General features: G+C 42.4%; 4 protein-coding genes across 8 annotated transcripts; 2 read left to right on the top strand and 2 right to left on the bottom strand.

Annotated features, from left to right (window-relative positions):
* The first annotated feature begins 12,368 nt into the window (after positions 1–12,368).
* On the top strand, positions 12,369–33,449 carry LOC111960513 (transcription elongation factor SPT5). 2 transcript variants are annotated; one of them, XM_070438061.1, is made up of 30 exons: positions 12,369–12,504; positions 12,926–13,041; positions 13,275–13,431; positions 13,562–13,627; positions 16,886–16,897; positions 17,084–17,153; positions 17,268–17,333; positions 17,433–17,498; positions 17,646–17,676; positions 17,779–17,847; positions 18,316–18,567; positions 18,688–18,777; positions 18,868–18,938; positions 19,047–19,152; positions 19,287–19,380; positions 19,495–19,631; positions 21,167–21,322; positions 21,490–21,636; positions 21,919–22,065; positions 24,987–25,112; positions 25,244–25,337; positions 25,528–25,620; positions 26,188–26,290; positions 26,409–26,536; positions 26,646–26,751; positions 26,956–27,114; positions 27,265–27,433; positions 30,990–31,193; positions 32,788–32,883; positions 33,009–33,449. In XM_070438061.1, the coding sequence occupies exons 2-30, from the start codon at positions 12,955–12,957 to the stop codon at positions 33,147–33,149; spliced, it is 3,243 nt and encodes a 1,080-aa protein (XP_070294162.1). In that variant the 5' UTR covers positions 12,369–12,504; positions 12,926–12,954; the 3' UTR covers positions 33,150–33,449. The 2 variants fall into 2 exon arrangements, with proteins under 2 accessions (XP_070294162.1, XP_023838294.1); XM_023982526.3 differs by having other exon boundaries at positions 25,244–25,328; positions 25,510–25,620.
* A 5-nt stretch (positions 33,450–33,454) lies between these two features.
* LOC111960514 (ribonuclease T2) lies at positions 33,455–38,350 on the bottom strand. Of its 2 annotated transcripts, none has more exons than XM_023982528.2 (10): positions 38,222–38,350; positions 37,760–37,838; positions 37,369–37,426; positions 37,209–37,276; positions 37,002–37,059; positions 36,852–36,919; positions 34,801–34,914; positions 34,635–34,683; positions 34,170–34,250; positions 33,455–33,880 (listed from the first exon to the last, which is right to left on the bottom strand). In XM_023982528.2, exons 2-10 carry the CDS (start codon positions 37,828–37,830, stop codon positions 33,683–33,685), a joined length of 765 nt encoding a protein of 254 aa, XP_023838296.1. In that variant the 5' UTR covers positions 37,831–37,838; positions 38,222–38,350; the 3' UTR covers positions 33,455–33,682. The 2 variants fall into 2 exon arrangements, with proteins under 2 accessions (XP_023838296.1, XP_023838295.1); XM_023982527.2 differs by having other exon boundaries at positions 37,760–37,891.
* A 354-nt stretch (positions 38,351–38,704) lies between these two features.
* LOC111960516 (cytochrome c oxidase subunit 7A2, mitochondrial) lies at positions 38,705–41,655 on the top strand. The gene is made up of 4 exons (XM_023982536.2): positions 38,705–38,813; positions 40,797–40,883; positions 41,296–41,380; positions 41,494–41,655. The coding sequence occupies exons 1-4, from the start codon at positions 38,799–38,801 to the stop codon at positions 41,547–41,549; spliced, it is 243 nt and encodes an 80-aa protein (XP_023838304.1). The 5' UTR covers positions 38,705–38,798; the 3' UTR covers positions 41,550–41,655.
* Positions 40,954–45,269, bottom strand: LOC111960515 (calcineurin B homologous protein 2). Of its 3 annotated transcripts, XM_023982531.2 has the most exons (7): positions 44,992–45,269; positions 44,301–44,373; positions 44,113–44,193; positions 43,703–43,827; positions 43,536–43,597; positions 43,043–43,165; positions 40,954–42,784 (listed from the first exon to the last, which is right to left on the bottom strand). In XM_023982531.2, the coding sequence occupies exons 1-7, from the start codon at positions 45,056–45,058 to the stop codon at positions 42,731–42,733; spliced, it is 585 nt and encodes a 194-aa protein (XP_023838299.1). In that variant the 5' UTR covers positions 45,059–45,269; the 3' UTR covers positions 40,954–42,730. The 3 variants fall into 3 exon arrangements, with proteins under 3 accessions (XP_023838299.1, XP_023838298.1, XP_023838300.1); XM_023982530.2 differs by having other exon boundaries at positions 40,954–43,165; XM_023982532.2 differs by having other exon boundaries at positions 40,954–43,165; positions 44,976–45,065.
* Positions 45,270–71,907: the final 26,638 nt, after the last annotated feature.

The raw sequence follows: 71,907 nt of genomic DNA on the forward strand, positions 1-71,907 counted from the left end.
AAATTATGGAGACGTAGTAAATGACACTCACTGCYCTGAAGGTTAGACAATTAGACACAATATTGAATTATAATTGTTGGAATTTATCATCCTGGGTTAGTTAACTGAACTGTTTTGTCCATGCACAAATCMGATTATTTATTTTCATTTATATAATGGGCTCATAACTCAAAGCATTTTACATTACATGAAGGTAACGCTCGTCTCTCACCACCAAAGAAAGATACATATTTGGATCTGTTAAATATTGTCTGGATTTTTCAGATGTTTTACATCCATTGTTTGAGTTTCATATTATCCCCTCATCTRCTCAGCAGAAATGCCCCAGGTCCACACTCACATGCTTTACGGCAGAAGTGAAAGTCCTGATGTTAGAATATGGGAAACGTTCCTCATCCTTACACCAGAAAAGACTAACCAAACGACTGACTAYATTGACGTCCTTAATAAAACAGGTAAGCCAATCAGTGTGAGGGAGACACAGGCCAGCTGCATTTGAGGTGCAATGGGATGTTTTTGATTCTACCTTGTCCTTTGGCTGTCTGAGTATAGCTAATTCCAGCTATAGAGCATATTGTTGTCTAGGTGAAAATGATGGAGAGAGTCTGAATAGCTGATTTGTTACTGTTTCCTTATGCTATTGTTATTCTCAGACAGTTCTCACACATTTGTTTAACATTTTAAATCTGTGTTTATAAGAGAAACATAAGCCTCATGTCACCATTGACTGATAGCATGGTTATTTTAAGATAAAAACAATCTCAATGGAATAGTTTAGAAATTCTAGCGCTACTAAGGCTGCGTTTACACAGGCAGCCCATTTCTGATCTTTTGCCCATTATTGGCAAAATAGCTGGTCGGATTGTTCAAAAGACCAATTAGCACTGGGATTCGAACCGACAAGCCTCCGGTTGCTGGCCCCTTTCTCTAATAAATATACTAATCAACTGAAATTCCAAACTTTGAACAAGCATACAGTGCATTCGGAAAGTATTCAGACCCATTGACTTTTTCCATATTTTTGTTACGMTACAGCCTTATTCTAAAATGGATTAAATAKAGGTTTTTCAATCTACACACAATGCCCCATAATGACAAAGCGAAAACAGATTTTTTTTAAGTGTATGCCAATTTATTAAAAGTAAAAAACTGAAATACCTTATTTACATAAGTATTCAGACCCTTTGCTATGAGACTTGAAATTMAGCTCAGATGCATCCTGTTTCCATTGATCATCATTGATCATGTTTCTACAACTTCATTGGTGTCCACCTGTGGTAAATTCAATTGATTTGACAGTGCATGGCAGGGCAAAAACTAAGCCATGAGGTCAAAGGAATTGTCTGTAGAGCTTCGAGATAGGAGTGTGTCGAGGCACAGATCTGGGGAAGGATACCAAAACATTTCTGCAGRATTGAAGGTCCCTAAGAACACAGTGGCCTCCATCATTCTTAAATGGAAGAAGTTTGGAACCTCCAAGACTCTTCCTACAGCCGGCCGCCCGGCCAAACTGAGCAATTGGGAGAATGGCCTTGGTCAGGAAGGTGACCAAGAACCCGATGCTCACTCTGAAAGAGCTCCACAGTTTCTCTGTGGAGATGGGAGAACCTTCCAGAAGGACAACCATCTCTGCAGCACTCCACCAATCAGGCCTTTATGGTAGAGTGGCCAGACGGAAGCCACTCCTCAGTAAAAGGCTTATGACAGCCTGCTTGGAGTTTGCCAAAAGGCACCTAAAGGCTCACAGACCATGAGAAACAAGAATAATCGAGGCTTTAGTCGCTGCCAAAGGTTCTTCAACAAAGTACTGAGTAAAGGGTCTGAATACATGTCAATTTGATTATTCAGTTTTGTATTTTTTATAAATGTGCACATACATTTCTAAAAAGCTGTTTTTGCTTTGTCATTACGTATTGTGTTTAGATTGATGAGGAGAAACAAAACAATTTAATCAATTTTGTAATAAGGCTGTAACGTAACAAAATGTGGAAAAAGTCAAGTGGTCTGAACACTTTCCCGAATGCACTGTATATCCTGTCCCGTTTGATCTACAGTCATGGCATTTTAATTTTGTACATACATGCAGCCCCTCATGAGCAACAAGTTTCCCATGAGGACCTATGCCTATGAAAATTTCCGCAAATTATACTTTTTGTCCCACATCAAACTTTGAACGAGCATATCTCCTGCCCGTTTGATCTGCAGCCCATGTCATTTTGTATATACAGTACCAGTCAAAAGTTTGGACACACCTAATCATTCCAGCGTTTTTATTTATTTGTACTATTTTTTACATTGTAGAATAATAGTGGAGACATCAAAACTATGAAATAACACATATGGAATCATATAGTAACCAAAGAAGTGTTAAACAGATTTCTCAAAGTAGCAAAGTTTGCCTTGATGACAGCTTTGCACACTCTTGGCATTCTCTCAACCAGCTTCACCTGGAATGCTTTTCCAACAGTCTTGAAGGAGTTCCCACATATGCTGAGCATTTGTTGGCTGCTTTTGCTTCACCATCTCAATTGGGTTGAGGCCGGTCATCGGGTGCAGCACTCCATCCCTCTCCTTCTTGGTCAAATAGCCCTTACAGGGCCTGGAGGTGTGTTGGGTCATTGTCCTGTTGAAAAACAAATGATAGTCCCACTAAGTTCAAACCAGATGGGATGGCCACAGGAAAGGAAGACCCAGAGTTACCTCTGCTGCAGAGGATAAATTAATTAAAGTTACCATCCTCAGAAATTAAGCTCAAATAAATGCTTCACAGAGTTCAAGTAACAGATACATCTCAACATCAACTTTTCAGAGGAGGCTACGTGAATCAGGCCTTCATGGTCGAATTGCTGCAAAGAAACCACTACTAAAGGACATCAATAATAAGAAGAGACTTGCTTGGGCCAAAAACCACGAGCAATGCACATTAAACCGGTGGAAATCTGTCCTTTGGTCTGATGAGTCCAAATTTGAGATTTTTGGTTCCAATTGATGTGTATTTGTGAGACGCAGAGTAGGTGAACGGATGATCTCCGCATGTGTGATTCCCACAGTGAAGCATGGAGGAGGAGGTGTGATGGTGTGGGGGTGCTTTGTTGTTGACACTGTCTTTGATTTATTTAGAATTCAAGGCACACTTAACCAGCATGGCTACCACAGCATTCTGCAGCGATACGCCATCCCATCTGGTTTGCGCTTAGTGGGACTATCACTTGTTTTTCAACAGAACAATGACCCAACACACCTCCAGGCCCTGTAAGGGCTATTTGACCAAAAAGGAGAGTGATGGAGTGCTGCATCAGATGACCGGCCTCCACAATCACACAACCTCAACCCAATTGAGATGGTGAAGCAAAAGCTGCCAACAACAAGTACTCAGCATATGTGGGAACTCCTTCAAGACTGTTGGAAAAGCATTCCAAGTGAAGCTGGTTGAGAGAATGCCAAGAGTGTGCAAAGCTGTCATCAAGGCAAAAAAATATATATATTTTAATATTTAATATATTTGTTTAACACTTTTTTGGTTACTACATGATTCCATATGTGTTATTTCATAGTTTTGATGTCTTCACTATTATTCTACAATGTATAAAGTTGAACAAATAYAGYAAAACCCTTCAATGAGTAGGTGTGTCCAAACTTTTGACTGGTAGTTAACTTGAATGTTTGTTTCCCATATTTGTTACCAAAAAAAGGCCCATTAAACTCTGCCTATTAGATTTTCTGCAAATTATACTTTTTTTCCAATACAATACATTTTTGTAATAAAATGCTGCTGCTCTTTCTTCCTATATGATTTGGTGACACTACATGACCGCCTGGTCTTTTGTCACCAAACTTTGCGTAATGATTGACCAGATGGTGACTTAAATGTGGCCATGGTGTTCTTGGCCCCCTGGAATTGCTGCTTGTAGCTATATTTTTTCATAACTGATATTCAGATTTAGACCAAAGAAGTTATGCATAACACCACTTCGCAAAAGCTTTGATGACATGCCTGTTCAATAAACTCATTTCAAATCGCACTTCTTTTCATTGTTGACTCAAGTATGAAGTTGGCAACCTTAGTTAATGGTTAAAAAGACCAACAAAAAATGTCATGGCTGGCGTTAAGCAAATTAACATAAATGTGCCTGCATTAGATATTCTCAACACAGTATTTTTTTGTGAGTACTTGATAATCATTTAAGATAAGTATTCAAACAGTGAAATAATTTAAACTGCCCTAGCAGCGTCTCACATGCCTAATGTAGAGACCATTTGCATAAGTGTAAATGATAGACACTGGTGGATTGTTGTGAATATTTAACTGTCAGTTCATTGACATCGACCATTATGTTACTATCAGTATAGTCTGATCTCACTGGCTATCTCTCTTTCTGTGTATTCCAACTAGTACTRAAAATATTAACATTATTTTTTTACTATGAATACCTATGTTGTGAGTGTTTTTCTCTTTGTATTGCAGATGGATGGTGCCAACTGTCCCCACTGTGAGGTCCACAGAGAACAGGCAGCAAATGATTTCTTAACAACATTACTAGGAATTCTGGAGTGGATGAACAATCAGGGGTCTCAGTAGCCAGCCAGCCACTGAGATGTACACACCCATAGCCAGGGACATCCAAGGACTCACATAAGAGCAGAAAGCTACATGAACAATTGCTAGATGTAGCAAAATACTATATACACTACCGTTCAAAAGTTTGGGGTCACTTAGAAATGTCCTTGTTTTTGAAAGAAAAGCAAATGTTTTGTCCATTAAAATAACATCAAATTGATCAGAAATAAAGTGTAGACATTGTTAATGTTGTAAATGACTATTGTAGCTGGAAACAGCATATTTTTTTATGGAATATCTACATAGGCGTACAGAGGCCCATTATCAGCAACCATCACTCCTGTGTTCCAACCCGCAAAACACCAGTCTCAACGTCAACAGTGAAGAGGCGACTCCGGGATGTTCTTCTTCTAGGCAGAGTTCCTCTGTCCAGTGTCTGTGTTCTTTTGCCCATCTTAATCTTTTCTTTCTATTGGCCAGTCTGAGATATGACTTTTTCTTTGCAACTCTGCCTAGAAGGCCAGCATTCCAGAGTCACCTCTTCACTGTTGACGTTGAGACTGGTGTTTTGTGGGTACTATTTAATGAAGCTGCCAGTTGAGGACTTGTGAGGTGTCTGTTTCTCAAACTAGACACTCTAATGAACTTGTCCTCTTGCTCAGTTGTGCACCGGGGCCTCCCACTCCTCTTTCTACTCTGGTTAGAGCCGGAAGAAATGGCAGCAGTTTTACGGGTGCCCAACCAATGTGCTATTACGTGGTTTTTCGCGTTATTTGTAACTTATTTTGTACATAATGTTTCTGCCACCATATCTTACGGCAAAAAAGAGCTTCTGGATATCAGGTCAGTYATCACTTACCTCGGATTAGACTAAYAWWWTTTCTTCAACAAGCCGGACGCACAGGACATACTCCGAATACCTGACAAGGCCAACAGCCCCGGTATTGGCAAGCGGAAGAGACGCAGGTACAGAGAACACAGGGCGGGGTGCCTCGTAAGGATCCGCAGAAGGCGAGTGGGAAAGCTGCCGTTACCGTCAATATTACTCGCCAACGTGCAATCATTAGACAAGAAATTAGACGAGGTACGATCACAAATATCCTACCAACGGGACATCAAAAACTGTAACATCTTATGTTTCACGGAATTGTGGCTGAATGATGACATGGATATTCAGTGAGCGGGATATACGCTGCATCGGCTAGGTAGAACAGCTCCGGTAAGACAAGGGGGTGGGGGCGGTCTGTGCATATTTGTAAACAACAGCTGGTGCACGAAATCTAAGGAAGTCTCTAGATTTTGCTCACCTGAAGTAGAGTATCTTATGATAAACTGCAGACCACACTATTTGCCAAGAGAGTTTTCATCTTTACTTTTCGTGGCTGTTTATTTACCACCACAGACGGATGCTGGCACGAAGACCGCACTCAGTCAGCTGTATAAGGAAATAAGCAAACAGGAAACCGCTCACCCAGAGGTGGCACTCCTAGTGGCCGGAAACTTTATTGCAGGGAAACTTAAATCAGTTCTACCTAATTTCTGTCAGCATGTTAAATGTGCAACCAGAGGGAAAGAAATTCTAGTTCACCTGTACTCCACACACAGAGTCGCGTACAAAGCTCTCCCTCGCCCTCCATTTGGTAAATCTGACCACAATTCTATCCTCCTGATTCCTGCTTACAAGCAAAAATTAAAGCAGGAAGCACCAGTGACTCGGTCTATAAAAAAGTGGTCAGATGAAGCAGATGCTAAACTACAGGACTGTTTTGCTATCACAGACTGGAACATGTTCTAGGGATTCTTCCGATGGCATTGAGGAGTACACCACATTAGTCACTGGCTTTATCAATAAGTGCATCGAGGATGTCGTCCCCACAGTGACTGTATGTACATACCCCAACCAGAAGCCATGGATTACAGGCAACATTCGCACTGAGCTAAAGGGTAGAGCTGCCACTTTCAAGGTGTGGGACTCTAACCAGGAAGCTTATAAGAAATCTTGCTATGCCCTCCGAAGAACCATCAAACAGGCAAAGCATCAATACAGGGTTAAGATTGAATCGTACTACACTGGATCCGARGCTCGTCTTATGTGGCAGGGCTTGCAAACTATTACAGGCTACAAAAGGAAGCACAGCCGCGAGCTGCCCAGTGACACGAGCCTACCAGACGAGTTAAATCACTTCTATGCTCGCTTCGAGGCAAGAAATACTGAGGCATGCATGATGAGAGCATCAGCTGTTCTGGACGACTGTGTGTTCACGCTCTCCGTAGCTGACGTGAGTAAGACTATTTAACAGGTCAACATTCACAAGGCCGCGGGGCCAGACGGATTACCAGAACGTGTGCTCTGGGCATGTGCTGACCAACTGGCAGGTGCCTTCACTGACATTTTCAACATGTCCCTGATTGAGTCTGTAATACCAACATGTTTCAAGCAGACCACCGTAGTCCCTGTGCCCAAGTTAAGGCAACCTGCCTAAATGACTATAGACCCATAGCACTCACGTACGTAGCCATGAAGTACTTTTAAAGGCTGGTAATGGCTCACATCAACACCATTATCCCAGAAACCCTAGACCCACTCCAATTTGCAAATTGCCCCAACAGATCCACAGATGATGCCATCTCTATTGCCCTCCACACTGCCCTTTCCCACCTGGACAAAAGGAACATCCACGTGAGAATGCTATTCATTGACTACAGCTCAGCGTTCAACACCATAGTACCCTCAAAGCTCATCACTGAGCTAAGGATCCTGGGACTAAACACCTCCCTCTGCAACTGGATCCTGGACTTCCTGACAGGCCGCCCCCAGGTGGTGAGGGTAGGTAGCAACACATCTGCCACGCTGATCCCCAACACAGAAGCCCCTTAGGGGTGTTTGCTCAGTCCCCTCCTGCACTCCCTGTCACCCGTGACCGCATGGCCAGGCACGACTCCAACACCATCATGAAGTTTGCAGACGACACAACGGTGGTAGGCCCGATCACCGACAATGACGAGACAGCCTATAGGGAGGAGGTCAGAGACCTGACCGGGTGGTGCCAGAATAACAACCTATCCCTCAACGTCACCAAGACTAAGGAGATGATTGTGGACTACAGGAAAAGGAGGACTGAGCACATCCCCATTCTCATCGACGGGGCTGTAGTGGAGTAGGTTGAGAGCTTCAAGTTCCTTGGTGTCCACATCACCAACAAACTAGAATGGTCCAAACACACCAAGACAGTCGTGAAGAGGGCACGACAAAGCCTATTCCCCCTCAGAAAACTAAAAAGATTTGTCATGGGTCCTCAGATCCTCAAAATGTTCTACAGCTGCAACATTGAGAGCATCCTGACTGGTTGCATCACTGCCTGGTACGGGAACTGCTCGGCCTCCGACCGCAAAGCACTACAGAGGGTAGTGCGTATGGCCCAGTACATCACTGGGGCTAAGCTGCCTGCCATCCAGGACCTCTATACCAGGTGGTGTCAGAGGAAGGCCCTAAAAATTGTCAAAGACCCCAGCCACCCCAGTCATAGACTGGTCTCTCTGCTACCGCATGGCAAGTGGTACCGGAGAACCAAGTCTAGGACCAAAAGGCTTCTCAACAGTTTTTATCCCCAAGCCATAAGACTCCTGAACAGGTAATCAAATGGCTACTCGGAGCATTTGCTTTGTGTGCCCCACCCCCCAAACTCATCTTTTATGCTTCTGCTACTCTCTGTTTATCATATATGCATACTCACTTTAACCATACCTACATGTACATACTACCTCAATCAGCCCCGACTAACCGGTGCCTGTATATAGCCTCGCTACTGTATAAAGCCTCGCTACTGTTATTTTTCACTGTCTTTTTACTGTTGTTTTTATTTCTTTACTTATCTTTGGCTCACCTAATACCTTTTTTTTTACATAGAAATTGCACTGTTGGTTAGAGCCTGTAAGTAAGCATTTCACTGTAAGGTCTACACCTGTTGCATTCGGCGCACGTGACAAATAAACTTTGATTTGATTTGATTTGAGTTTGCGCTGCTCTGTAACCGGAGTAGTACACAGCGTTGTACGAGATCTTCAGTTTCTTTGCAATTTCTCGCATGGAATAGCCTTCATTTCTCAGAAGAAGAATAGACTGACGAGTTTCAGGAGAAAGTTATTTGTTTCTAGCCATTTTGAACCTGTAATCGAAGCAACAAATGCTTATTCTCTAGATACTCAACTAGTCTAAAGAAGGCCAGTTTTATTGCTTCTTTAATCAGATACAACAGTTTTCAGCTGTGCTAACATAATTGCAAAAGGGTTTTAGAATGATCAATTAGCCTTTTAAAATGATAAACTTGGATTAGCTAACACAACGTGCCATTGGAACACAGGAGTGATGGTTGCTGATAATGGGCCTCTGTACGCCTATGTAGATATTCCATTTAAAGAATCAGCCGTTTCCAGCTACAATGGTCATTTACAACATTAACAATGTCTACACTGTATTTCTGATCAATTTGATGTTATTTTAATGTACGAAAAATGTGCTTTTCCTTAAAAAACAAGGACATTTCTAAGTGACCCCAAACTTTTGAACGGTAGTGTATGTATTGTAATGTACCAGACCACCTTTATCTTTCTTTCGGGGTAGCTGTTGATCTGCAGGGGACAGAAGTTGCAGGACGTCCTTGAATTTGGCAGAGGATGGCATCATCTCCTTCACTTAATAGTCGGTCTGATACATTTTGTACATTGATGCACAAGGTACACACCAGTGTTTAAATACAGTGTATCATATGTTGTGTATATTGCTCGAGAGTAAGGTCTTTATTTGTATATTTTTTATTTGATTTGAAATTTTAGAACCCTTTTAGGTATAATAAAAACCCAGCATTYAATAACACGTTCATAAATGGCAAAAGAAATACAGGTTTTGAAGTGTTTGTCTTATATCTAGGAGATATAAGGACTCTCAGGAAATATTTTAGTTTTTTTTACACATATTTAAGCCCTTACTCTTGTTGGCACAGAACTATCTCCATACTTCCATTAATTTGTATGGGTTACCTTCAGACGAGCCCCGTGAGACTTGTGAGGGAGGTAGAGCAAAACGGAGAGCACCATCGTGTTTGTGAGAGTCTCCCCTTTTCATAGAGTGGTCATAGTTGGTAGGCAAAACTGTTCAGACGCTACAGACATTTTCCTGAGAAGACCAATTTTCGGGATGTCTCATGGTCTGACAAACACTGTTGTAGCTCGGCCACCTTCCACCACTGATGCGGAAGGCTGACATAGGCGGATACGGTGCTGCTGCATAAATTATGTAATATGCCAGGGAGATATGTATACTGTAGCTAAGAAAGTAATACTAAGTGTATGTTGTGTAGTAAGCTGTTAGTAGCCCATGTGCCTCACCCTAATAATTTGGCTCCTTTCTCCCTCATAACTTAGCCTACTGTTCTGACTTGGTGGTGCACATGTAGCCTATAGCCTGTTTTCGAGAAATGTAATCATAGATTATTGTAAGTGCTTTTATTGTCTGCTTATATACCCCCTTTATTTATCCTATGGTTCTGACTTGGTGTACAGGGAAAATACTGGCCCATGTTCTGAATTCTGTCACTGTACTTTTCAAAACTGCTGAACAAATGGTTATATTGACTACGTCCATCCTAGCTCGCTCATTAATATCTTAATCAAAATGACGGATTGCCTCTTATCTGCTAGTCGTCCACGAATGCCATAGTTTGTACATCTTAATTGTGAGTAGAAACCACATTTGTTTAAGCAAGTCAGCCATATCAGCTAAGTTTTTTTGAAGGAAGTAAATGAGGCTGAATGAACTGTGTCGCTGCCAGACAAGGTTCCGCTGATAGCCAGGTGTAGCAGTGGTAAGGATTCACAGCTTTATGTAGGGCCAAACAGTTTGTGGGCACCGTTTGTCACCGTTATAGTTCAATTAATGTATTGTTTAGTGTTGTGTTGTGTTCTGTAGTGGCTTTGCTGACATGCATCAACCCCCAAAAATTGGGAGTTTGCCCCACCAATATTTACATGCAAAAATCGCCACTGATGATATGTATTGCGATTCTCACGATGCTACATGTATTGCGATTTAATACTGAGATTGTATTGTAATTTGATGTTCCAAACATTTTGCTAACTATATGTTTGCTGTGTTATTCGAAAAATGTCAATAGAACCCGGAAAAGCCTTTATGCACAATATTGCTATAATAACCCTCATATTGAAGTAAACTTGGGAGTCGCATATGATATGTTGTGTGGTCCTTTCGCTATGACTTGTGAAAGCATGCAGTTAGGATACAGATTAGGATACAGATGAAAGAGGCCCTATGTTATGATGAACTTCACAGGGTCTTATTCTGGTGACATGATGATCGATGCTTGACTGCCATTTGACAAATAAAAARGATCTCGCTCACTAACCACGTTTCCATCCACAGTTTTTATGCTTGAGTTAAGTCATACTGTATGAAAATAAAATATTGACACCTGTGATGGAAACAYGGATTTAAGGGACAATTTTATAAATGCCTTTGTTCGTTTGACATGGAGGGATCTTTTTGTTTATTAGGCTATAATAAGTTATACATGATGATATACTTCACAGGGTGGTGAATATCGAGGGTCTTATTCTGGTGACATGATGATCGATGCTTTACTACCGTTTGACAAATATAAATATTTTTGCTCTTCTCTATAATAATCTCATCATGTTGACAATTATTTTATTTATTTTGCTCTTATCCATAATAATCTCATCATGTAGATTTATATAGCCTACCAGCAGAGCCTAACCACACTGTATCTGCGAGTTGTTGCTATGGTTTATGTCCCAAGACCAGAGTAGGCACATTTGCTATTTAATGCAACTGTCTTTTAAACAAAACTGTCAGTGGAGTTGAAAATGTGATGGAAACACATTGAAGCGAAAAAGTACATTTTGTGTGCACAATATCATCACTCAATGATTTATCTACAGATTTTTCTCTGCAACAAGTCTTGGTGGAAACACCACTGGTGGGGAAAATGCGTATATTTTCTTTATGCAGATTTTTGAATACTTGCATGAAAATCTGTCAACAATTGGAAGGAAACTAGCTAGTCATGGAAATAAAAGTGCTGAAATCATGTTGGTTCACTATTTAAAAAGAAGATGGAGAACAAGCTATAGGACAAAAAATACCAGAGTTTGGGTGCAGGTACAGCCGACTGGTGCTAGCTAAAGCTACCTAGCAAGAATTTAAAATAAATAAAACATTGTAATATCGATTTTTCCCCCATCACTAGTAGTAGGCCTAGACTACCTAATGTTTGGTGTACCTCTTTTTATATAGTATCACTAGGCTATGTGGAAAAAAGAAAACAACAACATGATACCACAAAAACGTTTTTTTAAACAGTTGGTAAGCATAGAGTCAAATACTAGTATCTCAAGTCGCTATGGTGCATAAAYATGGAGGAATTCCGATATGATTTATTCCTTTGAGCACTATCAATACACATACTTAAACTATGGTTCAATGTACCTATAAATCAYCACAATCTACTTTTTAGTTTTTTTCAAATTGATGCAATATTGGAGCTAGAATTGGGATCAGGTGAATTATAATGACAATACAAAAAAAGTTCAGGAGAGCACTGTACAAATGGCGAATTTAGCAAATGAGGCGTTTATGGTAAGTATATGGGGGCCGCCATCTTCGCCATTATTATTACAGCCAGAAATCATGTGTGCTGTTATGGACATGGTTTGGGAWATGAGACCACAGATATAAACATATTTAATGAGACTGCACCACTTTAACAATTATTTCAAACCATCGCGAGAATGTGGTTCTTTGCTTTCGTTATTCTGTGTATCGAAGGAAGTGGAAGTGACAAAACAAATATTTAGCATATATTTTTTTAAACTTTTAGTTAAGTCTAAACCAAGACACGTGTTTTAGAAAGGTAAGATATACCGTTAGCTATGCTTGGAATGTATTTATCAAAATATTATTGTAAATTCGGGTTGTTTGCTAGCTTAACGTTAGCTTCCTAGCTGGCTCGCGTGATCCTGAGGCTACTAACTTACTATACTAGGCATTGCCTTCGCTTTTAGCTATCAACATTGTACATTCTCGGCATGGTTTCGGTGGTTACATTATCGTAATAAGCCAACTAACTAATGTACATTGTTAGAGAATAACGTAGCTCAGCGTATTATGCTGAAACATATTCTCTCCAGCTTTTTGGGTAGCTACTGTAYCTAGTAATACAGTCAGTGTTAGATAGCATTTAGTTTTCAGTCTCACCCAAGCAAGGAATGTCTGAACTAAGTTAACAGTTAACGTTAGTTAGAAAACTAAAATCATTGTGCTTTTCAACTCAGTCTCTTTGGAGGAGACCTCGGCTCCAAGAATGTCGGACAGTGAGGACAGCGACTTCTCTGACAACCAGAGTGAACAAAGCAGCGAAGCCGAGGAGGTGGATAAAAATGAGGCAGAGGTAAGCTACCTAACAAGGCTCTGGCTAATGTCTGCATGCTAACTAACAACATAAAACCTTGCACTGTGTGAATGGGTAGGTGGTGGAACAGATGCACCTGTGCATGCATGGCCCTCAATTTGCTACTGTATCAGAATTGATGCTAACAAACCTAGACTGGCTCCAAATTGACATTGCACGTTTTACTGCATTGACATAACTTGTGAGTGGTTTGAATGTTTTCCCCTATATAGGAAGATGGGCAGGCAAGTTTATCTGGCAGTGATAAGGCAGCAGAAGAGGAAGGGGAAGACTTGGCAGATGAGGAGTATGATGAAGAGGAGGAAGAGGATGATGATGACCGTCCCAGAAAGAAACCAAGGCATGGAGGTTTCATCTTAGATGAAGCTGGTAAGACAAATCTAGACTCTAATAATACCATTGCAGTGTAGAATAGTTGTCAACATGTTCTTGCTCACCAAAACGTTTTAGTTTTAATGTATCTGAAAGAAACTTTACTTATCCCTCTGGTTTTGTTTAGATGTGGATGATGAGTATGAAGARGAAGACCCGTGGGAGGAAGGCGCTGAGGATATTTTGGAGAAAGGTAAGGTCACACATGGGGCCATGTTTGAGGATATCTAATACCTGAGAGGGAGTTCTATATGAACAATGTTGGGGCAGTTGTCTGTTGATGAGGACTGAGTTCATGAACTTTGTTGAATTTTTAATTATTAGAAAATGACTTTCCTATGGGTGGTGTGCAGATGCTTAGGCATGATGGATTTGTCTGTAGTATTGTTTGGTTTCAGGAAGGGATGGGAAGCATTACAAATACAATCAACAAATCTAAGCCAAAATGAGTATATGTGAGTGTTGACTGTGTTCTTCCTGTGCTAATAATTCCTTTTCTTGTGCATGCCTCCTTCAGTTAACGGTAAATCAATTCCAGATTTTCTGCTGTCTGTTTTCCTTGCATCTAATTAAATGGATTGGTTATCTCTCATTCAATAAGTCACATTCTGTTATAACTCCACCCACATTTTCATACTGCTCCACTTCTATCTAAAGGAGCACTGATGGCAAATACATTATTGGGATCTCCTATAATAACTGAGGCTACCTGTATGAGGTAATATATTAGTATATTGTATTTGACAGCTGTGACCTATTTACTAGTCAGGAAAATATTGTAGAAATGTTGTTGAATGGTATGTTAACCTGACACCGGCAGAGTTATGACTTAGCAGTAGGGATGCAAAGGGTCGGAAATTTTCCATGGGAAGTTAAGCCTGGGATTTTTGCTTAAATGGCCCTAGCCCTCACACTCCGATCCAACAGGGCCCAACAACAGGGCCCAATCTTTTTACTCATTTGTTTTCTAATCTTTACAGGAAAATGCCACGGGCACTATCTGATGTGTGATGACATTTCACTGCAGCCAATGTAGAAGTAAAAGCTGTGTACATTTGCAAATACTGTGCCAAATCAAATGTGAAGAATGCAACAAAGATGCAGAATCATCTGGCCAAATGCCTAAAGTTCCCTCAGTGCTCACAACAAGCAACCTCTGACAAAAGTCCCTCTACTTCTATTCAAGGTGAAAATGATGAATCAGACACCATATCGATAGCAACAGCTCATGGTCCTCCTGGAATCAAATGTTTTTTTGACTCAATGGAGGAACGTAGGTAGAGAAATGCTGATGAATGTCTTGCTCGAGCTGTGTATGCAACTGGTTCATCTCTGCTCACAGGCAATGTGTATTGCAAGACATTTCTGAATGTTCTTCACCCAGCATACACCCCTTCAACTAGACATGCTTTATCTACTCTTTTGCTGGATACAGAGTTCTACAGAGGTCAAGTGAAGGTCAAGCAAATCATAGAGAACGCAGACTGTATTGCAATCATCTCTGGTTGGTGGTCGAATGTTCATGGGCAAGTAATAATTAACTACATCTCCACCCCTCAACCAGTATTTTACAAGAGCACAGACACAATGGACAACAGACACACCGGTCTCTACATTGCAGATGAGCTGAAGGCAGTCATCAATGACCTTGGACCACAGAAGGTATTTGCACTGGTGACAGACATGCATTGAATCTGCTCCTCAAGGACATCATGGCACTGAAAACAATGGATACACTCTACAAGAGAGCCAAGGAAATTGTTGGGTATGTGAAGGGTCAACAAGTTATAGCAGCAATCTACCTCACCAAGCAAAGTGAGAAGAATAAGAGCATCACATTGAAGCTGCCCAGCAACACCCGTTGGGGTGGTGTTGTCATGTTTGACAGTCTTCTGGAGGGGAAAAAGTCTCCCAAGAAATGGCCATATCATAGTCTGCCGATATGGACTGCCCCATCAAGAGGATCCTCCTGGATCCTTTTTTTTTTTTGGGAGAGAGTGGTAAGCAGCCTGAAACTCCTGACACCTATAGCAGTAGCCATTGCACAGATTGAGGGAGACAATGCCATCCTGTCTGATGTTAAGACTCCGCTTGCAGATGTAAGAGAAGAAATTCGTACTGCCCTGCCCACTTCACTGTTGCTCCAAGCAGAGGAAACTGCAGTTCTGAAATGCATCAAAAAGCATGAAGACTTCTGCCTGAAGCCCATGCATGCTGTAGCGTATATGTTGGACCCCAAGTATGCTGGCAAGAGCATCCTGTCTGACGCAGAGATCAACAAGGCCTATGGTCTCATCACTACCATGTCTCGCCACCTTGGCCTAGATGAGGGCAAGGTTCTTGGCAGTCTGGCGAAGTACACGTCCAAGCAAGGGCTTTGGGATGGAGATGCAATATGGCCGTTGTGCCAACATATCTCATCAGCCACCTGGTGGAAGGGACTTTGTGTATCTGAGGCTCTTTCCCCTGTTGCCTCCATCATCCTCCAAATCCCACCAACATCAGCCGCCTCAGCGCAACTGGTTCTTGTTTGGGAACACACAACATGTTGACCAATGCAAGGGTTGAAAAATTGGTGCCCACCTGGGCAAATTTGAGGCTTTTTGAGCCTGACAACGAGCCATCCTCAACACGGTTGGAAAGTGACAGTGAAGATGAGGCCTCAAGAGTCTGATCTTCAAGAGGTGGACTTTGATGAGGTCCGGGGAGAAGACATGGAAGCCTGAGAGGAAGAAAACCAAAGCTTTAGTCTAGAAACTATAATTTTACAGAGATCCGATGATTCATTCAATATTCTCTTTTGTTCTTCAGTAAAATCATCTCATGTGATGAGTCAACTCATTTAATTAAAGTTCAATTCATAACTAAATAGTTTTTATTTCTATTGGAAGGATTTCATTATTTGCAATTTGTCTACTTATGATAAGGTAAAATGTTTGTTTCTGTCTCCATATGGTAAATATATCCAATGCAAAAAACATCTACATTTAAATTGAATTAATATTCATTTTCATATATTCCTGTTAATTCCCACGGAAAGTTTCCACCTCTGAGTATTCCCCGAAATATACAACCTTATCTGTAGTAAATAATCAGACCATGGGATTCTAGGCACTTACGTGAACCAAGTGTGACCATTTGCCTGAAATGCTACCCGCTAGAAGAAGGCTAATATGTGTGATTTAGCTAACTGATATTGTTTAAGCTTTTTTTGGCACATCAATCAGCCATATCACAAAGACTCATAAGCATCCACATTACAATTACCCACATTACAATCATCCATGGTCTCATGAGCCATTGGGTTTTTTACCATCATTAATGTTACTTTTTTCCCTTTCATTTGTTCCTGTCTGTGCCCCTGCCACTCTTTGCTGTGTGTGTATGACAATCTCATTTGGCTCTTAATGTGTCTTCCTCCCTCTACCTTAACCTGCCTGGCCCGGAGCAGAGGAAGCTGAGGGTAAGTGTTTTACTTCTTCCAATATGAAAAAGACCTACCTACCACTTGGGGCTAGACATAGGTGTACACAGATAGGTTCTTTAAAGGACCACTTGTTTGAACTGATAACTTTTACATTCAATCTTATACATTAAATAGTTTTTTGTGTGACTGTACTGTGCTTACTGAGTCTGCTTTACTCTTCAGTGTCCAACATTGACCATGTGGTCCTGGATGAGGACAACTCTGGCTCCCGCAGGCTGCAGAACCTCTGGAGGTAATGTGTTCTTATGGGCTAAGAGTGGCTAGGCTTCTTTCCATTAATATTCCAGTTGTTACTATGCAAAGCTGTGTTCTTGAAGTCTGACTTTTGAATGTTTGGATATTTCAGAGATTCCAGAGAAGAGGCCTTGGGTGAATATTACATGAGGAAATATGCCAAGCAATCAGGAAATGAGTGAGTATTTTCACAGTAGTAATCTGTTAATTTTAGTTTCAACATTGATTTTACCGGTTATCCCTTTGACTGAAATTTTGGTTTTTGATTTCCCTCTAGTTTTCCTGGGGGTTCTGAGGAACTGTCTGATGACATCACCCAGCAGCAGCTACTCCCTGGCGTCAAGTATGTATCACCTTCACCAAGATGGGGAATGGATTTTTAGTGCATTTTTAGTGCACTACAACAATCCAATAATATATATATATATATATATATATATATATAGAACATATTCTCAATGTTCTTGGTATTGTATTTTCTTTTTGAAAGGGATCCTAATCTATGGACGGTCAAGTGTAAGGTATGGAGCTTATATTTTTGTGTAGACATCCTAAAGTTCAGCACACAATAAAAACAGTTCAAAAAAGTAATTTTGCCTATGTCATGCATTTTGTCATTACAGATTGGAGAAGAGAGAGCAACTGCCATTGCATTAATGAGGAAATTCATTGCCTATCAATTCACAGACACGGTAGGTCCCCGCCCTCATTTTCTGCATTCACAGCTTCTACCCCCAAGCCATAAGACTCCTGAACGTCTAGTCAAATTGCTACCCAGACCTACATGTACATGCTACCTCAACTAACCGGTGCCCCCGCACATTAACTCTGTACAGGCACCCCCCTGTGTATATATATTGTTATTTTTAATTACTTGTTACTTTTATCTCTTATTCTTATCCGTATTTTTTGAAACTCCACTGTTGGTTAGGGGCTCGTAAGTATGTAAGGTCTACACCTGTTGTATTCGGTGCATGTGACCTAATAAGATTTGATTTGAAATGTTCTATGTAATAAGATGCTAATGTTTGCATTTAGTGTTTTATATGATGGATCTCTTGCTAGCCTGTATATCTCTTGGCGATTATATATGTAAAAAAAAAAAATTAAGGTGCTTTGACAACCTGTGAAACATTTTCCTATACACCATTTCTACACAGCCCCTCCAAATCAAGTCGGTAGTGGCTCCCGAACATGTCAAAGGTTACATCTATGTGGAGTCGTACAAGCAGACTCACGTCAAGGCTGCAATTGACGGAATAGGCAACCTGAGGATGGGCTTCTGGAACCAGCAGATGGTTCCCATCAAGGAGATGACAGACGTCCTCAAGGTGGTCAAAGAGGTGACCAACCTCAAGCCCAAGTCCTGGGTCCGACTCAAGAGAGGCCTCTACAAAGATGACATTGCCCAGGTATGCTTGAAACACATTGTGGAAATCAACACTTGTGAAGACTGATTAAAATGTATTTTGAAGACAAAGGTAAATATCCTTACCATATTCTTGGAACGTACATGTATTCTCCTCCTTTAGGTGGACTATGTGGAGCCCAGTCAGAACACGATATCACTGAAGATGATTCCCAGGATAGATTTGGACAGAATTAAGGCCCGCATGAGCATGGTAAGCAACGGCAGCACTCTGTTGTCATGGGCTACTCACCACCCTCAACTTTGATATCCCCTGACACTCTTCCTGTTGTCTGTCTCCCAGAAAGACTGGTTTGCAAAGCGGAAGAAGTTCAAGAGACCAGCCCAGAGACTCTTCGATGCAGAAAAGATCAGGTACAATGAAACATGTCCTGAAGACTATCATTATTGGGGATTTGATTACACTGTCCTAAATAGATAAGATCGCAGCCTCAATTACTACCTGATGGTGTTTTCTTCCAGGTCACTTGGTGGGGATGTCAGCCACGATGGAGACTTCATGATATTTGAAGCTAACCGCTACAGCCGTAAAGGGTTCCTCTTCAAGAGCTTTGCCATGTCGGCTGTGGTAAGACGACCACGTTGCCTCAATACCACTGTTTTTATTAACCATTTGTTGAAAGCCCTATCGTGAAAAACGGGGCTGAAAAGTGTTCTTAGTTATCTGTACCCATGGCTCAGTCTCTTTATTGTGATCTATAGATCACTGAAGGCGTGAAACCCACTCTGTCAGAGCTGGAGAAGTTTGAGGACCAGCCAGAAGGCATTGATCTGGAGGTGGTGACTGAAACCGCAGGTAACAGCCACTTCTAAAGCATACTCAGGATATATGAGATTTGGTATTTACTTTCTGGTTTTCATTTACGTGTATCTGCTTTTGTAAGAGGCATGTCTTGTTGTGTGACCACAGGTAAGGAGCGTGAGCACAACCTCCAGGCCGGGGACAATGTGGAGGTGTGTGAAGGGGAGCTGATCAACTTGCAGGGCAAGATCCTGAGTGTGGATGGCAACAAGATCACCATCATGCCCAAGCATGAGGACCTGAAGGTAATTACAAGCGCGAAGCAGACATTTGGGAGGACATTTCAGATTTGTCCTACTAGAGTTGGGCCTAAAGTCAAATTGTGTGGAAACAGGTTCACACAGGTTAGAATTGTCAAAACGGTACATAATGTTCTGCTGGTTTTCGGTAGAATTTTGTTCAGATATTCTCAGGCCCTAAAGTAAGATATTCCGTCTACTTGTTGTTAAAAACAAGCCAAAGACATTGACCCTGGGTCAAGCCGTTACGAACCAGATTCTTGTTTGCATTGGAATGACGTGTTGTTATTTATTTGTCTAGCCAAACAAATTGGAATTTCAATGAGAACTACCAGTAAACCAGGGGTGGGCAATCAACATAGGGATGATTTTATTTTGTGTGTGTTTTTGGAATGATATTTATCAAAATCGGTGCATCAATTTGCGGGCCAGAAAAAGGGCAGTTATTTCCATTGTTTCTGTTATTTCTGCATACTTTCGATCTGGTTTTAGGCGTTCGATCTGGTTTTAGACGTTCAAGTGTAGCCTGGATTTGGTTTTCAATCCAAAATTATCATTTATAGAGATGTACCAATGTGGATCATTTTTTTATTTTCCATTTTATGGCCTTTATAGCCGTTCTAGCACTGATTACAAACTGCAGCCACGTTTCTGTTTATACAGATAATAAGAACATATGTGAAATGACTTTAATATTGGAAAGGTGTACGTTTTTATTTGCATCTCAAAGTGACTGAAAAGCATCAAAGATTTAGCAAATTTCAGCAAAACATTATGGAAGCTCATCAGGTAATAACTGTGTGTATAAAAAGGTAATCTGCATTGCTTTCAATTGCAGTTTTGTCACAGTCCCTTCTAAAGTGTCCTGCGCGGCTTGTGTCGTAGAGGAAAACCAAACGCATGTCTTCCCGAGTTCCTCCAACCTTTCAAAAGCTAGAGCCAAAATCTGCTAATAGCGGACATCGGATGTTACTTGTGTAACTGCAGTTCTATGTGCTAAGCGGTGCATTCAGTTGACTATAGACAAGCTCTTTATCTTTTACTAAATCCACCGCAGGCTGAATTTAATTGGCTGTCAAGCCAGATTCTGGCTCAGCCAAGTCAAATAGCCTGCAAATGGAACACGATTCATCACAGCATGAAGAAAGCATCGGGCTGTGTGTAGTCATGAATAGACTACTTAATCATGCTTCCCAAAAATGTGGGATTGTCCCTTTCAATACTTCCCAAAAAATATGGGAGTGGTAGAATACAACCCATAGACACTGAATGACCCGGGGTCAAGCGATCACAAACCAGATTCTTGTTTGCGTAGGAATAATGTGGTTAGTTATTAGTCAAGCCACAAAAACTGGAATTTATAGAACTAACTCCCATTACAGCATGATGAAGAAATTGAGCTTCCCAAAAATGTGGGACGGATAGAATTACGGGATCAAAACGTTCACATGAGGCGGCCAGACATTCCCACTGTGTTTGTTCTTTCTCATTGGCACTGATACAAAATAATGGTTTGCTATTGATGTCTGGTCTGTGTGCAGGATCCACTGGAGTTCCCGGCCCATGAATTGAGGAAGTACTTCCGTATGGGTGACCACGTCAAGGTGATAGCAGGCCGCTACGAGGGCGACACAGGCCTCATCGTACGCGTGGAGGATAACTTTGTCATCCTCTTCTCTGACCTCACCATGCACGAGGTAAGCAACGTCACATTATTCAACTGGGACATCAATAATTTTTTCTTTTTTTAAATGATATTTTGCATAATTCCTACCTAACTTCAGTGAACCATTATCGATGTTACGGGGTGTGTGTGTGTGTGTGTGTGTGTGTGTGTGTGTGTGTGTGTGTGTGTGCTCTGCAGTTGAAGGTCCTGCCCCGGGACTTGCAGCTGTGCTCTGAGACGGCGTCAGGGGTAGATGCCGGGGGCCAGCACGAATGGGGGGAGCTGGTCCAACTGGACCCCCAGACCGTGGGAGTTATTGTCAGGCTGGAGAGAGAGACATTCCAGGTTGGTACTCATATTACTCTTCTGCAAAATACATTTCCACTTAAATGATCAGGTTCAGATCAGGACAAAATAAATGTTATTTTATAAGATATTGGGTGTGGGCTTGGAGTCGTGGTTGTGTTCCTGCTGGAGAGATGTTTTGTCTGCCATCTGTTCTTGAAATGGGAACTTGAGTGATTTTGCTAAATTTTAAAATTGGCGCATAGTGTAATGTCTATTAAATTGTGGCAGTAAATCCCTGAGCATTCCTATAGTGCTCACGTGTATTCKTCTTCTCCCCAGGTCCTCAACATGCACGGCAAGGTGCTGACGGTGCGTCACCAGGCAGTGAATCGGCGGAAAGACAACCGCTTTGCTGTGGCGCTGGACTCTGAGCAGAACAACATTCACGTCAAAGACATCGTCAAGGTCATCGACGGGCAACACTCYGTAAGATTCACCACAGTTCTGCTTTCTATAGGTCTAAACTCATAAATGTATTTCTCAACTCCAGCTTTAGTAGGACCCTATAAAATCTGCTATGTGGACAGGAATCACGGAATTAAACAATATTCAAAAATGTATTACATTTAATCGGAAATCAACTAAATGTGTTGAACTTATTAGATCATTTATTCATTTGCCTAAGATGATCATAATCAAGAACAAAATGCATAAGTGATTCTTAGTTTCCTTCAACTTTCTGAAGAGACAACGTGGAATTGCCTCGGGCTGTGTGCGCATTTGTCTACCACTTCGTGTAGCCGTTAGGCATCATCGCTATCTTCTGGTAGATGGAAAGGCTTTCCAAAAAACCTTCTCAATTTAAATGTTAACTACAAAGTAGCCTACCTAGCAGAATAATCATGATTATCATGATTTGCATCAATCCAGTGGCGATTTGTTTAGCAAACTCTGCAATCACATTTGCGCTATTGAAACACTGCTAACCGAACAAGTCTCTTGCTGGTATACACTTAAATTTTAAGGGGATCTACACCCAAAAATGAAAATTCCTTAGATTTTTCCCAGACCTCAAACGTGGTCTCCTGATTTCATTTAAGCCTTGTTGTGGACTTAGAACATTACAATGTTGTTTTTAAAGGGATTTTGAGACAAAAATGGCATCTGAAACCAGGAAAAACTAAACGTTGAAGGAAAAGTAAATGGAATTAGGCAACAAACAAAACAATTGTCTAGGGCTCTACTATAGGCCTCCATCTAGGTTTGGTGACTACTTTCAAAGCCAGTGTCTGGACTCGAGTCCTCATTGACAAAATTGGTAAGTCGGCTTGAAGAGCTTTGACGTACAGTACCAGTCAAAAGTTTGGGCACACCTACTCATTCTAGGTTTTTTTGGTGGGGGGTGCGAGAATGCCAAGAGTGTGCAAAGCTGTCATCAAGGCAAAGGGTGGCTACTTTGAAGAATCTCAAATATACACTGCTCAAAAAAATAAAGGGAACACTTAAACAACACAATGTAACTCCAAGTCAATCACACTTCTGTGAAATCAAACTGTCTACTTAGGAAGCAACACTGATTGACAATAAATTTCACATGCTGTTGTGCAAATGGAATAGACAACAGGTGGAAATTATAGGCAATTAGCAAGACACCCCCAATAAAGGAGTGGTTCTGCAGGTGGTGACCACAGACCACTTCTCAGTTCCTATGCTTCCTGGCTGATGTTTTGGTCACTTTTGAATGCTGGCGGTGCTTTCACTCTAGTGGTAGCATGAGACAGAGTCTACAACCCACACAAGTGGCTCAGGTAGTGCAGCTCATCCAGGATGGAACATCAATGCGAGCTGTGGCAAGAAGGTTTGCTGTGTCTGTCAGCGTAGTGTCCAGAGCATGGAGGCGCTACCAGGAGACAGGCCAGTACATCAGGAGACGTGGAGGAGGGCAACAACCCAGCAGCAGGACCGCTACCTCCGCCTTTGTGCAAGAAGGAGCAGGAGGAGCACTGCCAGAGCCCTGCAAAATGACCTCCAGCAGGCCACAAATGTGCATGTGTCTGCTCAAACGGTCAGAAACAGACTCCATGAGGGTGGTATGAGGGCCCGATGTCCACAGGTGGGGGTTGTGCTTACAGCCCAACACCGTGCAGGACGTTTGGCATTTGCCAGAGAACACCAAGATTGGCAAATTCGCCACTGGCGCCCTGTGCCCCTCACACAGATGAAAGCAGGTTCACACTGAGAACATGTGACAGTCTGGAGACGCCATGGAGAACGTTCTGCTGCCTGCAACATCCTCCAGCATGACCGGTTTGGCGGTGGGTCAGTCATGGTGTGGGGTGGCATTTCTTTGGGGGGCCGCACAGCCCGAGGTAGCCTGACTGCCATTAGGTACCGAGATGAGATCCTCAGACCKCTTGTGAGACCATATGCTGGTGCGGTTGGCCCTGGGTTCCTCCTAATGCAAGACAATGCTAGACCTCATGTGGCTGGAGTGTGTCAGCAGTTCCTGCAAGAGGAAGGCATTGATGCTATGGACTGGCCCGCCCGTTCCCCAGACCTGAATCCAATTGAGCACATCTGGGACATCATGTCTCGCTCCATCCACCAACGCCACGTTGCACCACAGACTGTCCAGGAGTTGGCGGATGCTTTAGTCCAGGTCTGGGAGGAGATCCCTCAGGAGACCATCCGCCACCTCATCAGGAGCATGCCCAGGCGTTGTAGGGAGGTCATACAGGCACGTGGAGGCCACACACACTACTGAGCCTCATTTTGACTTGTTTTAAGGACATTACATCAAAGTTGGATCAGCCTGTAGTGTGGTTTTCCACTTTAATTTTGAGTGTGACTCCAAATCCAGACCTCCATGGGTTGATAAATTTGATTTCCATTGATAATTTTTGTGTGATTTTTGTTGTCAGCACATTCAACTATGTAAAGAAAAAAGTATTTAATAAGAATAGTTCATTCATTCAGATCTAGGATGTGTTATTTTAGTGTTCCCTTTATTTTTTTGAGCAGTGTATTAGGGATACATGATATATCGGTGAACATATCGGAATCGGCTGACATTAGCTAAAAYTGCCAACATCGGTATCGGCCCGATGTCTAGTTTAACYCCGGTGCATCGCTAAAATATATTTTAATTTAACACTTTTGGTTACTACATGATTCCGTATGTGTTCATAGTTTTGATGTCTTCACTATTATTCTACAATGTAAAAAATAAAGAAAAACCCTTGAATGTGTAAGTGTGTCCAAACTTTGGACTGTTACTTTATTTTCATGCACAAAATGGGACTGTGTTGAGTTTTAGGCCATATTGCTTATCTCTAGCTGTTTTTCTGTTTGCCAAAGGTGCGATAAGAATGTATAGGTTGTTAGCATATGTGTGGTTTGTTTGCCAGGGGCGTGAGGGAGAGATCCACCACATTTTCCGCGGCTTTGCCTTCCTGCACTGTAAAAAGCTGGTGGAGAACGGGGGCATGTTCGTCTGCAAGACACGCCACGTGGTGCTAGCCGGGGGCTCCAAGGTCAGTCTCCCATTTAGCTCTCATCACATCACTTTCAAGTCTTCCATCTATGCCATCACCTCTTAACCTTCTCCAGTGGGAACCATCAGAGCTGTTGTTGACATTTTTATTCTTCCATTCTTTGGCTATAGCCTCGAGACGTCACCAACTTCACCGTGGGAGGCTTCGCTCCTAGGAGTCCAAGTATCAGCAGCCCCATGCATCCAGGTGGTGGTGGTGAGTGGAGTACAGCTCACAGAGAGCATGTGGTCATAATCCCACTCTCAATATAAACTGTGTATTACACTGCCTTTTGTTGATTTTTAGACATTAGCGAACAGTTGCTTAGTGCAGGATGCAACACTAAATAACAATTATCAGACCACAGGCATTACACAACTCCTATCCTCTCCTTCAGGCCAGCAGCAGAGGGGAGGTGGAGGAGGTGGACAAATGGGGCGTGGCCGGGGCAGGAGGGACAACGACCTGATTGGACAGACCGTCCGCATCTCCCAGGGACCATACAAGGGTAATGCTGCGTTCATAACATCTCAGAAATGTGTAAATATCAGCATACGACTGGGAGAAATCTACTTGAATGCTCCTCCAGCTGGTAATTACTAGTGGGAAACTCATCTATCATCTCCAAGCTCTTACTTCTCTCACATGCTAAAATCTGATGTCGTATACTATTGAAATGATCTCAATAACACCATTTTTGACACTTAAATGCAACAGCAAAACATTATTTACAAAGAAACATCTGTTTTTGAACACTATAATTTTTTTGCAACTTTAATAGCTGTATTTTTAGTTTATTGTTAACCCAGCTTGTTTGCCATTAGCCAATCTGCGTTCTCAATGAGTTCAAGGCATGCGAATGCACACAAGTAGGATTTTCTGAGTTTCCCCACTTGCTATGAACGCAGAAAAAGGACCAAACCAGGTCACATGTGAACCAGATAGGGTTGTCCTCTGCCATAGAATGGACAATAAACACATTTAGCAGAAGATGCTGTTGCACCATGGGTGTTGTACTTTCAACACTTGGATCATTCTCAATAGGGAATCTTTTGTTCTTGCCATTATTTCCCAGGGTACATTGGAGTGGTGAAGGATGCCACCGAGTCGACAGCCAGAATAGAGCTGCACTCGACAGGCCAGATCATCTCTGTGGACCGACAGCGTCTCACCACAATGTTCGTTCACATCATCAGGGATCTATTACAATGATATATTGTGAACACAGTGATATTAATGCAATAGTTCACCTTTTTAGAGTGTTAATTACTGTTGACTTGTTTTTGTTACATTCAGGGGAGCCAAGAGGCATGGAGGAATGACTTCCACCCACGGACGCACTCCCATGTACGGTTCCCAGACCCCCATGTACGGGACAGGCTCCCGTACCCCCATGTATGGCTCTCAGACCCCCTTACATGATGGTGAGCGAGACACCCCACCAAGGAAATACCTCTATGGCCCTCAATCAGAATATATATCTATGACCTGCAATATAACTATTCTTATTGTGGTGATCCTTGTTCCCCACAGGGAGCCGTACACCTCACTACGGCTCGCAGACTCCGCTACATGATGGGAGCAGGACGCCGGGGCAGAGCGGAGCATGGGACCCCAACAACCCCAACACACCGTCCAGGTAGGCTACATGTGGGGGAAAAACGAAATGTGGGAAAGTGCCTCAGCATTCTATGGTTGATAAGGGTTTGTTCGTCTTTGCCTGGTCAAGAGTTGTCAAAGTTAATACAGCTATTTTTCTGTACTTTCTACAGATCCTGAAAATAGGTTTCCCTAATAGGATAACTTTTTGGAAACGGCCTTTAACCTGTTCCTCTTGTTTCAGGGCGGAKGATGACTTTGAGTTTGGTTATGATGACGAGCCCTCGCCGTCCCCTCASGGCTACGGGGGCACGCCTAACCCCCAGACCCCTGGCTACCCAGAGGTGCCCTCACCCCAGGTCAATCCCCAGTACAACCCCCAGACCCCAGGCACCCCAGCCATGTGAGTCTCTCACACACACACACGGTTTTCCATTGTCTGTTTGCTGTCTTTTTCAATGTCTCTAGGCCCCTTTTACAGTGACGACCAACTGCTCAAGGTGGGTTTGATTCCCTCCGTCCTAGCCAAGTCCACTGACTGTGTGTTCCTCAGGTACAACACTGAACAGTACTCGCCGTACACTGCCCCCTCCCCACAGGGCTCGTACCAGCCCAGCCCCAGTCCCCAGAGCTACCATCAGGTGGCCCCCAGCCCAGTGGGCTACCAGAACACACACTCACCAGCCAGCTACCACCCCACCCCCTCACCCATGGCATACCAGGTAAAACCCGCCATGCTTGACATACATTTTTTGCCACTTAGTAGGACTAATGTTGATTTAAAATTTTGCTTGTCTGATAGCTCAAGTCACTTGTCCCAAAAAAAATCAATTAGTGTGAAAACACCGCTCTCAAAAGCACACCGCACTCCGAAGAACTTTCATGTGACAGAGGAAAATATCTGTTAGAAATGAAGAGGGGAGATCTAAAGATGCATCAACTAGCATGGGTTACTAATATCACCAGGATTGTGCCTTTGGCTGCTAGACAATAAAATAAGTTAAATTGGAAACGGGTATTCCCAAACTGGGGTACGCAATGCCGTCATGGGTACGCCAAATACAAATGTGATTCACATTTAAATAATACTAATATATATATTATTTTCAAACAGTCCATTTATATTTTCCAACGGGAATATACATTTGCGTGAGGTTTTTTTCTCGCTTGCGTAGCCTCATTTCACTGCCAAAAATAAAATTAAACCATCTAGTGTTCAGCGAAATAACAACACCATGTCAAATAATTAACATCCAATCACATTACCGTTACTCTCTTGCGGGAATTCCACTAATGGTCCATATGTAGCCAAACGTAGCTGCTGCTCATTCCGTTTGCTGGAAAATTGATAAATGGTCAAAAACAGTAAGCGACACATACCAGCTCTACTGGTAGTACTACTACTACCAGCAGTAGTAGCACTACCCTTTGTAACCACGTACCTATGTAAGAGTGGATTCTCGGCCCTCACTAGCATGAAAACTAAATACAGGCACAGACTGTGTGTGGAAAATGATATGACAGACTCCAATACAACCCAACATTGCAAAGTTATGTGCATCCTTTCAAGCACACCCTTCTCATTAACCTGTGGTGAGTTAATCACAATTTCAATGAACAAATAAGGTTTTATATGTAAGATGGTTAAATAAAGAGCAAAATGATTGATTATTATATTATTTGTACTCTGGTCCTATAAGAGCTCTTTTTTTCTTCCCTCGAGCCAGGACAAACTCACTCATTCTTATGTTTAATAAATGTATTGTATAGTGTGTGTGGCAGGCTTACAATGAGTGCAAAAAACAACATTTAAGATGGGTGCTAGAGGGGGTACGTTGCTGGAGGTTGAATGTTTGAAAGGGTACGGGACTATAAAAAGTTGTGGAACCACCAATAGAACCATAAGAGATGCTGGTTTCAATGACACATGAATAGTTTCTAAAATAATTCCCTCAACATTTCTATGGTCGTGTTTTGGTTAGGCTAAGCTTCTTTGAAACAAGACATGCGTCATAAAATGACACAACAGGTTTTTAAAAATTCAGTTTGTGGTTAAATAGTTTGTAAATGCTGACTGCATCTGCTCAGATTAAAGGTGGGGGTGCGCAACTCAATATTAGGAAGGTGTTCCTAATGTTGGGTATACTTAGTGTATATTCTTGTCCATTTTATTTATAAAATAAATAAAAAAGTACATGTTCTGGACAAGCGTTAATGTCGAGCCCTGCCACACACTTCATATTATTTCCCAGACATATGTCTTTCTCTTTAAGGGTGCTGCAATACGCTGTTGTAGCTTTCAGTGTGATGACAAGTGTTGCCTTGTCATTCTTTCATACTAGTAAGACTTAGTGCTGTTGGTTTATACAATGGGCATGTCTTGCCAGAGGGAAAAAAAGTTTTACAATGAAACACGTTTGGAGGCTAATCTGCTAAATTCATCAGAACCTCCGTAGGCGCAAAGTTAATCTCCGAGCTGCTTCTCATAACCATTGTTATTGAAGTTGCTCTTAAAAATGCTCGTTATTTACTGACTGCCTCAGCTATTGTAGTGGTCCAGATGCTTTGTTGCCCTTTGGCACTGTTAGGTTCTTATTTTTCAGAGTAAATAACCCACGGACACTAGAGAAGCTTTAACCAAGTTTATTCTTCCCAAGGGTTCTGTACAGCTGAAAACAGACAGCTAAACATGTCAGACATCACAGTTTATATACATCCTACTTAAGACACTCCTCTTTACAGTTTATGGCTCCACAGGAAAGAAGGTAACCAAATACTAACCCTGATTACTCCCTTAACCTGTCTAGGACTGGGGTTCCTCGCCAACAGCCAATGAAATTGCAGGGCGCCAAATTCAATTAACAGAAATCAGAACATATCATTATGTTTGGTCAGCAACTAGTCACAGAAAGCATACATCGATTTTCCAACCAAAGAGAGGAGTCAAAAAAAGCAGAAATATTGATAAAATTCATCACTAACCTTTGATATTCTTCATCAGATGACACTCCCGGAACAACATGTTACACAATACATGTATGTTTTGTTCGATCAAGTTCATATTTATATCCAAAAACCTCAGTTAACATTTGGCTTTGCCTCCAAAACATCCTGTGAATTTGCACAGAGCCACATCAAATCACAGAAATACTCATAATAAACATTGATAAAAGATACAAGTGTTATTCACAGATTTAAAGATATACTTCTCCTTAATGCAACCGCTGTGTCAGATTTCAAAAAAGCTTTACGTAAAAAGCAAACCATGCAATAATTGGAGTATGGCGCTCAGAGCCCAATCAAGACAAAAAGATATCCGCCATATTGTGCAGTTAACAGAAGTCAGAAATAACATTATAAACATTCACTTACCTTTGATGATCTTCATCAGAATGCACTCCCAGGAATCCCAGTTCCACAATAAATGTTTGTTTTTGTTCGATTATGTCCAAATAACTCAGTACACAATCGGGCAGGTCCAGGCAAAAGTTCAGACAAAGTCATATTACAGTCCGTAGAAACATGTCAAACGAAGTATAGAATCAATCTTTAGGATGTTTTTAACATAAATCTTCAGTAATGTTCCAACCAGAGAATTCCTTTGTCTTCAGAAAAGCAAATGGAACAGAGCTCGCTCTCACGTGAACGAGTGTCACGAGCTCAAAGCATTCTGCCAGACCTCTGACTCATTCCCCTCTCATTCGGCCCCACCTCACAGTAGAAGCATCAGACAAGGTTCTAAAGACTGTTGACATCTAGTGGAAGCCCTAGGAAGTGCAACATGACCCATATCCCACTATCTTCAATAGGGAATGAGTTGGAAAAACGACCAACCTCAGATTTCCCACTTCCTGGTTGGATTTTTTCTCGGGTTTTTGCCTGCCATATGAGTTCTGTTATACTCACAGACATCATTCAAACAGTTTTAGAAACTTCAGAGTGTTTTCTATCCAAATATACTAATAATATGCATATATTAGCAACTGGGACTGAGTAGCAGGAAGTTTACTCTGTGCATGTTTTTCATCCAAACCTGAAAATGCTGCCCTCTATCCATAAGAAGTTAAGGTAAGGTGTCTAAAGTAAGATTTGAAAAGAGAGTGCTGATCAGAGAGCAGCGTTGCCTTTTTGTCCCATTGGTATAGACACATGCTTCAACAACGAACCTTCTCTCTGTGTGGTGTTTTGGCTGTTGTCGGAACGATGCATCGGTGAGACACTTTCAAATTTTAAGTTCCATCGCCCTGATTTTTGATTCCTCCTGTTGTCCCACCCCAGGCCAGTCCGAGCCCCAGCCCGGTAGGCTACAGCCCCATGACCCCCGGCGCCCCCTCCCCTGGCGGCTACAACCCCCACACCCCCGGCTCCAACATCGACCAGACCTCCTGCGACTGGGTCACCACCGACATCCTGGTGCGCGTTAAGGACACCTTCCTGGATAGCCAGGTGGTTAACCAGACGGGCGTCATCCGCAGTGTCACGGTGAGTAGCAAAGACCACACCACTCCCCCACGTACCTAGATGCTACAGGGGGGAAGAAAGGCTGTCACGGATTAGATTCTACTTTGTTACCCAAGTTTCCTGTCTGGATTGAAATGGAGGGAACATTACTTTGGTTTTTAGGGAAAAAGAGTTGTATAGAAATGTTCATTTCTATGAGTCATTTGAGTAGAAATGAACTCTGGATTCCTGACAGTAACGMCTCCATTTTGGCTTGTTGATGGAAGAAAGGAGACACTGCCAAGACGGAGCAACACATTTGTCGTTTGTCGTATCTTGGGTAGATTGAGGGGAACAAAAACAATTGAATCAATTTTAGAATAAGGCTGTAACATAACAATGTGGAAAAAGTCAAGCGGTCTGAATACTTTCTGAATGCACTGCATATGTGTAACGTCCGTGACCAATGATATACCAAATATGGGGTATATGCTGTATCATCCCTCATGGGGCGGCAGGTAGCCTAGTGGTTAGATCGTTGGACTAGTAACCGAAAGGATGCAAGTTCGAATCCCCGAGCTGACAAGGTACAAATCTGTCGTTCTGCCCCTGAACAAGGCAGTTAACCTGCTGTTCCTAGGCCGTCATTGAAAATAAGAATTTGTTCTTAACTGACTTGCCTAGTTAAATAAAAAAATATTTGATGTAACCAATACAAACCATACAGAATGGGGTGGGATTTTTTTATGCCTTATGGGCCTAATGGTAATGACATGTATTTTAACGGTAAAAATATATTACCTTTTTTTAATGTGACGTGAACACAACCTGTCATGTTTTCATCTGACTGTCAAACAAATCACTTCAAAAAGTAGGCTACCTGCACACGTTCGTCCATTCCAAAATAATTCCAGTATCCAAACAGTGCACCTAACGTTTATTGAACAGAAAGAAAATATGTTACAAAACATCAGTGTAATGACACACTCTTGTAACTTGCATTAATTGATGCTGATAAATTGACTTTTTTTTTGTAAGAAGAAAAGTCGACACCTGAAAAGGGGCTGAAACACGGGACGGAAATACAGCCATCTGTGTCTCCCGAGTTTGCTAGCAAAAGCTCAAGACCATGAGAGAGGCAGAGTAAAGAGATTACTGCGACTGAAACAACCTGAAACTGTCACTGGTTTAAACCATGACGGAGAGGTGGGGAAGTTCGCTTCATTCGGAATAAGCTTATATTTTCATATTTTTACCGCTGTAGCAGGACAAAATAGCATTTTATGGCTCAGTTGGTAGAGCATGGCGCTTGCACCACCACAAGTTGTGGGTTCGATTCCCGGGGCCACCCATTCGTAAAATGTATGTATGCATTAAGTCGCTTTGGATAAAAGTTTTTGCTAAATTGCTTATTATTTGTATTATGCTAGAAACCAATAGAATTGTTAAATTAGAGCCCCCKCCCCCCCCCCCCCCAAGTTGGAGTTTTGTTGCATTTAGGGGATCTTGTCTTATTCCCCCCTTTTACTATTCTTACCTATGTGTTATGTTGACAAGTTTGTTCTGTCAAACACAACATGAACGTGCTGAACCAAGTACTCCCAACATTGACCCAATGCGTCTTCTCCTTCTTCAGGGTGGCATGTGCTCCGTCTTCCTCCAGGACACAGAGAAGGTGGTGAGCATCTCCAGTGAACACCTGGAGCCTGTCACCCCAACTAAGAACAACAAGGTAAGGCTGCTTCTCACCACAGCACCTCTTCACTGGACTCAGAGCTCTGTGGACAGATGCATGGTTCTTTGGGTTCATAAGGCTCTGGCTGCTCTTGGTGTGTCATCTGTGGTGCCTCTCTCCAGGTGAAGGTGATTCTAGGGGAGGACCGCGAGGCCACGGGGATCCTACTGAGTATTGACGGGGACGACGGCATCGTCAGGATGGAGCTGGATGACCAGCTGAAGATTCTCAACCTCCGCTTCCTGGGCAAGCTGGAGCTCTGAGCCAACACACTTCAACCTCACGCCCTCACTGCAAGGCAGCGTCACTCAAAACAAGCAGAATATGTGCCTCCATGTTCACTATCAAAGATTAAAATTGCCCGTTTTAATTTTTTTCCAGTCAAACTTGTGCTGTTAGTGAACTCCCATTTGGTTTTTAGTGTTCTATGGTTGTAATTTCTGTCTATGCTTAACTTTTTTGTTATAGAAGCTACCTTTTGGTTACATGTGTACAATGTCAATTACATTTTAACTGTTGCACTGTTTGGTGTCTTAAATAAACATTTTATATATACGCAACAATAAGGTGCTTTAAAATACTCATTTATTTTGCCAACAAAATGTATATTTGGACTCACCAAAAGCATGTTTGCAAATCCAAAATACTTAAAGGACATAAAGTGCCTGCATATTACATGAGTGCCTTAAATGTAATCTGTGTCAAAGATGTGAGCCCTGCAATTGAAGAACTTGTTTATTATTAGGTTAAGCCAGCAGGCATGGCAGCCTCGTCTGTGTTGAGGGCAGACGTAACACTAGTCACATGGCTGTTGTGGGCGGTCGTGGTTTATAGGGAAGTAGAAGACAGGGGAGTCCTGTGGACAGGGGTGCCCAGGAAAGGTGTGCCAGAGCTGGGTAGGTTCTGGTTCAGCTCCCTGGTCCTCTTCGTGATGACATCCAAGGGTGAGGTTTTGAGACAGAGGGATCTTCACCTGGACCAATACTTCTCGTCCCTGAGGGAAGTGATGGGGGATTCCATTTACATGCCCACAAATAAACAGTTTCTCTACATCTGCAAAATCTTGGAAGCATCAGTGCCACTGCCAAATTACACCAAAGGCAAACAGAACTCTCAAGTGGTGATAATGTGTGGTTTGGTACAATACTACAGTGACTCTAGCTTGGTCCCAGGTTTGTTTTTGCACTTGCCTACTCCAAAAAGTTTGGCATGACACTTGAGTGACAAGGAGCTGGCATGATGGAGCAGACAGGCTATGGATTCTTACCGAGCTCTTAGCTTACCTTTTCATCATTTATACACTGAATCTGGACATCGGGGTCATCTCCAATGACTGGGGCCAGAGCATGGTTGACTTTATCGTACTGAACAGATGGCAGAACAATGCAGTAACTGAATTCAAGTTTCATCCTACTTCCCCATGTAAACTTAAGTTCAATGTTAATTGCCTTTTTTGTCATAAATAGGAAATTATTTGTCATGTTCTCAGGGTTTCTGTTTCTGATCTCAACCAAACAAGTTCACTTAAGTGGTTCTATTTTATAAGATCCTACTGAAAACCATTCTGCAAAAACACAATAATAGATAATTGAATTATTGCCTTCATATCCTTATTTGGATGTAGTGTCTCAGTCTGTACATCCAAATAATGGCACATGAAAAGCATTGTAATTTAGCTTCTGTAAACACCACAATGCATGCCTATAGCTGTCTCTTAACAATTCCCCAAGGTGATAGTGACTACCTACTGGATAAGACTGGTTACAGGAGGGCTTTATGCCTGCGTCCTCCAAGGCTCTGAATAACAGGTGGAGAACAGGTAGCTTAGCCAGGATAAAAGCCGTCAAGAGGTTTGACTATGTGTAATGGTGAAACAGGCAGGTTAGGTTTGTGAATGTGAACAGTGGGGCTGACCGGTCAATATCGAAGCGCCCGCGTAGTTTCAGACATATCTGGAAGTAACGCAAGGGAGAGTTCATGCCCTCCACACAAGCAGCACAAGAGCCATGTTTGATCCATTCATCTTTCCTGTTGGAGAAACACAGGGACATTCAGTGACACGCTCTGCTATGCAGCTGTAACACATTTTATTCTGCAAACCGGAATACAGTAATAACTTTTATTCTGTGGGGACCTCTGAACCTTTCCAGTCAATCTAACAGAGAAAATAATGTTGTACAGTACATTTGGAAAGTATTCAGACCCCTTGACTTTTTCCACATTTTGTTATGTTACAGCCTCATTCTAAAATGGATCAAATTATTTTCCCCCTCTTCAATCAACACACAATACCTGATAATGACAAAGCGAAAACATGATTTTAGCAATTTTTGTAAATGTATTTATTTTATTTTTTTACCTTATTTACATAAGTATTCAGACCTTTTGCTATGAGACTCGAAATTGAGCTCAGGTGCATCCTGTTTCCAGTGATCATCCTTGAGATGTTTCAACAACTTGATTGGAGTCCACCTGTGGTAAATTCAATTGGTTGGACATGATTTGGAAAAACACACACCTGTCTATATAAGGTCCCACAGTTGACAGTGCATGTCAGGGCAAAAACCAAGCCATGAGGTCGAAGGAATTGTCCGTAGAGCTCCGAGACAGGATTGTATCAAGGCACAGATCTGGGGAAGGGCACCAAAACATTTATGCAGCATTGAAGGTCCCCAAGAACACAGTGGCCTCCATCATTCTTAAATTGAAGAAGTTTGGAACCACCAAGACTCTTCCTAGAGCTAGCCGCCCAGCCAAACTGATCAATCGAGTGAAAAGGGCCTTGGTCAGGGAGGTGACCAAGAACCCGATGGTCACTTTGACAGAGCTCCAGAGTTCCTCTGTGGAGATGGGAGAACTTTCCAGATGGCCAACCATCTCTGCAGCACTCCACCAATCAGGGCTTTATGGTGGGTAGAGTGGTCAGACAAGCCACTAAAGGACTCAGACCATGAGAAACAAGATTCTCTGATGATGAAACCAAGATAGAATTCTTTGGCCTGAATGCCAAGTGTCACATCTGGAGGAAACCTGGCACCATCCCTACGGTGAAGCATGGTAATGGCAGCATCATGCTGGGCGGATGTTTATCAGGGACTGCGAGACTAGTCAGGATTGAGGGAAAGATGAACAGAGCAAAGTACAGAGATATCCTTGATGAAAACCTGCTCCAGAGTGCTCAGGACCTCAGACTGGGGTGAAGGTTCACCTTCCAATGGGACAATGACCCTGAGCACACAGCCAAGACAACGCAGGAGTGGCATCGGGACAAGTCTCTGAATGTCCTTGAGTGGACCAGCCAGTGCCTGGACCTGAACCGATTTAATATCTCTGGAGAGACCTGAAAATAGCTGTGCAGCGACACTCCCCATCCAACCTGACAGAGCTTGAGAGGATTTGCAGAGAAGAATGGGGGAAACTCCCCAAATACAGGTGTGCCAAGCTTGTAGCGTCATACCCAAGAAGACTCGAGGCTGTAATCGCTGCCAAAGGTGCTTCAGCCAAGTACTGAGTAAAGCGTCTGAATACTTATGTAAATGTGATCTTTTTTTTCTTTTTTTTAATACACTAACACACCTGTTAGTGCTTTATCATTATGGGGTATTGTGTGTAGATTGATGAGGGGGAGGGGAACAATTTAATCAATTTTAGAATAAGGGTGTAACGTAACAAAATGTGGAAAAAGTGAAGGGGTCTGAATCATTTCTGAATGCACTGTATATTAGAGATGGTGGAACAGGTAGTGTAAAGGTTGAAGAAACAAATTTGGTAAGTAGACCTTTTACCTGGGTTTGGGGTACGTTTGAATTAAAGCCAGTCATTTCAGGAAGGAAACTGACATTCCAATTCAATAATTTAAAAAAAGGCAATTTCTTTTTAATGACTTCTCGATAAACTGAAAAGGAGAAGCTTTTTATGTGAAAAATGTACTTCCATTGAAAATTGACCCCCATTCTGCCTCTTACCAGAAGAGAAAACTGGATTGGGTCTTGAGTAGGGATGGCCAAAGTTGAGAGAGTTCGGGGTCCAGCTCCTGAAAGAAAGAGGAATGTCTTCTGAACACACAGATTCTTCATTGTCCTTCGATGGTGACTGTAACCAGAGACATGTTTTACCTTGAGGTCAGAGTGGAATATTGGCCAGCAGGAACAACATGTATGAGCTTTCGAAGGCCTAGGTCAAAAATTGAAAAATGATCAGATATGAATTGTCATTCTCATTCAGTTTATTAAGGTCAGTCAAAAGGTTTTATTCTGATGGGGAATGACAAAAATGAATGGGTATATATAATTCATTTAAACTCCAAACGTTTGTATTTATACCATAGTCCATGGATAGTCCACGTCTGGATGTTTGGAGGTATTCTGCATTGTGATGAATTCTTTAGACCCTGTGCAGAGTTAGATTGAGTTAGAATAACAAGAATGGGTGATTGACGACGATGAGGATGATGAAGTACTATGGAGAAGTGGTTGAACTCACCAAACAGAAACTCCCAGGCCACTGCAGAGTAAACTTCAAACACTGCCATGTACAGAACCTGGGAGAGATAGAAGGATTCTGTATTCTCATGCCCAAGACTATTTAATATTTCAACATAACAGTACATCACACTCACGATAGAGGCACATTTAGGCTGGGTTTCTGTACAGCACTTTGTGACATCAGCTGATGTAAGAAGGGCTTTATAAATTGATTTGATTGACATGCAACTATGCTTGTCCCAAAAGACAGTATTATAGTCAAAAATTAACAATGTACTATAGAAGTTGAAAATAACTCAACTTAAATGGAGAAGTCCAACTTCTGCACTTGATCGATCTACATTCAACTGTTGGATTGAAGTATTTACAACGCAAGATCCCAATCTTACTTTTCCTGCTGGTCTGCTGTCCAGTGGTCAGACTCCATGGTGACGGTAAGGARAGTCAGCAAGGCCACCATGAGCAGCACTGGTGAAAGCATATTGATGCTAGTCTAGGAGTGTGTGACCTAAATATATTGGCTACAATTGCATGTGAAAAAAAGTGTGAAGTATGTTGTTCTCATAAACACTAAAGAAACTGCCTACCTAGTCAATTCACAGAAATGTCATAACAAATGATGTGCTAACATCTTGTGTTAGATGCCAGTTGAAGAGGTATCGTACATTTCACAGGTGCATGCCTTACTGTTGAGTCAGGGCTTGTCTACACTTTGCTAAATCTTACTATCTTTGTTTACGTCTCTAACTACAAACAAGTACAGCTAGAGCCATACACGTATGCCTATAAACACCAACAACATGTGCACAAGCCCTATAGAACAACTATAACAAATGTGTTTTGAGACTTACCAGAGAGAGTGGATGATCATGTGTGACTGATCTATAACGACAGTTCCCTGCTAATAAAAAATGCTACACCAAAACTCTCTGTTTGCCTGATCTCATGATCACAGCTGGGGAGAGGTGAGACAACAGACTCTGTTCCTCTTTCTGAGGACCTCAACACAGAAATGAAACTAAGAGTGTCTAGTTTTGAGACTCTTCTAGAATATTATTCACACAACTGGAAGATGGATGGTGTGCACTGAAAGCAAGTGAATACATTAGAATGATGCAAATACAGGAATGAGATCACCTAAGTACAAACTGTCAATGAGCAGCATACATTTTGCCCATAAAGAATTTCATTTGAATTAAAATAAACATATGTATATTTAATGATGTGTGAGAGCAGAAATCAATGTGAACAACGGCTACCAAAGAAGCAATTGTAGACCATTGGTGGGAAGGCTTGAGCAGAGTTTGGTCTCTCCTGGTGACCATAGTTTGGCTGGCATTCAGAAATGCTGCAATATGTGACTGCGCCCTTGAACAGGCCACAGCTAGACAAGCAGCAAGAGGCTTCACACTGAGTACAACCTCCACCATGAATCACCTACTGGTAAAAAATAACAATTTTTCCAAATGTTTCTGTTCTCTCTGCTGCCAGTAGTAATCTGAATCATATAAAGAGTTAAAATATTARTAATAGATTCTTGGATCTTATTTGGAAAGAGAACAGTTGGACTGACCTTTGTACAGCCTTTTATTAATGTGGAGAGTAGAAGGCAAAATCTGTAGTGATATCTGTTTTCCTGATTACTTGTTGCTAAGTATCAAATAAATAAAAACAGTCCAGTATGTGTGGGGGATAAGTTAGACAGACTATGGCCTCAAATAACCTGTTGCGGGCCTCGTCTCTGCCCCGGTGGTCGACTGAGAGTAAGGCCAGCATATAAGCCACTTTAGATAGTTAAACAAGAAGGGTGGTCCCAGAAGATTCTGATGTCATTCTAGAGAAATGCAGTTACAGAGATATATTACTATCTGTCTAGATGATCTCTCTGTGAGGTCGTATTGGACTCATATTGTCATTCAGATGAAAATGTAATACAAACTGGGTCTTATTGATCTTTTAAAATATGTAGTTTACAGGCTCCTTCTGAGAGGTCATATCCCTCTCACTTCTCGGCGAGGTGGAAAAATGCGATGGTATATTAGTCTTGTATATTTTTATTGATTCACATTTCCTATCGGTCCTTTATGATTTCTCTAAGCAAACTGTGCCGTGTCCACATATAGCTTCCACATACGTACGCACACACGTATACACACACATGGAATTCAGTCCAAGGGGAAGGGTTTAATGTTCCTCTCTCCCTCCAAAATATGTAATCTAATTGGTTGATGTCACAGGTTGAGTGGCAGTCATTGGCTGGCAGCAATGCCAGTTCTCGCCCTGCTGGTTCAGGCCCCCAATTTGACCTTGGTAGATATTACACTGTGGCACAGTTTTCTTAAAGGGACAGAACCCAAGTCAATACAAGTATACGAAATGGTCTTCAATGAAATGGAAAGGTTTTTMCCTGTGATAGTAAAAAGTAGTAAGAGATTGACCTCACAGAGAATGTTTACGTGATACCAAGATCAATAGATTGAAAACTTGAAAAGAGATGACTTTCTTTCAGAACACATGTCCCCAGTGATGAAATAGTCCTGTTATAATGAATAAACATAATGGGTCGGAACAAATGGTATGGGTTGACCCTGATTTTCAACAGATTATCTATTTGACAATAATGGTTAAATACCGGTATGCACTTGACAGTGTCCTTTTACAGAATATCGAAAGAATTTCGGTCTGATTTCATATTTCATTAGGAGTGACAGATTATCTGTCAAAGGAAGTTGAATCTCTACCTTGTTTACAGAGAAGGCTTTTGGTTGGTTTTTGTATCTTGGAGGATGTTGATTTAATCAAGCATATTTGATGTCTAGCATCACTTTGGACGGAAAGCGTATCTAAGATGCCAAAATTGTATATTCACTCAGAAGGTCTAAAACATAGTGAAGAAGGTGATACACACTTCAAAGTCTGTGTAATTTTCCCCCTGCATGCTGTTGAAAGAAAAGAAAAAGGAACGTTTGCGACTGTCTCATTTTTCGGTGTATGCAAACCACTCAAAATGTCTAAAACAGTTAGAAGGGGGTACTTCCTCTCATAACCAAGACTGTATACTATTTCAACAGAGAGGGAAGTAAGAGTAACCCAAAGATTATTCCATAGCTCTTTCCTCTTACAAGAAACAACAGGCTAGTATCACATCCCTCTTAAAGTGAAAGGAGAAAAACAGGTGTTGAATCGAAAAGGTAAATGCTATTATCAAATGATTTATTCTACTAGAAACACTATGAAAACAGCACCTAGCCTCAGCCGCTCAGTCAGCATGTCCCATCAAGAATCCAACCAATTTGTTTTGCACATTTGGCCGTAAGGGATGCAAAGGAATGTTTTGGTATAAACCCTGTATTTTCAATCTAGCTTTCACATCCTTTGCTGGCACGGGGTAACATGGGTGATTTTGTGACTGTGGGGTCCTTTCAGAAGCTGCCCCGGCTGGCTACCAGAGCTTTCAGCACAACAACCAAACAGATGAAGAACAAGGTGCCAGATCATCAGAAGATATTCCAGGTGAGCATGACATCGTTAGGACACCTGGATGAGAAACAATCCCAAACTAAGAAAACCAGAGGCGTCTTAATAACAGTGAATTTAGATTTTTATTGGCAGTCAACAAGATGTGATTTTGACAGCACAACGTTCATCAGTGTCTGCAGAACATGTTTAATCAAGTACTTTAGAGAAACATTGACCTGATTGGGATCTACTGTATGTGTCKTGTTGCAAGCGTGATGAATTGCCTGAGATCCACCGTTGTTGGTTGGCACCTCAGAGGGGTGTTCAGTTCTTCAGATTAATGGTCTGGAATGCAATTCAGTCTGGTTTTATCATCACATATCACAAAGTTATTTTTGGCTTACAATAAAAGCCTCCAATGATTCATGATCATGAATAGGTATTTGAACCCTAACTTTGGTTGCAGGCGGACAACGGCTTGCCAGTCCACATCAAGGGAGGGACCACTGATGTCCTTCTCTACCGTCTAACAATGACCATCACCCTCGCAGGTACATGTTACAGTCCTCCGTCAACGCACTCTGTACATTTGGAGTATTGTGGTGCTGGTTTTCTATGCCGTATCACATATGTTCTAATCATTGTGTCTTTCTGTTCTTTTTAGGCACTGGATACTCCTTATTCTGGATTCTATGTGCCTGTCAGCCTAAGGGCAAATGAGGAAGCCCTGCTAATGCATGTGTTTATTGTTTGAATCAATTCCACTTTCTGAACTTCTTCTAATGTCATGGTACAATTTCTGTACAGAATAAATCTCTCCGTTATGCCTCTGTCTCAAGGAAAGCCTGAATGTCAGTGTGTGTAAATGTCAACCACTTAAGAAATATTTCCCTCTATCGCCCATGTGTTAATTCCCTTAACCTCATTGAAAATATCTATTCCTGCCACTCCGTGTTCAATCAGAGAAATTATAAGGAACATTTCACAGGGAACAAGCTTTYGAAATATCCCTGTGTTACATGGCCGTAGATAGCAACAAGAGGTGTGACTATTTCAATCAGTAACATCAAAAAGCTAAATGTACTGACGCTTGAAATATGAAAATCAGTTGCAAAACAATACTCCACCCACCAACAGSGTTATTTCATTAAGATTCCATGTTTCTGACAAAAAAATGCATAGATTTGAGAAATACATTTTGGCACACATTAGGTCAATGCTATCCAGTCAGTCACAATCAGACCCTTTCATAACTCAGGGTCAAAATGTAGACATTAGTTTTGTTGGACTATCATTCTCTCTAAATCAAATCTATTGAATCACAATTATAGCCAAGCTTAAGTTTCATGGCCTTTTCTCCTCATAAGCAACTCAGTATATTAATGATATCATTTACAAAAATATTTATTTGTAGAAATATTGTATCACTTTCATAGACATATGTATAGTTCTCATGTTCAGTGTAATTAATCAACGACTGCTACATCTAGAGACGTATTACAGTCAAGTCTTACAAGGAAGAGTGACCTTCAAGTATCAGTTTCCCTTCATTAAAGCTTATGTTTGCCCTTGTAAAAACGAACCCAATTTAAAATGTAGGTTCTGCAACAACAACAAATTATTAAATTACATTTTACTGTATTATATAAAAGCAGTTACTATGTAATTATACATTAGGCCTATAGTGCAGTTATACTTTGGAACATGATCCCCATACTCCAGTATACAGTAAACATATTAAGATACAGCATATTAGTCAGTCATTTAAGGTATTTAGTCATCCAGATAAAAGAATCAGTAATATTTCCCTGCAGAAGCCTTGTTTTTACCATGGAGGGATGAGTAGACACAAAGTGGGCTACATCTCTGAACGGTCAGTTGACCTAATGCAACCACTCTAGCTAGCGCAGGAAGCGAATGCTCATCTTGTGGTCGATGTTTACCTTCTCCAGGGACTGTAGGGAAAAAGAAAAGCCAAAGATAGACCGACGAATGGTGGAATTGGTATATTACATCACAATCAAATACAGCATTATGCAGCCACTGAATATGAGAGGAGGCGCAAAATACTGTCATCGTACAACGTACGGTATGCCGTTTGACTACAGAAATGGCCAACATAATTTTCTATATGTATGACTTAGTATTCTGGGTGCACTGTGCTGCAATGGCCCATGTTGATATCTCATTGTTAGAGCGCTTCCCGGTGGTACCTTGCGGAACTCCTCAAAGGAGATGGCATCATCCTTGTCCAGATCAGCCTCCTGGATGGTGCGGTCGGCAATGCTCTCAAGCTGCTCCTCCGTCACCTGCATCTCCAGCATGGACCGCAGCACCTGTACATCCCAAACCCATTGACGAATGGGCTTCATTCTATAGGTCCCTCAAATTCAAATCCCGACCTTGAAGCCAGTTCCACTGCTTGTTTTATTGTTCCCCTCTAATCAGGGACTGATTTAGACCTGGGACAACCGGTGGGTGCAATTCATTATCAGGTAGAACAGAAAACCAGCAGGATCCGGACCTCGTAGTGTAAGATTTGAATACCTTTGGTATAGGGTGTAGGCATTTTAGCCATCAATTGCAGGGACATACAAGACCTGGTTTACAACAGAGAAACAATTTGCATCACTAACCATTGGTGGTATATTGTGTTGCTCACCATACAGAGTATAATTGTCAGTAAAGCCAACAGTTATTACAGACCTGTAGAAGCTCTGCTCTGGAGATTTTGCCATCCTTGTCCTGGTCATATAGTTGGAAAGCAACTGAAAGGAAAGAGAAAAATCAGGGCAGAACTGACTGAGTTGAATTTGATTGCTAAAATCTATTTTGAGTCAACAACAACAAAAAATATCTGCCAGAGGACTCACACTTGACTTTACTGGTCCTACTGTTGACAGGTTCAGGCATACTGGGATCTTTGGGACGTTTTTTGTCCGCAGGCCAGAAGTGGGCCAGGATCCTCACAAAGGAGTGGAAGTCCACCGTTTCCTGTCTGAGAGAGATATTATTTTAAGACCAGAACCCGCTTACATTCCAAAAGTACAGGGTACATGGACATTTTATAAAAATATAAATAAATTGGTGCACAGAATCAACTGAATTTGAATAAATATTTAGTCTTGTTGATTGTGCTCTCTGTTGTTTTAAGGAGACCTACAAAAAGAATGGACTTTTTTATTACAGCGAAGATTGACATTAACCTTCACCTTACCATTTCATTAGTGAGGTTATCAAGTCAGTAATGTTACTCAAACCTGCAAGAAATGTTGTTCTATACCCTGGAGAGAAGAAAGCCCCAATGATCCGATCCCCAATGGGGTTCATCGCCAACCTATTAATGGCTCCAAAGTCCTGTGGGCTTCACAGTAATGGGGATAAAACAAAGACAAGACATTCAGACATAAGTTATTCTGAAATGCACTGTTTTAGTCAACTCCATAAAGCTGACATGGTCCCACCACTTACCGGAGAAGGCCGGTCTTCTCCTTGTCCAATGCTTCGAAACGGTCATAAAGTCGAACAATGTGTGCAGGGGTGACTATGATAAAGAGAAAACAAGAGAACCATAGATTCATGCTATTAGTAATGGGGCAGGACAGTGGCACACCAAATAATTTAATCAATATATGCAATAACCATATAGAGGCCAGTTCATTGCTCTGGATACCACTCAAGCAAACACTCCATGAATTATTCAAGCATTTATAAAAGTAGCCTAAAGGCCAAATTATGAATTTTCCTACAACTTCTCAAAGCCATATGTATTTGTCAATATAACTCTCTGTTCAAAGCTTAGACATCCAATACTGTATTTGGTTGGGTAAGACGCATACGTATTTTGGTCAGCCAAAGTTGCGCGCGCAGTTTGCGCACCTGTCAAGCATCAATTATATGGTTGCAAAAGCGATTAATAATTTGCACACATTTCAACATATCTGCGCTTTAAAACTTTGATGAAAAAATACAACAGAAGCAAAAGAAAAACTGAGCTCCATACAGCTGTCACAATAACATCTATAATGAAATCCGTTATACGCCCACTCAAAGATTTGTCTTCGAATTTGGCATAAACTATGAAGTCATTGTATAATCATGACAATCTCAATACAATTTTTATAGTAGCCTAAATTACAGTCCTACCCATCGGAGAACTTACAACCCGTTTCTTGCATTAATTCTTCGACGTTTGGAATTTTTGACAGGGTGGAGTTTGTCGAGCCCATTTCCACAGAAAACAAAATCTGTTTCACTCGATAAATAAACGTCAGGTCCCGGAACTTCAAATTTTCCTGTTAACTTCCCATTGCCTATTGTTTAGAAATGATAAACGAGTGTAGCTATGAAATAAACGTTAATATCCTCGACTAGAGCAAGGGTTTATTGAACGTCAAGTCAGGCAGTTCAGGGCTAATGACAGACATCATATCTACCCAACGGCAGTTAAACCAAGGGGTTCAAATGACCAATGGGGTCGTGATTTATATGTTTTCAAGAACACACATTCAAAGTCAAAGTCTGTTCCTACAACAGATCTCCAAGAATGATATAGAATTTTATCAATAGCCTGGATATACTATCCAACATGGATAGCATTATATATAGCAAAGTGGATCTTTGATTAATATATTTGCATTATAGCTATATATTTTAAACGTAACCTTTATTTAACTAGGCAAGTCAGTTAAGAACAAATTCTTTGTTCTTGGCCAATTGTGCGCCGCCCTATGAGACTCCCAATCACGGCCGGTTGTGATACAGCCTGGAATCAAACCAGGGTCTGTAGTGACACCTCTTGCACTGAGATGCAGCACATTAGACCGCTGCGCCACTCGGGAGCCCTTATATCATCCCTAATAGCTTGCTACCAACACTAATCCATTACATAATGGAATCTTTAACCTAATGATTATAATAGGCTACTAGCCTGTATGCTCCTGAGTAGCCTGACCATCACTATACTGTCCAATACAATGTATTACATGCAAATCAAACATGCTTTGCAGACGTTGTTATAGTGGTCCTTTGACACTAGATGGCACCATCCCTTTCAGATAGCAAGGAAACAGATGCTACTCCTTAGTAGGACAACGTGTGCATTGTGAGTAGTCTAGTTATAGTATGGGTCAGCTCTGACCGTTGTCAGCTATCAGTTGGAAAGCTGGTTTGTGTATCATGAGTCAGTGAACTGCTCTGCATTTCCTGCATACTACTTTTTCAAAACCGTTATTAGATAATAGTCCATGGGACTCAAAAACTGTTCCTTCTGAGAGAACCTGGTGCTATAAAATCCCGATCTACAATGGTGTTCAAAATTATTCATATTTATATAACTTCTAGGCAACAGGTTTCCACATCAACAAAATTAAGGGTCTTTCTCTTCATCAACAAAAACATACAATTTGTGCATTCTGGATTCTTGCTCCCGAGTGGCGCAGCGGTCTAAGGCACTGCATCTCAGTGCTAGAGGTGTCACTACAGACCCTGGTTTGATTCCAGGCTGTATCACAACCGGCCGTGATTGGGAGTCTCATAGGGCGGCGCACAATTGGCCCAGCGTCGTCTTGCCTAGTTCAATAAAGGATAAATAAAAATAGCTGATCATTTGTTAGCAACAGTTTTAATTTGTTTACATTACTGGCAGCTGTGATGCTTGCCTTGCTCATGTATTTAAATAGCCCAAGACTTGAATCATTCTCTTTGCTGACCTTTACTTTTGAACCATTTGTGGGCTAGAAAGATTGCTGKCAACAACAAGAACATTTTAGTAGGCCTACTCACACCAAATGTCAACACTAATAACAAAACAAATCAATGCCTTTTTTCTGTCCACAAACATCTATCATAAATAAATATGTGTCCTTTGTAGCTGAATCATGCTTTTCTGGAAAAGAAAGGCATTTATAGGGCTGGATATGCAATGTGGTGTGTCTCACATGAAATAGACGTCAAACCCACCCACTCCGCTGCTGCTGTCATGCCCCAAACATAGTTTGGTATAATAATTCAGGTCACCTTCATTCAACCAAATAGTAGAGTAATAACACAAGTAAATATGAGCGATGTAACCAGGACGACTGACAAGATGTGATTGTCAAGCCCAGGGCTCCATGCCAAGGCAGCCAGACAGAAAATACCTCAGCCCTCATGATCACACACCCAAGTGCCAAAGAGAGACATTAGCAAGCTGCTCCCCATGTCTTGTTCTATCGTTAGTTGTTAACATACACCATATGTGGCGAGTCACTCACTCAGGAGCCACAGCACTAAGACACACTGGATGGAGCTGGACATTCCTTCCATATCGGAATTTACAGAGAGTTAGGAAGTACGAGTGACAGAGTGGTCCAATCAGTGCTCTCCGCTCAACGAGAGTGAGAAAGCTAGTGTTTTTCCTCTCCTTTGTTCAATTCCTCATTGGTGGCAGAGGTGAACATGCAGGGTGGTTCACTAGATGTTAACACGTCTGTCTCCTCCAGACTAGACACGCACGCACACACACACACACACACAAGCACGCACAAAGAAGAAGTCAGACTCAAATTTAGCACAGTGTGCTGCTGTATAACATGCCTCAGATTGAGTCCTGGGCTTATAAAAATGTTATTATTATTGTTACACAAGTAAGCAGCCTCTACATATGGCAGGCTCTTCATTTTTAAGAGCTGGAATTTTTCCCAGATAACATCTCCCTTTTCACCACTTACAGTTTGTTTATCTTAATGGAGACCAGTAACTCAGAGCCCCCATTACTTTTTTCTCTCCCTATCAGATGTTGAACTATGTACAGTAATAAATCAAGAGTATTTCAAACGGCCAAAGGAGTGAGTTGCCTTCAGTATAACTTTGCAGAATCAAGAAAAGTTGTGTTGACCTAGCTGTAGTACAGTAAACTGAGCAGTCTGGACTCTTGACAGGCATGCATTGTTCTGTGCTGATAGTCGTTTACCACCGTATTTATAGATTCTTTCACAATGTTTATTCTATGATAGGAGATGATTCGATGTTTGTCTTTCATTTCTGTTCTATATTTCTTCTTTCCTATAATCCACACCTTTTGAATCTCACTTTCTGATACCAGCCAGCGAAGTGAAACTATCTAGGCTCTTAGGTTCCGTTTCATGACATGTGCCACGGGTCACTGACAAGGTGACACAACACAAAGATTCAAATTTATTCCAGCCGTCTAGAAGTCACCCATGGGGAACTTTGTTTGGCCATTTGTTGCGTTTAACCTTCAAATTAATTAAGACGAATGGCTCTTTAATGGGCAAGGAATAACCAACAAGACAGGCTTTGATTGGAACCTGTCTGTCCAAAGCAACTTCTAACTGCAGAGAACAGATTAACAGAACAAGAGAGCATGACCGTGAAAAAAATAAAAAGATAAAAGCGGACTGAGGAAAGCCCACCTCTCTCGTTTTGAGTAATTTCCACAAACTTTCTATCGGGGCGGTTTTGTCCTTGGTGCCACAAGCAATGAAAGTGAAAGCATGTCAGAGACTTGGTTGGGCAGTGCGCCAATTGGGTGAGAATGAAGCTTTGCTGGCTATTTGAACTTTGACCCCGCTCTGCCATGGATGATAAAAGACTTGTAAACACCATCCCCAGTCTGAGTGAATGGGAAGGTCAACCGTGTTCCATTCATCTCAAACTAAAGGCACCACAGGCAGAGAGCCCTCTCAGTCTGTCTGAACTGGAAAACTAGAACATTTTCAATTGTCCTGTATGTCATGGCAGGTTAAGCATAGACATTATGCAGGAAAAACAGGAAGCGCAGTTCAACGTTTAGTGTCATACCAGGTTGTCTGCCAGTTGTCTTCTTTACACCCCCTGCATTTCCTGAGAATTGAATAACAATGAGAAAAATACCTCACAGTTAAAAATCAATATGTCTAAATTACAGGCTACCCCTTGATTAACCAAAATCAATAGCCAATATTAATATGGGTAAATAATAATGCATTATGCAAGAGGATGGCGCTCCACCAGGGTGCTCCACATCCTTTCCCTCTGTTGGTGGTCCTTGCTGGTGCCCTCACACATCTAGGCGCCATCCTTGGCCAACTCCCGCCATGCAACTTGAGCAGGGGACACCCGCTACGTCTCAAGTATGCTCAGCCGCAAACTGGGTCAATTAACCGTGGCTGGAGAGGGAGTCTGTTGACCTGTCTGTCTCCCCCCTCGTCTGTGCGGCTGGGACTGGGGCTGGGGCTGGGTGGGGGAGTGACTTGGAGCTGAGGAAGGGGTGTCCTGCTGGGCTGGGGCAGGCTGATAATGAAGGGAGAACATTCCGGGCCAGCGGAGTGCAGGAGAGACCAGACTCAATGCGACAGACACAGGAAATAACAGTGAGCGGGTGACGCTCTGCTACAACTACCTATCTCCAAAACCTCACCTCAGACACATCAGGGCCTTGTCTAAACAAGATTCCCTTTTACTTTCTTTACTTGAGGCCACACTCCAAGGTCACCAGGATACAGAGTACACTCCAAGGCCACCAGGATACAGAGCACACTCCAAGGCCACCAGGATACAGAGCACACTCCAAGGCCACCAGGATACAGACCGCACTCCAAGGCCACCAGGGTACAGACCACACTCCAAGGCCACCAGGATACAGACCACACTCCAAGGCCACCAGGATACAGACCACACTCCAAGGCCACCAGGATACAGACCGCAACTCCAGGCACCAGGATACAGAGACACTCCAAGGCCACCAGGATACAGAGCACACTCCAAGGCCACCAGGTACAGAGCACACTCCAAGGCCACCAGGATACAGACGCACACTCCAGGCACCAGGATACAGACCACACTCCAAGGCCACCAGGATGCAGACCACACTCCAAGGCCACCAGGATACAGACTACACTCCAGGGCCACCAGGATGCAAACCACACTCCAGGGCCACCAGGATACGGAGCACACTCCAAAACCACAACCATAACACACCATAACGATCCACCAGCTTGTCTCGGGACAGCATATCTAAACTACAATTTACAACAAACTAAATCCAAAACCCCATCCACCATCCTGAGGCCCATCAGACACCACCCTGTCCCCACAATGCACTGAGCAGTTCTGGCTAATTAATATTGCCATCCAGATGAAAAGGCAGCCATGGGAGGCACGAGTTGAGGCCGGGGGGTTCCTGGGGCTTGTAAGGAGACAACCCCCCCCCGCCCCACCTCCCTCAGCTAATGATTAAGGTTTCATCTAACAGAAGGGAGCTAAATGGAATGGTAGAGGGGCGCTGGGGCCACCAGGTGGGCAGGGAGGTGGCTCTCCAGGACCCAGGACTGGGACCCTGGGTGTTGAACACTGTGGAAGCCCTTTTAATCAAGACATGCCCTGGAGCATGGCCCATCTGTGACAGACAGGGCCCTCACTGAGGGGAGAGAAGAAGAGAGGAGAGGGAAGGAGAGGAGGAGAGAAGAGAGGAGAAAAGGAAGAGAGAAAGGGGAGATGAGGAAAGGAGAAGAAAGGTGAGAGGAGAGGAGGCAAGGAGAGGAGGAAAGTCCTTGAAGTGGTTGTGAGAGAGGCGCTGCTGGGGAGGGGGTTGGGCAAGGTTGCTTGGTTACACTAATTTCCCAGTTTGAAGAAGTTTCTCTCCCCTGTGCCAAACGATGGATTATAAATCGACTCCTCCTTCCTCAACACAAACGCACCTCAAAGTCAAAGTGCTTAACATAACTGTGACGTGTACAAACCCAGCTACCCCCTCTCTGAGGGGACGGTTCAGTGCCAGGCTGAGATTCCTCTTCTCATTTGGAAGTTGGCGCTTAAAAAGTGTTAAAGAAACTGATGCATAATAGAGCTGAGGAGAGAACAATACGGAGCGGGCTCCTTGCTTGCCACGCTGACAGATGGCGGGGGAGGAGAACGTTTCTTGGAATAGGACCAGCTCTTAATTACTGAGCGTCTGAATGGAAGACGCTCGGCTCATTAGTGAGGAGCAGGCTGACATGGACTCTCCCCGCGCTGCGCTGGGGGCTGACAGCCCTGCCCTGACCCTAATTGCGCAAATTGCTGGAGCACCGTCACTGCCAACCCACCTCCCCACCACCACACTGGCCTACTGCAGAACGGGAGGTGTGTGTTGGAAGATGGGGGGGGGGGGGGGGGAGTTATGGGTGGAGTTATGCCCTTGTTTCCCCACAGGAATCAAGCCCTGGAGAAAAAGAGACGTTACGGAAAGTGATTGACCCTCAACTTATGTAACTTTAGGCCTTGAGTGTGGGATACTACTGGGTCAAAGAAGAGACAATATTGGATAAATGAGTTACGTTTGGAACCCAATGGGAGAGACAGCAAAAGCTGTGTTGCTCCTATAGTTTTGGTTCAGTCTGTTTAAACCAATGATTTATGCGCACATCATTGGTTTTAACACTGGCTAGCTTTCTGTGGCATGGGTTGTTCTCCACTAAAGGACAAACTAGCGTGCAAAGCCCGTTTCCTTCTGCTTTTCTAATCACTTAATTGTTGTTGTGTGAATAATGTATTAGGCAGGAATGAAACAATCCTCAAAGAGAAGAAAGGCCACTGATCAGCATTGCATCATGTTTAACGTCACTGTAAAACGGCCTCAGACTTCCAGTGATCTATTTCTTTCCAGAAATGTTTCCGGTCTGATTAGGCCCTTTTCCAAGTCAGCCCTCCTCCAAGGGCCAGATTGAATTACTAAACGAATGATCTACTCATCCGTAACCACTACATATCTGAGTAAATAGCATCTGTTCTTCATCCAATACACTGGCATTCCTTGCACTCCGGATAATATCCCATGTCTGGGTGCACCAAGTCAGCACAGTACTGATATTCATGTTTGTTGCTCTCATTTGGATGTCTCAACGTTTCTGTAAATGTTTCAACACATTCTCAAAGACAGGTCCTCAATGTGGCCGAAGAAGCCCCTACAATCCCATCCACATCATTGGGTATTTGTGGTAGCACCTAGCATGTGGCGGACATGGGTTTAGATCTGATGTTGAGCAAAGGTATTTGTCCCTTGATCATAGTACTGGGAAACCACAATGTTCCTTTGTAATGAGTCACACTGTGTATCTATCGTAAATTACACAGGTTTTTCCTGTTTGGGGCTTTTGGACACAATTAACATTGCTTCCACGTCATTTCAATGGATTTATGTTAAACCGATGTGGAACAGACGTTGGATTCACGTCTGTGCCTTGTGGGTGGTGACTGTATGTCAAAGACTTGGTCATATATGTTACTTTTTCTATTTTTCTATGTCAAAAATGCATTTACAGTCACAACTTTGACCATCAAGTCTGGAAAAACCTATACTTAATTTTCAGCAAATATGTAAGCATCGACCAAGTAAACATCGGAGTTAATGGCTTACATATGAATGACAAAGGAGAAGTGTAGGTAGGATTGCATGTACTAGGGTCTGGTTTCAATCCGTAGCACTGAAGAGCTGCTCTACAGGGTGATAGAAGTTAAAGGCAATGTTCCCGCGCTAGCGGAGACTGCGTTCATGGTAAACGCTGCACGTGTCGGCTCAAATCTAAAATGACCTTTACATTTCAATAGTGCGAGAGCGCTGAACATCAGCGATACGGATTGAATCCAGCCATAGGTCTTGATATTTTCTTGAGTTAGTGTATGTGAGTTTCTTATGATTAGGCATCTGACTTGAAGAGGTATACAGTCAGCCACATCTAACAGTGGGAGGCTACCGAAGCCACGAAAACGTACTTCCATAAAGAGGCATGAAAACTTCTCTTCCTTTATCATCTACACATCAACCTGTTTAAAAAAAACAACTGACCTTACGAGAGGGATTTTCCAAGTCCCTTCAGATGAAACTGGTTTCTTTATGTAACGCGCTCCAGTCAGAGCTGTGGTTTACAATAAGTAGTAATTACGGGATACGGTTAGGAATCAAAAAACAAATGTGTTTGCAATGTCTCAGAAGACTAAACAACAACTTCCGGTTTAACTTCCTCTATGACGTCAGCATTGACTCACCAGACTCTTTCCATCTAACAGTGGATGGGGAAAAGGACGAAAGCCCAGGGCAACGGGTGTTAAAACGTTGCTAAAGTGGTGTTGTTGAGGAATGGTTGTCCTGAAGGAACATGTCAGGACTGAAACTGAGACGCTCAGATTTCCTGCCAAGACTTCCTCCTCCAAGGAGAACTCAGACTGTTAAGATATTCTCTAAACAAGCTGCTGAAGGCAACATACTTAACCTAGACCTAATGAATACATTTGGCCACATTAATAAGTAATGTTGTTCCATGTCTGTTTAGTTGTGCCATACTATCATTACCTATGGCACTGTGTAACTATTCAAGCATATCATAGGGATTTCGTTGGACATTTAGTCCTACTTAAACAGGTATACAGTTGAAGTCGGAAGTTTACATACACTTAGGTTGGAGTCATTAAAACTTGTTTTTCAACCATTCCACAAATTTCTTGTTAACAAATTATCGTTTTGGCAAGTCGGTTAGAACYTCTAATTTGTGCATGACACAAGTAATTTATCCAACAATTGTTTACAGACAGATTATTTCACTTATAGTTTGCTGTATCACAATTCCAGTGAGTCAGCAGTTTACATACACTAAGCTGACTCTGCCTTTAAACAGCTTGAGACACTCCAGAAAATGATGTCATGGCTTTAGAAGCTTCTGATAGGCTAATTGACATAATTTGAGTCAATTGGAGGTGTACCTGTGGATGTATTTCAAGACCTACCTTCAAACTCAGTGCCTCTTTGCTTGACATCATGGGAAAATAAATAAATAAATATAAAAAATTGTAGAACTCCACAAGTCTGGTTCATCCTTGGGAGCAATTTCCAAACGCCTGAAGGTACCACGTTCATCTGTACAAGCAATAGTACGCAAYTATAAACACCATGGGACCACGCAGCCGTCATACCGCTCAGGAAGGAGACGCATTCTGTCTCCTAGAGATTAACATACTTTGGTGCGAAAAGTGCAAATCAATCCCAGAACAACAGCAAAGGACCTTGTGAAGATGCTGGAGGAAACAGGTACAAGGTATCTATATCCACAGTAAAACGAGTCCTATATCGACATAATCTGAAAGGCTGCTCAGCAAGGAAGAAGCCACTGCTCCAAAGCCGCCATAGAAAAGCCAGACTACAGTTTGCAACTGCACATGGGGACAAAGATTGTACTTTTTGTAGAAATATCCTTATGTCTGATGAAACAAAAGCAGAACTGTTTGGCCATAATGACCATCGTTATGTTTGGAGGAAAAAGGGGGAGGCTTGCATGCCGAAGAACACCATCCCAACCGTGAAGCACGGGGGTGGCAGCATCATGTGGGGGTGCTTTGCTGCAGGAGGGACTGGTGCACTTCACAAAATAGATGACATCATGAGGCAGGAAAATTATGTAGATATATTGAAGCAACATTTCAAGACATCAGTCAGGAAGTTAAAGCTTGGTCACAAATGAGTCTTCCAAATGGACAATGACCCCAAGCATACTTCCAAAGATGTTTCAAAATGGCTTAAGGACAACAAAGTCAAGGTATTAGAGTGGCCATCACAAACCCCTAACCTCAATCCTATAGAAAATTTGTGGTCAGAACTAAAAAAGCATGTGCGAGCAAGGAGGCCTACAAACCTGACTCAGTTACACCCGCTCTGTCAGCAGGAATGGCCCAAAATTCACCCAACTTATTGTGGGAAGCTTGTGGAAGGCTACCTGAAACGTTTGACCCAAGTTAAACAATTTAAAGGCAATGCTACCAAATACTAATTGAGTGTATGTAAACTTCTGACCCACTGGGAATGTGATGAAAGAAATAAAAGCTGAAATAAATAATTCTCTCTACTATTATTCTGACATTTCACATTCTTAAAATAAAGTGGGGATCCTAACTGACCTAAAACAGGGAATTATTTACTAGGATTAAATGTCAGGGATTGTGAAAAACTGAGTTCTAATGTATTTGGCTAAGGTGTAGGTAAACTACCGACTTCTACTGTATGCAAGCCAGACTTCATGCTAAGCTATAATCCTCTGCATCTCAGTTTCACTATGAGGCTGAATGTTTTCAGTGTGGCATGGTATTTTACCTCCTCGCTATCTTAACAGCTATGTTTATGTCATGTCATGTTTAATGGATATTTACAAGCACAGGGATGCAGTGTCTTTGTCTCACATAGACGATTTCTGGATTTTTACCAAGTTATGAGTCAGCAACACATTACTTCCTGTTTTCTACAATAAGTTACAAATTTGCATTGTGATAAGATCCACTCCCTTCCCTTTTCTGGGAAGACCCTTACAAGTATTGGATTTTCCAGCCACAATGTCAACATAAATGCCCTGCAAGCCATCACAGTCATTACACCACTATTAAAGCTATATGGTGAACCAGATAACTTTGAGGAATATTTGAGTAATATTACAGTATGTAATAATCACCTATTACACATCTATTAAGGATGTTTTAGCATTAATAGATGTAAAATGCCTGTTTTCGCAACCTTTATGCAGTTCATTGACACATGATATAATCAACCTTTACCGACACAGAAAATAAATGCAGCGCTTTGGTGCYATTTCTTCACTGTGACACGCAGGGTAAAGAGAGAATAGCGGAAAGTTAGTAGTACTGTCAGAGAGAAAACTGAGATATCAAGGAGCTCGGTGACAACCCTTCGCCTGTGGGCGATGTCTTTCCAAGGAACAATCTCAATGATGGATGCACTCTAACCTCTATCTCTCCATCTCTGACTGGTTGCATATTGCAGAGGTGTGCTTCTAAAACTCAGGGCTATGTGTGAGCTAGCCGAGAACAGGTGAGGAGATGAAGAACGACGCTTTGAATGGCCATTGGAACAGAAAGGATATTAGGACTTAGTTTGAATGATCATACTGGGTTACATTTCATAACATGCAAGAGGCCATTACGGTACGTGGTTTGGTTTGGTTTGGTATGTCCTCAGCTCTGAAACACACTCCGAACGCCTAAATAGATGATTCCCCTCAGTGGCCATCTATTTCATGACAGCATTTCATGGGAGAAAATCACCAAAGTGTTTGTTTATGCCAAGCCTATCTGGAATTTCTGGATCTTGAAAGTAGAGGCAAGGCGTAGAACAATCAGAGTAATTACAAGGAACTTAACGCTGCTTGATATCAACTCGTAGGGCTTCACTGTTCTCCAAGACCAAAGGGTGAACCAAACAACTTATCATGTCACATCTGACTGTAGCCTATCTAGTCTTATCTGAATATATGCTGTTGTTGTTGTTTTGATACGAACCACTAATTGCAACAACTGTGGAATTTAGATGATTCCCACATTGTCAGAGTTATACTGGTTGAACTATATTTAGAAATATTGTCCTGAGATTCATGATCCACATGGCGATTAGGTATTTAGTTCGTTTTTAAACGCTTGTCATGCCCCATATGCAAAAGTTAAAGAACATTTCATTGCATTAGGCTACTTATATGAATTACCTGGTTTATGTTAGATCAATCGTCAATATCTAATTTATACAGTTGTTATTAACTCAAAAGTTGTTTCTTTACTGCTTGCATACTGTAGGCCTAATTGGCAGAGTAGGTTATATGCCCAAGTTTACGGCCGTGGTTATGCCATAAAGAACTGTTGAGACCAAGGCCACAGGAATACCCAATCCCAAGATCTCGAACATGGAATGTTTTTGAAATATATTGCCCTACCCTACACTTTGTTTAGGATGATTTCTGACACGTGTTATCTTCCTTGTCTATGTGACTCACCTCTGGCACGCGTGGTATGAAGATGTCTTCAACAGAAGTGGTAAATTCACCTTGGCAGCTCCAACACAGCTACACCTCCGACACCTCCAAAACATCAGCTATGTGCATTATTCTACCGAACTACATGACATTTGTTTTAGAGGTGTTCAGAACAAGGTTAAGGGCAGAGAAAGCTTGTTGAACATTAAGAAAACTTTGTTGTAGAGCGTTTAACACAACATCCGGGAAGGGGCCAGCTGAGTATAAGACTGTAACATCTGCATATAAATGGATGAGAGAGCTTGTTGTTGATGTAAATTGAGAAGAGCATGGGGCCTATGTTTGAGCCTTGGTGTACTCCTTTGGTGACAGGCAGTGGCTGAGACAGCAGACGTTCTCAATTTACACACTGCACTCTTTGGGAAAGGTAGTTTGTAAACCATGCCAAAGACCCCTCAGAGACACCAATATTCCTTACCCGACTCACAAGAATGGAATGGTCTACCGTATCAAAAGCTTTGCCAAGTTAATAAAAATAGCAGCACGACATTGCTTAMAATCAAGGGCAATGGTGACATCATTTAGGACCTTTAAGGTTGCAGTGACACATCCATAACCTGAGAGGAAACCAGATTGCATACCAGAGATTACTATAGACATCAAGAAAGCAAGTCAATTGATTATTTACAAGTTTTTCCAACACTTTTGATAAACAGGGCAAGATATAAATTGGTATGTAACAGGATCAGCTTGATCTCCCCCTTTAAATAAAGGACGCACCGTCCGGATAGTCCATCTTCAGACTATCCAAAGAAAGTGTGACCATGTGCATTCCTCTACTAACTGTTAGTAAAGGAACGCGCACTAACGTCCTGGACCAGAGCTATGGTCCATCCAGACCATACCAAGGAGAGGGCCTGTGTGCAACACCTGCGGCAGCTTCTCTGCATCTAGGAAGTAACTATTCAAACATGTTTGTAGGAATTGTTTAACAATCACAAAAGCATACATGAGAGTTTAGGAGACTATTGAAACACCAAGCAAAGACTGCTCTACATACAAGAGAGCCTGGTGGTAGTGTTCGGAGTAATAACAGACACATTGAGTTGTGTTGGGAACTATAATAGCACTGGAATGGCTATAAGCAGCACCATCAACAGCCTACATTTAAATAATGGGGTTGTGTCCACGTCCATGATTTATCAGTGTCGTGTCGTTAACTTTCATTAAATGTGAATACTGTATCTTATCAAATCAATTATTTATGTGTAATTTAATTACGTGATTAAACTAATTATGTAACTTTAATTAACTAGGAAGTTGGGGCACCACGGGAACATGTTGTTTATAGAGTTTAAATTCCCGAATATAACTCTTCAGATATTTTCTTATCTTATCGAGTACAGTCTTGTGTTAATGTATTATTATTACCTCATCAGTCATATTATTGAACAGCGCAAACCCTTGGATGTCTGCACAAACCCTAGCCTAAATCATGAATCAGCGATATACAAATTGGTTCAATTATTTATTTACTGACGAACTTAATCAATCACAGAATTACATAATCACACACACAATTAGTTATACATTGGGTGCTACATGATACAAAGAAAAAGTCCATAGCAGACGAAACCGATATGACGGCTTGGTAGACAAAGGAAAGGGGGTGGGGACCGCTTAAGAGCGGGAAACTCATAGCTGATAACTACACAGAAATTGCTAATAATTTGAATATGAACAACCGCTCATTTGAAAATAAATTGCAATTTACATATTTACGAGCTTATGTCTTGTTGTCTCTCTCTGTGGTTGCCGGTCCATCTGCTGGAGAGATTCGACCGAAAAGTATCTGGTTGCGTTCCCCAGAAGACACAGTCTGTCGTAGTTAGAATGGATACTTCAGAGAACCATCCGGAATTGTCCATAGAATCAGATGCGTTTACCAGACTGAAGTATTTAAACAGCTGCAGTCTGAATAATTATTCTTTAGTTTGTAGATTTCTTCGCCATTTCAACGTGGGAATGATCCCTACGTTCTTTGGTCTTGTCCTTTGGTAGAGTTGTAGTTCTTAACCATTTCAACATGTAGCGTCAGCTCCATACTTTTCTGGTCTTGTAGTTTTAAACCATTTGTCAGCCGTGTAGCCACCGCTGCACGCTGTCTGGTCTTAGAAATTCAACTATTTGCAACCTTAGCTTACACCGTGGTTTGCGTGGTCTGGTGTGAATTGCGTCACGGGGGCTTTTATACTTGGGTAGAAAAGGGGCCGTCTCATCATGTTTGTGCACACCTGGGCGTGGCTACTGACTGTGCATAAGTTACCATAAAACAACCAATTCTCATTTAGAAGAGTAAATCACATTGTTATCTTTTCAAAAGTATTCTTATATTTATTCATTCATCTTATTCAACATTCAGATGTAAACCTGACTGCTGGGAAATGTACACTTTAAGAGATACAGCTATGTGTGTTTGTCACGCCCTGGCTATAGAGAGGGTTTTTATTCTCTATTTTGGTTAGGCCAGGGTGTGACTAGGGTGGGCAGTCTATGTTCTTTTTTCTATGTTATTGGTTTTTTATGTGTTGGCCTGGTGTGGTTCCCAATCAGAGGCAGCTGTCTATCGTTGTCTCTGATTGGGAGCCATATTTAGGTAGCCTGTTTTTCATTGTGTGTGGCGGGTGGTTGTTTCCTGTGTTCATACCATACGGGACTGTTTTGGTTGTTTGTTTGTACTGTTGTTATTTTGTTCAGTGTTCTGTTGATTTATTAAATATCTCATTATGGGCACTTACCACGCTGCACATTGGTCCGATCCTTGCTACTCCTCCTCAGACGAAGAGGAAATCCGTTACAGTGTTTCCTGTCCTTCATGAGGTCACCAAATGAAACACACTCGACATGACTGTCCCTTAAGTGTCCACGGACCATTCCCACATTCTCAAAAATAGAAATATTATATTTTCCCATTTTGGGGATTAGGCAAGAGAAGCTCTTTGTTCTCCCAGTTTTCTTTCCCCCCATATTCCATGGCAGAAAAAAGAGTTTCTACCAGGAATTTATGACCGTTGTAACACCTGAGGTGGAAGAGGGGGGAGCCACGATATACACCCAAAAGGGCCACGTCGTGACATCCGTGTTCAGAGGGTTCATAAAGACCGAGAAGCTAAATATGATTGGTGCAATAATAATTGAATAGTTCAATCAAATCTGTTACACCATTTCATGTGTTAGGCCTTATTTGAAAAATAAAATCGTATCAAACCAACAGACCTGTAGATACAAAGTTTGCAAACAACATTCCCACACATAGAGGCTCTCATGGCTGCATGCGAACACTATTGAGACATTTCAACAAAACCCCGGGTTACACCTTCGATAGCAGTGCCATTGCAATAAGAGATTGCTTGGAGTACGGAATGACAAAACAAAGCAGTGATAAGGAATGTTGCTGTATCAACAACCATGTGTAATTGTTTCTTTAAAGAGCGCATGCAGGTTAATTCAGTGTTCCTCATTACAGACCGTTATCTTTCTAGAATTCAATGTTTTTTGGATTAATGGGATTTCAACAGCAGCAAACACATACATTGCTATGATTGACACGTGGTACATATTTCCTCTGACCTTTCCTTTTAGCCTTTTATCTCATTAGATTAGGTAAATATTGATAATGATAGGGTTCATAAGGATATAATGTGGTTCAACAATACTTAACAAGTTTGAACAGGTAATCAATTAACAAGCAACACCATCATCCTCTTCCTAGATCTGTAAAGGAAAAATAAAAGCATTGGCACCTGTCAATGTACACTGAGTGTACAAAACATAAGGAACATCTATTAACATTGAGTTGCAACCCCTTTTGCCCTCAGAACAACCTCAATTCGTCGACAAGGTGTCACAAGCGTTCCACAGGGATGCTGGCCCATGTTGACTCCAATGCTTTGCACAGTTGTATCAAGTTGGTTGGATGTCCTTTGGGTGGTGGACCATTCTTCATACACACGGGAAACTGTTGAGCGTGAAAAGCCCAGCACCATTGCAGTTCTTGACACACGCAAACCGGTGCGCCTGGCACGTACTACCCCGTTCAAAGGCACTTAAATCTTTTGTCCTACACATTCACCCTCTGAATGGCACACATACACAATCCATGTCTCAATTGTCTCAAGGCTTACAAATCCTTCTTTAACCTGTCTCCTCCCCTTCATATACCATGATTGAAGTGGATTTACAAGTGATGTCAAGAGGGATCATAGCTTTCACCTGGATTCACCTAGTCAGTTTATGTCATGGAAAGAGCAGGTGTTCCTAATGTTTTGTACACTCAGTGTATAAGTAGGCCACAGAAAGGGACAGTGCAGTATAATGTTCCAATGGTTCAGACCTGAAAGCTTCTCCCGACAGGAGTTGCATCAATGAGGGATACCTGGAGATGATCACCTAGTGTTGTATGTCATTGTCTACATACTGTTCCCACTCAAGACCAACATCAGTATGTGGCTCTACAGACTGTTTCTGTGAGAATGGAGGTTATCCTTAGCTGGGTTAATAAGAGGGATCCTACTAAAGCTCTGGACACATGGCCACTGTCGCAAATCCCTTGTGTTCAATTACCACAATCAGATTAGGGACCCTAGGGCGAGAGTGGGGATTCTCCCTCCGTCCACTGTCACTCATCCTGTTGACTGGTTCCCAGACTTAAGGCACATGGAAATACGGAGCTGTCAGATTGGTGCCAACAGATTGGTGCCAGCAGTGGGGCAGTAATCCACTTACTGAACATATCCACCCTGCAAGCTACGAGGGAATGATTTACTCTACATAGCGGTTACTATACCTGCTTGTGATTTCCTTTGTTCTCAAGAACCAGTATAATAAATCAACTGTATGGTCATTTTATTGTTAACAGATGGAAACCGGGAGCAACACAGGGACGTTAGGTTAATAATTATTCCTCTTCTGGCCTTTATTCAGAAGAACCACTTTCACTTTGACACTTTGCCAATTTAAACTGTTACCAAGGACATAGTGGCAAAGTAGAACAGAAATATGCAAGGCTCGGATTTTCAGCATAGGTATCTGTATTGTGGCAATGCATAATAATTCCACTTAAATCATTTGCTGTCAGACTGATCGTTGATGTCCATCGATTTCCAACACAGCTGGGTGATACATGATGTAACGGGACCTACCGTTCATGTCATAAGATGACCACACAAAAGAGGACATGGGGGATGTAGTGTGATGTCATAGGCCCAATTCTGATGTCAAAGGATGTTGTACTAGGTCACWYGATGGTRCATGATCATCTGCCATGTCTGTCGGTCTATAGTGCCAGAGTAGATGGCTGGGCTGGTGCAGGGTACGGAGTTGCCCTCTATCGCTGACAGGAAACGAGTCAACAGGAAGAGACCGCTTCCCAGTTTCTCTTCCAGTCCTATTTTAGGCCCCCTCTGCAGTGACAGGATAGAGACAGGTACAAACTCTGTTGACCCTCTTTCCAATAGTCCCCCTCCTAGAGAGAGCGAGAGTTAGACAGAGAGCGAGAGACAGAGCGTGAGAGCTCGAGAGACAGAGCGAGACAGAGAGCAAGAGACATAGCAAGAGCGAGAGAGCGAGAGAGTCTCCTGCTTCATTTTTCTGACTGTTAGCGGGTTGTTTCAGCAGAAATGGAAAACAAAGTGAACCTAAAGTCATTTGCGAGTTTCCTTTGTTTTGCTTTGCAAGCCATATCTTAAAATTGTCTTTGGTGGAGGAGAAAATGGCGAGAGGAGATGGGGGGGACAGGGAAAATAGCACTTCCTCTTGGCATGGCAGTGAAAACAAAGAGTGTCGCATTCCTCTATGTTGTGCCATGGAGATATAGTAAAGCAAGTTATTGCATTGAGCAGCATAGCCATATTTAATTATGGCCACAATAGCATAAAAAACATCATAGTTGAGACTTCTCAAAACTGAGTGGATATGCTTATAAATCTCTCAGGTATGTACGCACCTTATGTCTGGAACAAGCAGCAAAGTATCTCAGTGGATCACAGAACTTCGTCCCCTGTCTCCACCCTTGAATGTGGCATTAATGTGGTATACACTATTGTATTTTACTTTCCGAAATACAGGATGCAAATGGCTATTGGAAATGTGGTAACTCATCCCACATAAAGATCAGTGTGAGAGATTAATCTGGGAGAATATTTGGAGTGATGAAAGCAAAGGAAGTCAAAAGGATTCGATATCCTTGCTCAGGGATGGAATTGCAAATGTATTGTGGGATACCTCCTTCCCATGGCATACCATCTCAGTGTATTTCAACCAAGTAGCTGAAATCATAGAAATTGTATTACTCTAATGGATATACACTTTCAAGTCAACATTTCATGATGGGTGGGTTGGCGGCCATATTGAGTGTACCACCCATGACGATGTAGTCAAACTTCCATGGTTCTAATGGTTCTATTTCTATGGAAACCCACTCAACAGCAGCATCATTAACTCCTATCCATTAGTACGGACCACTTCCCACCTATTCTGTCCTCCAGCCTCCACTGCCTCTTGTTATTTTTCAACATGCATCCTGTTTTGCCTGCGTGCGCCGAGGCTATACACATTCATGCAGGAAGCTGTAGGATGGGGGCTCTTTTCTCCTGTCTTGCCTGTGGTCTTCAGTTGCGTCTGGGGAGATGGCCAGTGGCCAACACAGCAGCCGCCGGGGCCTTTGCTCCACGAGCACATTCTCTGAATTCCTGTCTTGTTTGTGCTGAAATGACTGAAGGTCAAGGCCAAGTGGGGCTGCTGCTACAGTACAGGAGGGGACAAGGACCATTACTCTAACAATAGCATGATGATGAAGATGATCGGGAGGCTTCAACAGCTTCATAATAGTCGGCTTATAAGGGCACAGGGCGAGACCCAGATGCAGATGGTTTGAGTTGCTGATATTTATTATAATCCAAGGGGCAGGCAAGAGAATGGTCGTGGACAGGCAAAAGATCATAACATGGTCAGAGTCCAGGAGGTACAGAGTGGCAGGCAGGCCCGAGGTCAGGGCAGGCAGAATGGTCAGGCAGGCGGGTTCAGAGTCAAGGGTCAAAACTAGCAAAAACAGAGATAAGAAAAAGCAGGCGCACAGAAAAACACGCTGGTTGACTTGACAAGACAAGACGAACTGGCAACAGACAAACAGGGAACACAGGAATACGTACCCAGGGACTAATGGCGAAAACGGGTGGAGACAATCACAAAGACAGGTGAAACAGATCAGGGCGTGACACGGCTATCAATAATACTATGCAGTGTGTCCTATCTTATAAGTTATGGACGAGGAAGGCTACTTAACCTTTCACTGCAGTGGGAAAAATCAGGGTTTCTTAGTAGTTTTAAGCAAATCTACTTTGAAATAAAAGTATTCACCTCACACATGTGGTTATGACCTTAAAAAAAGAAGACACCTGTACCATGTCAGATATATAGTAGAAATGTATTACATTTGGAATGTGCATCCCAATATAATATTTTATATACATCACAGAAGTCTGAAATATAACAAAACTGTTTGACATGGAAACACTCTTTTTTATGGAAAATATTAACAACATTCCCCCCATGAGGCCACTAGGTAATTTGACTGCAGGAAAGGGCCACTATGTTATACATTCTGTATATTCAAGGTAAACTGGCACCAAAAATGGCAAAAATACCCCAAACTTGGAGAACTCATTGTCTGCTCTCCTAAAACGTATTTCTCAAGCAGTGAAACTCTGATTGCTGGTCGATCTCCACTTAAAATGTATTTTCAAAGAGGAATACGTGTTGCACCAATGGAGAGGCTCTTGAGATAAACAGGATGTTTTGTCTAAGATCACTAAGACGCTGGGACAGTAGTGGCGGTGTGTGTGTGCACGTGCGGTGCGTTCGTGCACGCACGTATTGTATGTTTCTGTGCATGCTCTGGACAAGCTGAGAAACGCACTGGGAGAGGATTTTAATCAGAGCTGCCATCTCTGCAAGCCCGTGGAATTTTATATTCTATCCCAACGGAAGTGTGTGACGCTCATATCAGACGTGACGAACAATGGTTTCCTGTGCTCTGATGACCATGCACCTGCCAAAGAGGAGGGGGATTGCCAGCAGCCAAACCAGTTTAAAGAGGTCAGAATCAAAGCCAGGCAAAGTTACTGTAGGAAATATGTCTAAACGCCATTTCAATTCTAATCGAGGTAAAGGGCAGGTGTGGTTCCTTCCATGTGTCACCATATAAGCCCAACCGTATGGAAACTGAATTCCCAGTTCAACCCTCATGAGACCTCCTAAAGTTACCTTCTTACACCTACACCCATTCACTTCAGACCTGTTGATCACAAACTCACTTTATTTTGACATTGATGCTTATAATGTGCTTGTATGACCATTTCCTGTTGACTTCCTTTTTAAATAAGTTCATTGTTTCATCATGTTAGTTTCATATTGAGTATAAAGATTACTGGCTTTACTCTGGACACTGAAGATGGAGCCCCTTTACTCTCCTTTCTCTTTCTAGTTGCTGTGTGTGCAGGATCCTCAACCCCGGGAGGATAAATTGCTTCCTCTGACTCCTGATGACAGTTGGCAGCTTAGCACCCTGGAGAGAGGTCAGAGGTCACAGGGCTCTCTGTATGGCCCTGGACAGGCCAATCACAGCGCAGGGAGTGAGAAGCAGCAGTGGTGGAACTGACCCCTGCTTTTCCTGTTATTAATCTCACAGATAAGAGACTAGGCTGCCTGGTTCTGTACTGGAGAGAGAGAGGCCACCTAAACTCTGTTGCTGCACTAACACTATGAGCCACCAAACAGGCCTGACTTATCATAACTTAGCCATGTCCTGAGTATCATAGACTGCAAACGATGATCTGGCCAAGCTCTGCTACAAAAGTCATGGCCATACAGCAAAGCAAGTGTCATGACTGACATCTCATCCACTCTCACTGGAAGGGTGAAAAAGGAGTGAACATTGTATTTCATATCGAATTACTGTAATATAATTACGTTTCTTATACTTTAACATCTTCTTGGGTAATTTGCATGATGTCAAATAGCTGTCAGTGTGATTTCCTCTTCCAGATTTACAAGCAGCTAGAGACTGAACCAACCTGCGATTTGAACCAGACAGGCTACCTTATTACAAGCCTGTTTCCCAAATGTCTCATCATACTGCTGCTGGAGGAGATGATGTCATCACTACCTCCTGTGAGGTACAGGAAGGGTTCAGAGGAGTGGATTATGGGAGGAGGCTCCATAGCACCTGGTCAGTGTCTACACCCCTCTAATGGCTTGGACAGAGACTGGGGAAATAGGAGCCTTTCCGTTTCCTACAAGCCCTAAATACAAAGAATAACTTACGTTTTATAGGTTAGAGACCACAGGATTAGATTTCTGTGATCTAGGCGGCAGATAGCCTAGCGGTTAAGAACAGGTTAATGGTTCGAATCCCTAAACCGACTAGTTGAAAAATCTATTGATGTGTCCTTGAGCATGGTACTTAACCCTAATTGCTCCTATAAGTCGCTGTGGATAAGAAAATCTACTAAATCAGTGGTTCCCAAAATGTGGGGTGCATCCCCTAATGAGGGGTTGATGGGGGGGAGGGGATAATCGTGTCTGCTAAATTACTAATATGTTTTTTTTAAATGGGTCGGGGATGAGAATGGGAATTCTGAAGCACGGTTTTACATAAAAAAAGGTTTAATTTCATTTTAGTCATTTATCAGACGCTCCTATCCAGAGTGACTTAAAGGAGCAATTAGGGTAAAGTGCCTTGCTAAGGGCACATCGACCAATTTATAACCTAGTCAGCTTGGGGATTTGAACCAGCAACCTTTTGGTTACTGGCCCAACGCTCTTAACTGTCATTGATTAGTGGCACCAGAGACCAGAAATCATTTTCAGGTACAGTACCAGTCAAAAGTTTGGACACACCTACTCATTCAAGGGTTTTTTCTTATTTTTACTATTTTCTACATTGTAGAATAATAGTGAAGACATCAAAACTATGAAATGACACATATGGAATCATGTAGTAACCAAAACATGTTAAACAAATCAAAATATATTTTAGATTTTTAATTCTTCATAGTAGCCACCCTTTGCCATGATGACACATTTGCACATGCTTGACATTCTCTCAACCAGCTTCACCTGGAAGGCTTTTCCAACAGTCTTGAAGGAGTTCCCACATATGCTGAGCACTTGTTGGCTGCTTTTTCTTCAATCTGCGGTCCAACTCACCCCAAACCATCTCAATTGGGTTGAGGCCGGATGATTGTGGAGGCCAGGTCATCTGATGCAGCACTCCATCACTGTTCTTCTTGGTCAAATAGCCCTTACACAGCCTGGAGGTGTGTTGGGTAATTGTCCTGTTGTAAAACAAATTATAGTCCCACTAAGTGCAAACCAGATGAGATGGCATATCGCTGCAGAATGCTGTGGTAGCCATGCTGGTTAAGTGTGCCTTGAATTCTAAATAAATCACTGAGAGTGTCACCAGCAGAGCACCACCATACCATCACACCTCCTCCTCCATGACGCACGGTGGGAACTACACATGCGGAGATCATCCGTTCACCTACTCTGCATCTCAGAAAACACAGCGGGTTGGAATCAAAAATCTCAAATTTGGACTCATCAGACCAAAGGACAGATTTCCACCAGTCTACTGTCCATTGCTCATGTTTCTTGGCCCAAGCAAGTCTCTTCTTCTTATTGGTGTCCTTTAGTCCTTTTTGGGGCGGCAGGTAGCCTAGTGGTTAGAGCGTTGGGGCAGTAACTGAAAGGTTGCTAGATTGAAACCCCAGCTGACAAGGTAAAAATCTGTTGTTCTTCCCCTGAACAAGGGGAAGTTCCTAGGCTGTCATTGAAATTTTCCGGATTGACTGACCTTCATGTGTTAAAATAAAGTTGGACTGTCGTTTCTCTTTGCTTATTTGAGCTGTTCTTGCCATTATATTGACTTGGTATTTTACCAAATAGGGCTATCTTCTGTATACCACCTTGTCACAACACAACTGATTGGCACGAACGCATTAAGAAGGAAAGATATTCGACAAATTTACTTTTAACAAGGCACACCTGTTAATTGAAATGCATTCCAGGTTACTACCTCATGAAGCTGGTTGAGAGAATGCCAAGAGTGTGCAAAGCTGTCATCAAGGCAAAGCATGGCTACTTTGAAGAATCTCAAATATAAAATATATTTTGATTTGTTTAACATTTTTTTGGTTACTACATGATTCCATATGTGTCATTTCATAGTTTTTATGTCTTCACTATTATTCTACAATGTAGAAAATAGTCCAAATAAAGAATGAGTAGGTGTGTCCAAACTTTTGACTGGTACTGTACATTGAGAGGAACACAATCGAAGCCGTGAGCATTGGGATTCTTTAACATTGTGGACTTGCCCTGTAATAATATTTTATGGTACAGATTCCAGAAGACATGGAACATGTGGGTTCATAGCTGACGTGCTTGGCTGTGCTTTCCTCCCATGAACAATGCCCATAGCAGGATATCCTCTGGGAGCCCTGAACTTTCCCTAGCAACAGCTTGTTAAAAMAATTGAGGAGCCATATCACTCTGCAAAGTCCCTTCAATAAAAAAATGTCTCTCTCCTTCTCTCTCTATATCGGTTTCTTCCTCTTTCTTATGGTCTAATATGTGTTGAAAATGTAGAACTGACAACCTCAATAATCCCTCTCTCTCTTCTTTCTCCTTCGTTGATGGTACACAATCAAGTCCTTGCGGCAACAGTGTTTCAATACTCTACATTTAAAGCCCAACCAAACTTTTGAACACAATCAGGTAGGCAAGAAAGGGAAAGTGTCTTAAATAGCAGCAGCAATGATGGGATTAGTTCGCATGCTAAATTAACATCCATTACCATGACTTGTATGTGTTTTAGTTTTAAAATACCCTCTTTATATATCTTAGCTAAACTTCGCCATTACTTCTCATTTGAATAGCCTTTTGTATTTCTTCACACAGGCTCTGCTGCCTTTGAAGTTGCAGGTCTTTCCTCCATAAAGGGGCTGTGTTGGCCTGGGAAACAAGTTGTGGCTAAAGCAGAATACTGGATGAAGCCCTTTGATGTGGACAAGAGGTGATTCGCTTGCCCCCCCCATTCTCTCCCCTTTTCCCATCATCTATGAGAATTACTAACCCCCCTCTTACTACCTCTTACCCCCGCCTCCCCTTACTCTTTGCCCCTGTTACATAAAAGGAGCTCCTCAGTCCTCACCTTAGGACCGAGGCTTTTGGGCCTGGCTCAGGAGAACTCAGCGTGAGAGAGCTGGCAGGAGTGTGTTGACAGCAGGCACACTTCATTATTTTCTTTAGGAATGTAGTGAAGTAAAAGTTGGCAAAAATAGAAATAGTAAAGTACTTAAGTAGTACTTTAAAGTATTTTTACTTAAGTACTTTATTCCACTGCTCAGTAGCCCAGTTTCAATCACATTTCCTGTACAGAAAAGGGGAAATTAGTTATATTGGCCTTCTGGTAACCACTTTGTCAGTTGCATGTAAAACCACAAATTATTGTATTGTCCCATGACAGAAGGAAGCATGTCACTGAAAATGTGTAGTGTACTCTTACCAGCACAGACTGTGTTGATTCTGGTGAACAAATAACCACAGTTCGCTTCCTGTTAACCACAACTGGCAGGCTATTCTTTGTTGAAAAGTCAGCCGATGTGTGGGACAAACCCACAACACTCAAACAAGTAAATGAAATAAAGATTTTTTTTCAACTCGTGCTCTTGTAGAAGGTGACATTTGTCCTCTCACGAGAGGCCGTTCTGTTTGGGTGTTGCCGTCTGGCTGGCCTCCAGAAGGAAGGACAGAGGCACAGACTGGCACACTTTCACACAGTGCTGTTGATGACTGGCTGTGGCTAGCAGGAGGCCCCCAGACTCTGTGGTGGGGCCCTTTGAAGTCTCAGAAGGAGAGGAGGAGCGGTGGTGGCACACGTTGCTCAAACCTCTCCTTCCTCAGGCGCAGGGCCAAGAGGTAGCCTACCTCCTCTGTGATGTGTGAGTGTGGGACTGGGGACAGACAGGCAGATGGAGAACAAGGGGCTGCCACTGTGGGAACTTCTCCACCACTTCCCCATCGGGCTGCTATACAGCCACGGGAACACACTCCCGTCTGACCGTAATCCGCCAGCTGAACAAAATGTCTACGAGTGATGGGCTGCTGTCCCCTTTCACCTACATACAGTAAAACCGAACCTCTCTGCCATAGCAGAGGAAGTGGGGTGCAGTGCTCCCTTACAGGCCAAATCTACAGTATGGCCCCTGATGTTTACAGAGTCACTGTCCAATCAGTATCATGATACTGTATGCCTTTCCCTTATTGGTCCAATGGCATAAGAAATTACATAATTTAAACTAATTCCTCTTTACAAAATTACTTGACTATTTTTTGTTGAAAGTTGTAGTTTTTCCTACTGGTAAAACTCAATGGAGATAAGTCAGCCTGCCCTAATCACATAGCAATCCCCCATTGCCTGCCCATGTGAAAACGATCAACTCTGCCTTAATCTGACCTGGGACTGACAGCAACAACGTACATTGCGTTCATGGACATGATAAAATATGCTACCACCACACCTGTCATCCTCTCATGGACAACAAAGAAAATGGTGGCCATCATCACTCAGAGAGAGAAGCCGCATTCTCCTTTAGAGAATGGTCTGAGGCCGAGCTTGGCCTTGTACAGGAAGTGACCTCTCACCCTGGCGTGTGGGCTGTCAAGGGTGGCCTTCATAGACCAGCAGAGAGAGAGAGAGAGAGAAGAGGAGAAGAAGAGAAGAGAGAGAGAGAGAGAGAGAGAGAGAAGAGAGAGAGAGAGAGAGAGAGAGAGAAAGAGAGAGAGGAGAGAGAGAGAGAGAGAGAGAGAGAGAGAGAGAGAGAGAGAGAGAGAGAGAGAGAGAGAGAGAGAGAGGTGTCACCATTGAGTAACTGAATCCTGGTCTGATGTGAGGGAGGTCAGTCCTCCCTGTCCCACTGTGTGTTTCCCCCTGGGAAAAGCCTCCTGCTCCTTTCTGCAGATCTTTATCACCACCCTCTCCCAGCGCGAATGAAACCAACTTCCTTCCTCTTCCTCCTTTCCCACACTTTGGCTCCTATTGTGCTGCGAGACGGAGCTGTCCATCATCAAACCGACTGCCCGTCGACAACATTTATCAAAGGTCGGGCGGTCAGTCCGCTAGTCTACTCAACCAGCAGGATACGTTCAGCAGAGGTCGATGTGGAGCGGGTCAGACTCACTACCGCCATCTCTGACTGGGGCAGCCTGGCTGGTACACAGGGCTGTCACATGGGAGTACAATACAATTATTTACATGACAAACTCCAGAGCTGGTTTCAAAGAGCTGATACAAAAACTGCCAATTAAATATTGGAACAGTCAGTCTGTGGGTGGTGTGTGGAAATGGTGAGTGCCATTGAGTGCTCTGTTGTTGAGTGTCACCGAGTATACTGTACATAAAGCAGCTGGACCCACTGCAGCAGGCTATTCCATCACCACCACAAGCAGCATTCTCCTAGCACTCTTACAGAACATTATAAACACAGCTATTCATTGTGACTCAATGAAATGTTGAAATTCATAATGGATCAAAATGGAGGAATTGCTTGAGAATCAATTCTGTCTGTTGGTAGTCATTTTCCAAGCAAATAAGACTCATAACAGTACAGATACAATATCTGATGTCATGTCAAGTACAGTAACAATGGCTGGTAGTTTAATCAGCTGCGGATGAGTGCTCTCTCTATAGGCCCTAAACTGAAGCAATGTTACCCAATACTCCTATGTGATTTCTTGCTTGTCCAGGTTTGCCCTGAGCCTTGTCTGCACATCTCTAAACCCCTGTGACCAGCTAAAAATGGGCACTCACCATTTCCCAGGGCATATGATTGATTACCCACAACAAATCCACCTTGTCATCTCCTGTTCCTATCAGGGGTGTCAGGTTTCACCAGTGCAGCTTCTGTAAGAGAGATGGGTGGGAGACAGGAGGCAATGGGGACTGTGTGGGTCTTTACCCCAGCAGTAGCCCATCCTCTGCCCATCCCGCCCTCCCCCTCCTTGGGAAGCCTCAGTGAGAAGAGTCCTGTTAGAGCAGGGGGTGGGGACAGGTGTGGGGCAGGTCTGCTAGAGTCATCTGCACTAATGCCCAATGGTCACGCAGGTTCTCTCCTCGCACCCTTTCCCACGCTGCCTAGGGTCAAAGGGGAGTGCTTAGCCGGATGTGGAGTTCCCAGTCTAAAGCCCCCAAACACCAG

Source organism: Salvelinus sp. IW2-2015, linkage group LG4p (genome assembly GCF_002910315.2).
Source record: "Salvelinus sp. IW2-2015 linkage group LG4p, ASM291031v2, whole genome shotgun sequence".
NCBI lineage: Eukaryota > Metazoa > Chordata > Actinopteri > Salmoniformes > Salmonidae > Salvelinus > Salvelinus sp. IW2-2015.

Coding starts and splice junctions, on each gene's coding strand:
- LOC111960516 (XM_023982536.2), top strand. Junction 40,884..41,295: donor ATCATCAGAAGATATTCCAG/GTGAGCATGACA, acceptor CTTTGGTTGCAG/GCGGACAACGGCTTGCCAGT. Junction 41,381..41,493: donor AATGACCATCACCCTCGCAG/GTACATGTTACA, acceptor TGTTCTTTTTAG/GCACTGGATACTCCTTATTC.
- LOC111960515 (XM_023982530.2), bottom strand. CDS start 45,058: ATGGGCTCGACAAACTCCACCCTGTCAAAAATTCCAAACGTCGAAGAA. Junction 43,828..44,112: donor GGGGCTTTCTTCTCTCCAGG/GTATAGAACAAC, acceptor TATCTCTCTCAG/ACAGGAAACGGTGGACTTCC. Junction 43,598..43,702: donor TAGGACCAGTAAAGTCAAGT/GTGAGTCCTCTG, acceptor CTTTCCTTTCAG/TTGCTTTCCAACTATATGAC.